Raw genomic sequence first — 72,089 nt, 5'->3', positions numbered from 1 at the left:
AGCCTACGGTTATCTTAGGGTATCCTAAGGGACATCCTAATTCTTTATAACCAATGGCTCTGATACCAACTTCTGTCACACCCCGACTAGGTAGTTGCGGAAGCGTAATACGGGAATGTAACAGATAACACTGGTATCAACAACATTGTTTATAAGGAAATTCATAACTAATTTACATCATAATACATGGGTTGGTACTAAGTTTACAAACTAGATGTGAAAAACACATAACCGGTTTACGAGCTTCTTATATAGTATTACATCTGCGTCTATTCACAGCTATTCAACTTTCCTCCTAACACCAAGCATGTAAGCAAATCATTCCACTTTTGCTTTACCTGAAAAGCATGTTAAAACGGGTCAACTACGTCTAGTTGGTGAGTTTCAAGTTTCACGAGTTTCAATGAAATCAGTACACGAGTTCGTAAAGTTTACAGTGTGTATGTATATATGTCTGTGTATGATGCATTATACTAAGCCACAAGTGAAACCGAAACGAGCTATACTGCATGGCCTCTCCTGCCCATGCACTCCTGTTGGCATTTAACAGCCAATTTTGCCCCATGTATGTACTATGTCTAACACCACATAGCAGTATGTAAATATATAATGACAATGTGCAACTGGTTTTTACATATGTTCCGGCTTACCCCACCGGCTCTGTCACAGTTGGGTTTGTCAAACCGATAGTACTATCCACACGCCACCGGCACGAAGTTAATCACTTGTGTTTGTGGGGACTTGTCAAGTGTTAGTACTTAGATAATCCACATCATCACACGTTTTCAAGTATAACAGTTTATGTAAACATGCTTTTCACCCCAAAAGTTCGTAACACAGTTTAGAAAGTGGGGGTCGTGAAACTCACCTTATCGTAGTTCGCACGGAATTTACGTATCAAATAGTCAGATGTCTCGTTTATAGCCTGATTCCTATAAACGGTATCGTATCGTTAATACTAGTACAGTGTTCCAGCTAAATCGGGCTGTATAGATAATCTGGGTATAGCTGTTAGGCCCAGAACATGACCATAGTCTTAGATAGTGACGTTGTATACTATGAAATGTTTAAAACTGGATTAGGCTCAGTTTCACCGTTTTCCGAGCCTAGCTCAGTTGATCGTTTATACGTTTCGGGATTAGGTAAGATCACACAAACTTAAGTAAATATATTGATTGATAAAATGATTTGATTTATGAAAGAATTTTAAGGTTTCAGTGTCTGGTTTGATTGCAGGGTTCGTTTCCGTTTTCATACGGGTTTGATTATACAAAACGCGTACAATCCACCCGAATTGTCCGGAATTCTCGTAAAAAGTTCGTTTTTATCAATATCATTCAAAAATATGATATTTGACCACTTTTGACATTTTGACATACCAGTCAGTCCGTTAAACACAAAACTGCCGGTTTCGTTAAAACAATTATAATTTAAATCTTTAATAAATCATAACTAAATATGTAACTACATATAAATTATGTAAATTTTTATAAAAATACATTAAGACATGGAGAATTTTATAAAAATATTTCCAGAAATTTTATGATTATTTATTTATTTATAAAAATTCATTTAATAGGTTAGAATCATGTAATAAATGACCCGTTTATATTAAACGACCTCCGAAAAATCCCATAAATTTTTACCAAGGTTTCAATGTGACTACATAGCCCCTACAAAATTTCCAGAACCTAACTCTTTTGACAAAATGCCTTTTTGTGCGTTTTTCGGCTGTTAAAACTTGGTTAAACCATGGCTGCACAAACCATACATAGACATTTCCAATGATTCCCAAACTTTACCAGTGATCTTACCATCCCATATCAAACTCCAAAACCAAGTTTCATAATTTTTCAATGTGTTTAGCTATTTTTCCCAAATAAACGCCCATAAACGGGAATAAATTCACCAAATATTCTCCGTTTATCGAAAAATTACCAAATTTGAACAGGGACTCATTTATATGATCCCTAATGTCCCTGAAAATTTTCACAAGCTAACAACAAGCACGTCACAACCTAATACTAAACAGCCCCTAAACGAGTATTACGGGTTTACCTTGTCGGTTTTCGATGAATTTTGCTAGCTTAAACGACTTTCCGGGTCTCGGGTTGCAAACTCAGTATATCTACATATCATATAACATCAAACCAAGCATAAATCATCCATGTAACAGCCTTGATAATTAGGGTTTCGGTTATGGGTTCAAACCGAACTTTCTAACCGTAAAAACGTTGTATTCATGTTCTAATCCGTGTTTTTGACCAAAAAAGTATATGTTCCAGGTTTGTAAACATGTTTAACATCATTACATAATTTTACTTGATTTTTAGGGTTTTTGGATGGTTAAACATGTTTAACACTAACTAAAACATGTTTATAAGATTATAACTTAGTTAAAGAATGGTTAAAAATCCATGTAAATGCAACTTACTTGAGGGTTTTGGGCAAGGGTTTGGAAGGGCAGAGCTGGTGTTGCTGTGGACTTGAAAAGTTTGTATGTTAAAATGAATAAAAGTGCTTAAGGATGAAGTTATAAAAAGGAATGTATTATTTTTTTGTGGCTGGCGCTAGCGGTCGGAAGTCTTGAAGGCCCTTAATGGGCTGTTTTGGCCCATTTAATTATTCATACAAGCCCAAACATGAAAAGCCCATTTTAAATTTAGTTCGGGTCCGGTTTTTCGCAAGAAAATTAATTCGGGTGTGAGAAATAACGTAAAAACGAGTGTTTTTCAGCTTATTTTTGTAAAATAAGAAAAACGTACTGACTCGTTGTAAAATTCCAAAATATTTTCACGGATGGCTTAGAACATGTCATATAAGTGTTTTATAAATCTTTTTCGGCTTAACGGATGCTACAATGCTTGTTTTGATATTAACGATTGCGTTTAAGCTTATAGCGTATCGATAAACGAAACCTTTTTCGTTTAAAGAGTTTTAAACGTACCGAGGCCTAAATATCAATATGTTAGCCTCTATAACATATATATAGCTCGTATATGACCCCTCAGTATGTATATGGGTCATAATTAGTATCGGTCGGTTACTCGTTTAAGCACTACGAATTAACCGATTTATCGTTTTCTTGTTACGTAAAGAATATAGTGTACCTCGTTTTGTCATGAATGTCACAAGCCCAGAATGTGAAGAATCCAGATCGTTTTTTTTTCGATCGTTTAAAGATACCCAACATATAGATAACATCGGTTGAGGTTTATGAACATGTATCAACATAAAACTACAAGACTTAAACGGTCAAAAACAGTTTAATGTGTGTTTCGTTCTAATGTCCGTTTCCGAGAACAAAAACGACCAAAAAACTTGATCAAAACACGGTTAAAATCCAAAAAATCTTACATTTTAGTGATGTACGTGAAAAATCGAATAAGATGAATGGATCAAAACGAGGGTTTCGCGTAAACAATTTTGAGAGAAAATTGCTGGAATTTTTTTCGAACTAAACTGACCGATCGAATGAGTCTGAGTATATATACTGTTTCTGGACTCATTCGATCGAATGGACTTGTTCGATTGGACCAATCGATCGAATGAGAGTCTATTCGATCGAATAAGTCGCTCGCAACACCTCTCATTCTCACAACAACTGACTCGATCGAATCGGCTCATTCGATCGATTTACTCGATCGAATAGCAACATATTCGATCGAATGAGGGAAAAACATTGAAAAAATAAACTTTTAAACTTTTTATTCCCTGCCATCGATCGTGGTGCCTTTGAACCTGCAAGAAAACATAAACTTTTGATACTTGGTTAGTTTTCTTAGACATTTTCCGATAATGAGAGCTTAGTTCCTACAGAACATATAGATCATAAGACATTAGTAAACACACGGAAAAATATCAGGCACAACCATCTTTGGGTTTTCTTGTCACTTCTTCTTTCTTTCATGCACAGTCGGTTGCGCAGATAAACATTTAGCAACCTGCATGAAGTTTTCTTTCATTCCTACACACTGGATAAACATTTAGTAGGATTAGACAGGGATCAGACTACCTGTCACGATGATTTCTCATCGATTTTCAAACAAACAGAACTAAATAAAATGAAAAATAAATAGAAATAAAATCTTTTTCTTTTTTATTTTTATTTTATTTTATTTTTTTTAAGTATTTACAGGGAGGGACAGGGATCAGACTACCTGTCACAGGATGATTTCTCATCAACATTAAAGCAGAATAAAAATAAAAATAATTCAGAATAAAAATCTTTTTGAATTTTTTTAATATTCAAACTGAAATAAGCAACTGTATAAAATTTAAAATACAATATTTTTGGTTGAGAAGGATCTATAATAAGAAATCATACAGACTTATTTGACTATCTACTGAGACTTTTCGAGATTTTTCACATGTTTTTGAATTTTTTTTTTTTTTTAATAAAAGAGTATATAATATTAAACTAGGCATAATGAACATTCTTTTTGTGAGAAAGATCCGAACATGGGATCAGTACTGACATTGTAGCACTCAGTAAGTTCAATATAATTTCTTTTGGTCGATGCATATTACCGATGCAATTATGGGTATATTTGTCCATTTAAACTTAAACAAACATCCTCTCGTCTGTCAATGACCATTTGATAATTGCTTGTGATCACAGCTATGTATCCCACCATATTTTGATTGACTCATGTAGGACCTCACAACATATTGAACAGTCAAATCGGCGCATCTTATTTTGACAAACGACCATAAGCTTATAGGATCCCCTTTGTTCGCTTTTCATCAAATTTTGTTGCTTTTCACATTCTTGCGAATTTAATTAGCAACTTGATGATTTTATCATGTTTTCACATACATGTTCGGTATTCATCTACTTGTCCCAAAATCATTTATTTTATATTTTTTTTCAGGAGATATCCAAGTTATCAGCGCTGTCCAGGTCGATACTTACGTATCACAGAGGGAGATAATAACTTTAGATATACCAGTATGGAAGAGCGTTGTCCAGGTCGATACTTACGTATCACAGAGGGAGATCAATCCAAAACCGGTGGAGCATAAGATATTTAATACAGATATCCAAGTTATCAGCGCTGTCCAGGTCGATACTTACGTATCACAGAGGGAGATAATAACTTTAGATATCACAGCATGGAAGAGCGCTGTCCAGGTCGATACTTACGTATCACAGAGGGAGATCATTCCAAAGCCGGTGAAGTATAAAATATTTAATACTCCTCTTTAATCAACGTTTAAAGCATATGATTTAGAAAGGACTTTCGATGAAAGCAGACCTGCAACACGAAGATCTAACATTCTTTAAGAGTTTAGCTTTTGGGGGAACCAATTTGGGCCGATGGTAATTCGTGTACGCGTGATAAGACATATCCTCAATTGATATTGGTCTTTAGACAGTGACGTCTCGTCAATTTATCTTAGATGTACACCCATAGCTGACAATCTAAATGATTTAGATAAGTCAAATCCAGACTCAATTCAGTAAGATAAGCCTACCCATATATCACATTAGTACTATGCATGACCAATTTTTCACTTTATATCTTTTTAACATCATGCTACTGTCAGTGTGCCATCACTTCCCAAAGGTTGGATACAATTTCTCATTTTCTGAATATATGAATGTTTTTGAAAAAAAAAAAATTTAAATTATTTCGCCCCGATCAAGTCAAAGTCTTCAGGTAAACGGCTATCCTGACGATCCAATGGATCAGCTGGACCGACCACATACGAGTATGTGTCCTTCTAACTAAGTATGAACGACTATTTTTCAGCGAAAGAATAAAAACCCATCATAAACCGCCCCGGTCACTTTCAGTCATCTAGTTAATGGTTATCCTCATAATCTACTAGTAGAAGTAAGGACCAAACATATCCGAAGATATGTCCTTCAAACTGAAGCAACCGACATAATTCTAAGCGATAGTGACGGTTTTTTTTTTTTTTTTTTAATATAAGGACAAATGAGAATAAGCTATACAGAAATAAAAATCTTTTTGATGTCTCAGTATGATAGCGTCTGTGTACTATCATCTTTCTTGTAACAAGATCAACTTCTCAAAATTCAAAATTTTAAAATTTTTGATGTTTTTATATTGTTTTTGTATTTTGGGTTTTTGTATTTTATATTGTTTTTGGTTTTTCTTGAAACCTTTCTCCCCCTAAAAATTATAAAAACAAAATCTTTTTGGATTTTTTCAAATTTTTAAGAAAAGAAAAAATGAAAAACAATTCAAATGATATCTTCAGGAACATCATCTGATTGACGTTTAACGCCGTTGATCTCTAGCAAATATAAAAACCGTGGTTTGTCAAATGATTTAGTGAAGAGATCAGCGCGTTGTTCCTGAGTGGGGATTTTTACCACATCGATTAACTTCTTTTCGTAACAGTCACGAAGGAAGTGATATCGAATTTCGATGTGCTTCGTTTTGCTAAATTGGACAGGATTTTTGGTAATTGAAATTGCAGCAGAATTATCAATATATATGGGAGTAGTAGAACATTCAATACCGTAGTCACGCATCTGTTGCTGAATCCAAATAACTTGAGAATAGCAACTGGCAGCCGCAATATATTCCGCCTCAGCTGTTGAAGTGGAAACTGACGTCTGCTTTTTGCATTGCCACGTTACTAAACGACTTCCAAAGAACTGACATCCTGCTGTTGTTGATTTGTAATCGAGTTTACAACCACCATAGTCCGAATCACTATACGCATGTAGATCAAAGTTATCATCATGAGGATACCAAAGACCCCAATCTGGAGTACCCTTCAGATAACGCAAAATTCTTTTGACTGCAATAAGATGGGAGACCTTCGGCTTTGACTGGTAACGTGCACAGAGACACGTAGCAAACATTATGTCCGGTCGAGAAGCAGTCAGGTACATTAGAGATCCGATGATCCCTCTATAGTGAGTTGGATTGATTAATTCACCCTTTTCGTCAGGATTAATCCCGTGATTAACCTCTAACGGAGTTCCCTGTGAAGAGGAACTCAACATCTCGAACCGTTTCAAGATGTCATTGACGTATTTTGTCTGGTGAATGAAGACACCGGAGTCTGTTTGATCAACCTGAAGTCCTAAGAAGAACTTCATCTCACCCATGGAGCTCATTTCAAATTTTTCTTGCATCACTTGTTCAAACTCCTTGCATAGTGTTTTATTCGTGGACCCGAAGATGATGTCGTCCACCTACACTTGTACCAAAATGAGATCTCCTTCTTTCTCCTTTGTAAATAACGTGCAGTCGATCGTTCCTCTTCTGAACCCGTTGTTCAGAAGGTGTTTGGATAGTTCCTTGTACCAAGCTCTCGGGGCTTGGTGAAGACCGTACAAAGCCTTTTTGAGCAGGTAGGCTTTGTCCTTGTGATTTGGGTCTTCAAAACCTGGAGGTTGTCGCACATATACGGTCTCTTCGATGTGACCGTACAAAAAGGCACTCTTGACGTCCATCTGATATACTTTGAATCTCTTGAAAGACGCATACGCCAAGAACATCCGGATTGCTTCCAATAGCGCAACCGGAGCATACACCTCATTGTAGTCTAGGCCTTCGATTTGCCTAAACCCTTGGACCACCAGGCGGGCTTTGTTGCGAACAATCACTCCACGATCGTCGCGTTTACATTTGAGTACCCACTTAGTGCCAATTTTCTTCTGTCCTTTGGGGAGATCCACCAGCTTCCACACACCAAGTCTCTTGAACTGTAATAATTCTTCTTGCATGGCTGAGACCCAGTTAGCGTCTTTCAACGCATCGGTGATGCTTCGTGGTTCTTCTTGTGCTAAGAAGCATTCATGGGCATTTAGCGCAACTGATCCTGACTCCATCATTTCAGTGTAGAGGCCAAAATTCAGCTGTCGACGTGTTTTGACACCCTGTTGAATGTCCCCTATAATGTTGTCTTGTGGATGATCACGTTCAGTCCTAACCACCGGATTGTCAGGAACGACAACATTTTGTTCCAAGTTAGTTAAGTTCGGCTCAGGAACTGGAGCGGTTGGTGCCTCTGAAGTAGACGTTAGAGGCTGTTCTGCATTTGGTGCTTCTTGATTTGACGATGATGGTTGTGGAGTAACCTGTGTCGGTGCCGATTGTACATCATCTGTTGGTGATTCATCTTCAGATTCAGATTCGGATGACTCTTGAACTTGCTCGCTAGACTCTGTGGAGGAAGACGATAATGGACCAGGATGAGGTGAAGATTGCAGTGATTCATCAGGAGGTGCATTTTGCGCCTCATACATCATTTGAATAGCAACCTCATACAGATTGAATGACTTGAACAATTTGTCAAAATCAAACAACCAGTCTTCTCCTGACCCCTTGGCTGGTTCTGTGTAGCGTTGAACGTCGACATGGTACCATTCTTCAACTAATTTTGTTGATCTGTTGAAGACCCTTTTGAGAGGTACGCTGTAACCCAGAAAATAGCCGTTGATGATCTTCTCCTCGAACTTATTATCTACTTGCCTTTTAAGTAACGTGCAAAGAGCTCCAAATGGTTCCAGGTGCTCTAAATTAGGCCTCCGTCGTTGAAGAAGCTCGAAGCTTGTCTTGCCGTGGCGCTTGACAATGCCTACCCGATTCAATGTGAAACAGGCGTTGGCAATTGCCTCACTCCAAAACGTGACAGGCAACACTGAGTCTGCTAACATTGTTCTAGCTGTCTCGATTAACGTTCGATTTTTCCTTTCAGCAACCCCGTTCATTTGTGGAACGTACGGGGCACTGAACTCCTGAACAATGCCTCTTTCTTTGCAAAAATTTTCAACATTCGCATTCTTAAACTCTGTCCCGTTATCTGAACGCATTCTCCGAACCTTCAGATTGTACTGTGACTCAAGAGTTGTAACCAGCAGATTTATACACCCAAATGTCTCGGACTTTGCTTTCAAGAAAAACACCCAAGAGAATCTCGAATATTCATCAGTAACCACTAGACAGTATGAGTGCCCAGAGATACTTTTGACGCTTATTGGGCCAAAAAGATCCATATGAAGGAGTTCCAATGGAATATCAATCGAGTGGAAACTCTTAGACTTGTGGGACCTTTTTACTTGCTTTCCCGCTTTGCACTGCACACACGAATCAGGGAGACGGAAACTTCTCAGATTAACTCCCTCAACTAGCCTGTTGTGCACAAGCTTATTCATGTTCCTGACATTAATGTGTCCCATCCGTTTATGCCATATGACAGTATCACGTTCGGATGCCTTGGACACAAAACATGTCGCCGTTGGAGACGATGACCCTGCCTTAGCCATGTCCAGAATGTAAAGATCACTCTGGCGTGCGGCTGACATTAAAACCTTGTCTTCAGAAATGGTGAAATCCTTAGCCAAGATGTGGCAGTCTCGATCATCAAACATAACTTTGAAACCCTTGTCGCAGATTTGACTTATCGACAACAGGTTTTTCTCCAACTCCTTGATGAAATTAACCTTATCAAACGAAATTCGCCCATTTGAAACAATTCCTTGGGCCGTGATGTAACCACCTTGAGTTCCTGCAAAGGAAACTGCACCTCCTTTTATCTGTCTGACACTGGATAGGAGATTCATGTTTCCAGTCATGTGCCTGGAAGCTCCTGAGTCGATGATCCACATGTTGAATCTTGGATCATAAAGAGCAACCTGCACACAAAAAGCAAAAGGTTTAAATATCATTGGAAACCCAAGCCTTTATGGTCTTGGGTTTTCCATTATCATCACGAATTAACAGTTCAATCCATTTACCCTCATTAACACTGTTTTCTGGTTTGACATCGTTATCAACAGTGTTGTTTTTCTTTTGTTTCCAACTGTCAGTCTTCTTCTCAACATGTTTGACATAGCTGGTTGAAGACTGACTTTCACTTGTTGAAGTGGAAACATTTGGGTTTGAGGGATTCGGTGATCTGTGTGGTGAGGTTGACTGAGGTTTCCTAGGAGAAACCGACCGCGGTGTGTGAGACCGAGTTTGACTTTGAATGTCAACGGTCGGTCGCCTCATAGGAGATGACTTGACATATCTAGGATCCGGATACTTGTAGCAAAATCTTGCTATATGGCCAACCTCTCCACATGAGAAACAGTAGTTTCTCCCCCTTTGACGTGGTGGAGAGTAATAACTTTGTTGTTGTTTGTTACCATAGTACCCCTTGGATTTGACATTTTAGGGTGAAGTTTGTCTGGGAAGGGGTTTTGAAAAATTATGTTTTTCATTAAAGTTACCCTCCTTGACAAACTGGGTACCATGTTCCACATGCACTTTCTCAGATTTATGATTAAACTTGTTCTTCTGAGAATTACTTGTTGTTGCCTTTGATTTAGATGTGGATGGGCCTGACTTAGTTGTGGAACCTAAGTCTGTGGCAACAACATTTGGTTTGGTCTCAGGAGCTGGGTCAATGACTTCTTTACCCTTGGACTTTGAAATTTGGTTTGTGTCCTCGGGTGTTTTAACATTTGAGTCATCGTCTGGCACAGCTCCTGGTGTGCTCACAAATTGGTTCAGCACTGGGGGTGGGACATTGTGATATCCCACACCTCTTTCCTTTTTGCACCGGAACTCGGGGATAATGTGTTCTAGCAAATAAGAGGAATTGGAGTAACTTTTTAACTTGAAAGTCAATGATTCAAGATCAGCTTTTGTGCTCTCCATTTCCTTTTTCAAGACATTATTTTTATTGATATGAAAATTTATAGAATCTTGTTGATTTAGAACACATATCTCCAATTCCTTGTTCTGACGCTTAAGGCTATCAACTTTTTCTTTAAAAGCAGACTCTTTCTGCTTCCAAGCCTTGTTTTGAGCAAGAGCGTCAGTCAGTTCAATTAAAGATCTTGAGGCTGCTTGTTTATAAGCCTCGAGATCTTCAATTCTCTCTTTCAGAGAATGAATTTCTTGTTCAGACATTTCACATTTTAAACATTTGGTATTTTCTGGTTTGGGAGTAGTAGGGTTAGAACTTACCTTGGCATCATTTGACGTCTCTGCCATGAACGCAAAGTAAAGATTCCCTGCTCTTTCCAGAAAAGATGCAGACTTTGCTTTTGACAGTACCTTGTTGACTTCTTCAACAGTAGCAGCTTCTGCAGGAATTGTTGAACTTGGAGATGATTGAGGAACATTTGACTCTTTTTCTTGATCCTCCATAATCTCCACTGATGACACTTCAGCTTCATGCTCTCCTTCATTTACTTCAGTAGCTGGCTCCTCGACAATGTATTCTTCATCAGTTGAGGAATCATCAGACCCAGATTCTGAGTCTTGATTCACAATGGTGATGTCAGCCATGTTAATGCTGAAGTTCCAGGACTCGCCTTCATCACCTTGAACAGCAAGAGCAGTTTCATTGTTGATGTTGGCGTTGTTCGCTGCAGTTTGATTCTGAGGGACCAGTTGTCTCTCATTGTTGACATTTGCAGCGGCTGCAGCAGGAGTAGATGAAGTTGAAGTAGTTCGGAAGGGATATTGGTGACCTTCCCTCTTTGGTTTAGAGCACTCCTTGGCAAAATGACCAAGTTCGCCACAGTTGTAGCATTTAACTTTTGTTTTATCAAAACCAAACTTGGATTTATTGTTGATTGAAAGAGCTTGGCCTGTTTTCTTAGCCCACTTTCTAGCCCTACGGAACGCGCTGCCAAGTGCCCACATGATGTCGATGCGTTCCATATCGTCTTCATCTAGCTGTTCATAGTCATCGCTGTCCAGATGACTGTTGCCAAGTTTACCAGCCACCATTAAGCTGTATGATTCAATTGTTGTGCCTAACGTTGCCATATGTTCTTTGGCAACTTCCACCGTTACCTTTCCCAAGCCTTCAGTGTTTAACGTTGCCTTTTCAGTTGACTTGGGTCCGGAGTTAGAACTTGAATTTCCGGAATTTGATGTTGGTGGTGCAGAAGATCTCGTTTCGGTCCCCTTAGATTGATTTGACATTGAGGAGACAAACGCAGTCTTCATTGGAGCATGGTCATTTGAATCTGACATTGGTGATTTTGACATGTACAGCGACTTGTCAGATGTTGCTCTGGGTTTCCTGGAGGATGCTCTTAATTCAGCGTCTTCCTGTCTGATTTCTTTTATAAAGTCAGAAAGAAGAATCGTCTCCAATTGATGACTTCTTCTCATCACAGTCAGGAAGGTGTTCCAGCTTGTTGGGAGTCCTTGAGCGAGACATCTAACCTTTTCAGTCCCTGTTGTTTTGACATTATAGGACTTTAGCTCTGACATAAGATGATAGAACCTTGACAGCAACGATTCAATGTCTTCTCCGGATTCTGGACCAAACAAATCAAATTCACGCTTAAGCTCCCGTGCGTGAATTTCCTTAAGTGACTCAGATCCTTCGCATCGTTCAACCAGTGCGTTCCAAAGTGTTGATGCTGTTGTGAACTGGTTAAACTGATGGAAGAGATCGCTGGAGAGAGCTTGAGACAGTAAGGAGAAGGCTTTCTTCTCAGCATCAAAGGCTATCTTTTGTTCTTCTGACAGCCTAAAGTAGCTCAGGCTTTCACTATCATCGTTTGTAGGATGCACCCACGATGTCTGAACCGCTTCCCATAATCCAGGATTCACACCTGTGATATGAATCTGGAATCTTGTCTTCCAGGTAGTAAACTCATTGAGTGCCATCAACTTTGGAGGCTTGTTGAAGCTCCCAGATTCTGAATCACTCTCAAGGATCGATTGGATCCTTTTGTTTGTACTTGAACTGGCAGACATGTTTGCTTCTTTGCTTAAAACTTTGATCTTTTATTCGAATGAGAATTGATTCGATCGAGTGTGTTTCTTTATTCGATCGAATGTGTTCTGATTCAATCGAATGACTGACTGATGCACTGTTCTGGTCTTCTGAAGCTTATCCGATCGAATGAGATCTGGTTCGATCGAATGAGATCTGGTTCGATCGAATCAGCTTCGTTTGACATTTTTCAGTACGTTAACTTGGTTTCACGATCGTTGGTTTCATGTTGAACCAACCTGATAGAACTGGGGACATACATGTGACATTTCATGTCCTAACAAAGAAATTGATTTTGGATAGAAAGAAATTTTAACGTTTGTACTTGTGTAGGATAAAAATTCAAGAAACAAAAAATAAGTTATAAAATAAATGAACTATTATTTTTTTCCAATTATAATAATGTGATTAGTTAGATTAGTTGAATAGATAACTATTATGGTTTATTAGTTATAGTAATTGAAGAGAGAGAATACATTTATATTTTCTTCATTTATCTTTAAGTATTTAAAAACAAAAATAAAACTAGTGGCTCATATTCATTTCTCGCATTTCTCGTATTAATGATCCCATATATATATATATATATATATATATATATATATATATATATATATATATAATTAGGATCATGTGAGAACTATTTTGAAATTGAGAACTTTGAGAACCATTTTAGACCACAAAAAACACTCTTTTTAACAAAAAAAAATATAAAAAAAAACTCGAAAATAAAAAAAGTGAAAAAACCAAAAAAAATTATTTTTCATCCCGGTTTTATAAAAAAAATAAAAAAATGAAAAAAGTATCGGTTTAACAAAATTATACACATATGTATAATACTTATTTTTTAAATTTTATACATGTTTTTTATACACATATGTACAATTTATGGTATATGATAATATACATACGTGTACATTACGTAACTAGAGATTAAATGAAATTATACACATGTGTATAATACGATTTTTTTTAATTTTTTTAGGAAACCGGAATGAAATATACGAATTTTGGTTTTTTTACTTTTTAAAAATTTTTATTATTTTATGTTTTATGATTTTTTAAATATTTTTAGAGGTTTTTTTAGTGGTACAAAATGGTTCTCAAAGTTATCAATTTTCAAATGGTTCTCTTAGGATCCTACATATATATATATATATATATGTTTAAGTTCAGGAGAGAAGTCGTTTTATTGTAAGAAGTGTGAGAAATCACTTTAACCAATCAGATTTTTTCTCTTTGTTTTCTCCTTTAATTAAATATAGGGTTATAATGGTACACATCTTAATTGTTTTATATGGTAACAATTAATGGTTTTTTTGGAAGTTTTAATTTTTTATAACAATTTTATTATTTATCTATTAATTTAAACCTTAGGTAACGTATGATCATGGATTTGATTATAGTTATCATATCCAATTTTTTTTTAACTTTTTTTTATAAATTATTAATCTTCATTCATTCATAGATACTTAACCCCCTACAATACCCTACACATACTACCTATATACCATACACATAGCTCAATAAAATCCTATCACTATAATAAACACAAATATTCTTACCAACCACTACTATAATACATACACTATCTTACACCAATCAAACACTGTCATTGTCAGCTAAAATGACTTCATACTAGGTTACCATACACATACATAACCTCCCAAATTTCCTACACAGTACCATTACAAAATAAAAACCTACAACGATCACAATATTAACCTACACATACAAAACTACTTCATGTGATGATATAACCTACCAACTTTCCTACACATTACATAACTACACGTACACATCCTACCAACTTTACACAAATCACAAGATTAACCTACACATACATAACCTACCAACTTTCCTACACATTACCATCAACCTCATACACACACATCCTCACAAAGTCCCTACACATACACATCCTACATAGTAACTTATGTGATGATATTTGTAGATGGTATAGTGTAAAAGTTTAGTACATGCATATTAGTTTCTTGTGTTGGTGTGTTAAAATATTTGTTATTTTATTAAAGGAAACTTTTTTTCTTTTAATTTTATGAACATCCCATTAGTTTCTAAATCACACGATCACACTGTTTTTCTATAATTATTAAAATATAAGAATATTTAAAGGTGTAACTATTGTAATTTATTAAATTGTAGTTAATGTAATTTATTAGGATGTATATTGCCTTTAATATGCCTAGACATAAAAGACTAAACTGCCCATTTCAACTTAAAACCATTGACTTGTCTTTCTTATTTATTACAAGTATGCCATTGTTATTATCTACCGTTGATTAACAAAATCAATGGCTCATATTTATTTCTTGCATTTCTTGCAATAAAACGACTTCTCTCTTGAACCATCCTATATATATATATATATATATATATATATATAGGGGATGGTTCATGCAAGAAGTAAAGTTACAGCGAGAAGTGCGAGAAATTAATCTTGACCACTCATTTAATTTTTAATCTTATATAATTAAAATATATGAAAATGTATTAAAGTATTATAAATGTAGTCTCTCTCCAATTAATATATATATATACTTAAACCAATACAAGTTACATTTCTAACTAATATAATTAATCAAATCACGATAACTAAAAGATTTTAAAAAAATAAATAAATCCTTAAAACAATAAATTAATCTTAATATTTTTTACCAAATCTCTTGAATTCACCCTACACAACTATAATTTTTTCCTACGCATCTGCAAATTTTTCCTACATATCTTTAATTTTTTCGTACACGTCTAAATATGTTTCCTACACATTTTCAATTTCTTCTTACGCATGTTTGTCGTCCTACAAATCTTCAAATGTTTCCTACGCATATTTAATTTCTTCCTACACATATTTGACTTTCTCATACATATCTTACGTTTTATCTTACACATCTCTTAATTTTCTTATACACAACATATTGTTTTCCTACACATCTACAATTTTGATGTACACTTTTTTCTTTCGTCATACACATCTTCAATTTTTCCTACGCGTATTTAATTTATTCCCACGCATCTTCAGTTTTCCTACACATTTTTAATTTTCTCATACACATCTTCAATTTTTTCCCCACACATCTTTAATTTTCCCATACACAACTTAATTTTTTCTCCTACACATATTTATTTTTCTCATACACATCTTATTTCTTTTCCTACACATTTTCAATTTATTCGTACATATTTTTTTCGTCTTACACATCATCGAATTATATTTATTTATTTGTTCAAAATAACAATCGATGATAAAGCAACCGTTTTGCTTAAATGTTATAAATTAGAAACTTTTTATTTGTGAAAAAAGGACAAACTTATATCTTACACAAACATATAATAAAATAAATAAATTGTAACTTACAACTTATAAATACTTGAGCTTTTATTTAGGGATAGATGAAATAAATTAATTGATGAATTATTTTATTCTATCTAAACTACCTATTATTATTTATTTTAAAGTCTTTCAAGTGTATTAATTATAATAAATGCAATAATTTTTAACCATTGACTAATCTAATGGTTGAGATCACTTCTCGCACTTCTCTTTATAAAATCACTTTTGAAATGAACCTAATCATATATATATATATATATAACTTTTCGCGGAATATATAAACATCAAACATTCATTACAAAATATTAAAATCATAACTTTTAGATTTCAAATTATCTTAACATAAAACATCATAAATTTTCTTCACTAGATTCCAGTCAGCTCAGTCCATGCCATGTGTCCCCCTCAAGCCAGCTCCTTCATCTTATCTGCCTGCATGCATACTAAAATTCAGCTTCGCTGAGTGAGTTCAAGTTAATCAGGCAATATACATTACATATATATATATATGTATGTATCCGTAGATACATATTGCATACTTAAGATGCTTATTTCATTCATACACACATACTTGCATTCTTTCATACATGAGTTCAATACACCCTCTTTAGCAGAAAGACGGATATTCCTTGCTCATTATCAGACAATCAGTTATTCACAAACTTCGTGTGGGGCTAAGAGTTTTCATTTACCATCTCATGGAAAACCCTTTTTGCTCCGCTTGGCCTTATCTCTATCTTGGGGTATTTTAGTAATAGGTTCTATAGGAACTGAACGATCTTATTTGGTCAAATACCTAGCGAAAAACTCCTATCTTCCTTTCATTACCGTATTTCTAAACAAGTTTCTGGATAAAAAGTTTCAAGGTTTTGACGATACTGATGTTAGTGATGATATTGATGCTATACGTCCATTCTTTCAGATTTTCATACTATCTTGTTTTAGCTTACTTATACATACGTAATTATCTCTACATTTTAAAGAGCATTCACACTATAACCTTCGCAGACATTATTAGGGTCTGCAAACCTTTAACCTTTGCAGAATTTAGAAGAGTCTGCAACCCTTTAACCTTCGCATAATTTAGAAGAGTCTGCAACCCTTTAACCTTCGCAGATATTATTAGGGTCTGCAACCCTTTATCCTTCACAAATATTATTAGGGTATGCAACCCTTTAACCTTCGCAGATATTATTAGGGTCTGCAACCCTTTAACCTTCGCATATATTATTAGGGTCTAAAAACACATTAAGCATACAACCATACAAACCATACCACCACACATACTTTTAGTTATATATATATATATATATATATATATATAGACAAAATTACAAATGTTGTCCTTTAAACAAAGCTAGTTTATGGATCGTGTCCTTTTTTAGTTTGTTTACAGGTGGTGTCCTTTAATTATTTTTTTCCTACACGTTATGTCCTTTATGCTAACTGGGTTAGAAAAGCATAGTTATATTTCATCATGTGAGTCGCATGTGAGGGCTTTTTGGTCTTTTCGTCTATACCTGCAAAAAGTTTACGAGTTGCCCCTCCTTTTACACCCCCCCCCCCCGATTAGGGATTCAATTCAATAACCCGAATTAGGGCTCGATGCGAATTTAAAAAACTAGGACTCAATTGAGGATGACTTACTGTGTTTGTGGAAAGCTAGCTGTTGTTCGAACTTCATGGACTGATTGAAATCCTGGTCGTTACTTTTTCTCTTGCCCGAACATGGTAAGTCTGTAATTCGATTTCAGTTCTAGCATAACCGTTTATCCTTCATATTTCAACTCATTTCAAGACAACGAATTGCCCCTTTCTTGGATGGCGTGACCCACCAATGTGTGAACGGGCAATGGAGATTATCTTGGGCTTGTTGAAGTCGAAAAACAATGTTGAAAAAAGTATAGAGAGTTATAAAGCAGAAGAAAGGAAGATGGAGAAGATATTGGTCATTAGTTGGGTCATTTTCATTGCAATTGTAATTGGAATGAAAATGTAGTTACTTGACTGTATTTGAAGTTGTTGACTTTTTGTATTTTGAAGTTTGTGACTTTATGTATTTTGACTTTATTTTGGATGTAATTTGGGATCCTTTTAAGCAATGTATCATCATTAGTATGATGTAATGAATGTAATGTGGTAATGCTAAATAGGGTGTCTAATGTGTTGACAAAGTATGATCCAAGTGTGTTGAATAATGTGTTCAAATGTGCAAGTGTGGTCAATTCTGATAGAGTGAAGATTGTGTTAGACATTATGCACGATCTACACAAACAGTCACAATATGCACATCCATACGCACATATGCACAAACAGTCACAATATGCACATCCATATGCACATATGCACATCCATCTGCACATTTTCTCATCTGCACATCCATATGCACATCTACACATCCATTAATCCAATTCTGCACATTCATCAAGGGAAAATATGTTCTAATCTGTTTCAAGGGCAAATTTGTCATAAAATATGGTCAGTTCCAAAGGCAATATGCCCATAATAAATCAAATCTGTTCCAAGGGCAAATATGTCCAATATATGTCACAATCACCAACAAAAATTTTAAATGCAAACAACCAACTTAAATTGTGAACAACCATATTAAAAGATACTTGCCAATTAAACAACGATTAAACATTCAACAACCATTAAACAACCGTAAAACAATAAACAAAAGAAACTTGTCCATAAAGTCAACAACTTAAGAGCTACATAAAGTCAAATAGTAGTTAGATAACATTAATCAGCAACTGAAGCCATGCATGATCTTTTGTTGTGACCCTTTTGACCACATGTCCCACAAGCATTGGATCCTTTTGGCCTTGACTTCCACACTGCCTTTGCTTTCTGACCTTCACCCTTCACAACCTTTCCCTTTCCCTTTGCATTAACCTTTGACTTTTTCCTTGAACCGCCATCTTCCCACTCCATGGTTGACCTTTTCCTTGATTTCTTTGGTCTTCCAATTTTCCTTTTGTATTTAGGAGTTGTGATATGTATTAGGACTTGTGATGTGGGCTACATACTCATACCATTTATAGGATACACCTTGTAGCTATACACTTCTTCCACCTATCCATTGTGTAAATTGGGTTGACAAATGTTTCTGTCCTGCCAACAGTTCGGTAATGAGCACCCTTCACCCAAATACTTGCCACCACATGTCTGCAAGGTATCCCAGTTAGCTCCCATCTCCAATATGCACACGTATTTGTGGTCATGTTCACTACACATTGATCACTATTGGGTCCTGTGATCTAATTATGCTCCTCACCATTCCAATGCACAGATTTCCAATCATCCAAATATGTAAAGAATTCACGCATGTTACAACACATGTAAAAATTGACATGCAACTCACCAGCTAGCTTCCTTCTTCGTTGACTCTATTTTTGTAACATATGGTGTTAGTAACCCTGATGACCTATCAATTACCTTCAACACATTAACAATATTCCTCATCAAATATTCTTTGATGTATTCCAGCAAAGTTATAATAGGCTTGTCCCTTCCATTTTCCAGCTTTGAATTAAAGCATTCACACATGTTATTGGTCAACACATCAGAAATTGCTCTACCTGTTATAACAAAACATTTGAATAGTGTTAGATAAAGGATAAAAGTTGAAAGTTATTAGAGAATAAAGGATAAAAATTGAAAGTTACAAGTAAAGTGTGACCTTGACCATGTTTCTGGTGGGATCTTAGATACCCAAAGATGTGCCCTTTTGTTTAACCTTTTTAGGTTGTTCATCTCTCTCTCATAATGTGTAGGTGTTTTACATTTGGCCAGCTTCCGAAGAGCATCCCCGTAAATCTTGCCTTTGAATATAGTTCTTATGCTATCTATGATCTGCCTAACACAAAACCTATGCTCTACAGAAGGAAACAACTTATCTACTGCTTGTATAAGACCCTTTTGCGTTTCACTCATAAGGTAAACTTAGATCTGCTGTTCAAATCAAAGTCATCACCAAGGCATTCCAAGAACCATTCCCAAGAGTTCATTGTTTCAGCTTCAACAACATCATATGCAACAGGGTAGTATCCATTGTTTGGATCTAGACCAACTGCTGCTAAAAGTTGACTAGTGTAACACCCCGTAACCGCAGCGGAAACGTAAACGGGATGCGACAGACACCTCTGATATCAACCACCTTGTTTATAAAGAAAACCGAATGCATTAATATACTTCAAAATTACATTATCTCGTCTTTCATTACCGTCTAGGTGATACACACATCATACAATACGGTTCATAATTCTATCTGTTATAATGTATCCTAACGTCCAGCACGCAAACCTTACACACATCAAGCACTTAGCACGTAATCAATCACTTTATCTTAGTTGTACCTGAAAAGCATATGAGAAAACGGGTCAACTACGAATAGTTGGTGAGTTTCACAATTTTAGTAAACCATGATAAATCCATATCATAATATAATATTATCTGGGGACACTGTTAACCCATAAATACATTTAATAACCTCTGGGAACTCTGTTACCCCAGAAATATACTTCCAATAACCTCTGGGAACTCTGTTACCCCAGAAACACATTTAATAACCTCTGGGAACTCTGTTACCCTAGAAACATACTTCCAATAACCTCTGGGAACTCTGTTACCCCAGAAACACCTTTAATAACCTCTGGGAACTCTGTTACCCCAGAAACATACTTCCAATAACCTCTGGGAACTCTGTTACCCCTGAAACTGTTGCGGGACCTTACAATATTAACAACTCAAACAATTACCATTTCAATACATTACCGTACGATTCCCGTACATTAAACATTATATAAATACATTCATTTCCATGTGTTCAGCACGTACTTAATCATTTTGATAGAACATGCTTTCCGCCCCGGGAAAATATTTAAAACATTTCAATAAAAAGGGGCTCGTGAAACTCACCTTAGCACATGCAAGCAGGTAACAACAATCATTATCAATTAACACGTCCAATCTGTAATATGATCCCTACGATCGTTATTATACAATCATTGTTTATATAATCTTTAACCTTATCAATCGGTACATCTGGGGACTCTGTTAACCCAGTACTGTACCTGTTCCGGGGGCAATGTTAACCCAGAAATACTTCTCCGGACTCAGATTGTGATGTCGTTTAGAGTTCCAAGGTCACAACTACTATTAGTCGTTTTTCTCGTTTTGCGTGCCTAGCACTGATATCCGTTTTTTATGTTTCAAAAATGAGTTTGGTCACACACGACCCGTAAATAGTGGTTGACTGATAATTTAATTAAAGATGTGAAATTATAGCTCGGTTTAGACGTCCCGATTGGCCGCGGGACCCGTTTCCGTCTTTGGCGTACCGGAAACTGTTAAAATAGATTAAAATTACTCAAATCATCCGAATTATTTTCGGATGATTTATTTTTACTTGTTTAGCTCATTTATATGAAAATAGTTCATTTTTAGGGTTTTTGTACACCAGTCAGCTCGCTTAAGTGAACTTCACCGGTTTACGCGTTTTACTTTAAAAGTTTGATAATTAGCACAAATAATTATCCGTTTACTCTCGGATCTTGAAATTTTGCACAAATCACTTTTTAACAGTGGGGAATTTTATAAAAATATTTCCAGAATTAATTCTTATATTTAAAATTTACTTATCTATTTTTAAACACCATTTAAACACTAAATATGTCGTAAATACCAAACGATCTTAGAAAAATCCCAAATTTCTCCTGGATGTCCCCTGCTATCCACATAGTCCCCTGTAATTTTTCCAAAACCAAAATCTTCTTTTAAATGCCCTTTTTACTAAAACCGAGCTAGAAATCCCTAGAACTCGTTTAACCGAAAAGCCTACTTAGACTTCTCCAACGGACCTCAAATTTTTTGTGTGACTTATACATGATATGAAAAGCTTATCCACAATTTTCCAGAATTTTTCATGATATTTTAACTATTTTTCACCATTTTTGGCCAAAACCGAGCATTAAATTCACCAAATATTCATCCTTCATCCAAAAATTACCAAAACTTCACAGAACTCATATTTCCATGTGTTTAACACCTCTGTAAAATTTCGTGAACTAACTCTAAACGACCAACAATCTGTCCAAAAACACATACACCGACAAAAACCGAATATACCTTTCGTTTTCCGCCACTACAAGCTACAAACTCATCTTTCCGCCTTATCTACCACTAAATACAGAGCCTACAAACAACATACCACAATACCAAGCAAGTTATACTCACGATCAAGCCATTTCTTTCATGGTTACGGTTATAATTTAAAAACAAAGATTTTAACCGTAAAAATTCGTTTTTGACTCGTTTAACTCATTTCTTGGACCAAGATCCTTTGTATAACCCGTTATACATCACTTGATCATGCAAGAATTGGTTTCATCTCGGGTTTTCACCCATTTTTCATTTGAAACCTCATTTTCTTGAAAGAAAACCTAAGAAAGGAAGATAAACACGATTACAACTCGGTTTTTACCTTGTGTTCTTGCTTGAAAACTCGGGTTTTTGATCAAAGGTTTGAGAGAGTTGAAGGTTTGTTGAGTTGGGTGTGTGAAAAAAAAAATGAAAATGGTTTGTGTGTGGGAAGTCCGATCGGACTAAAGGATGGGTGGGGTGGGACCCACTTGTTCAATCTAGTCCACTCATTTGGATTTCCGTGATCTGGATAATGTTTTGGATAATCTGGTTCAGTTCGTTTTTCAGTTAAACGTCTAATTCGGCTTAAAACGGTCGTTTTTCGGCTTTAAAAAAAGAAATTTATATAAAACCGATTTAAAAACTTTAAAAACTTAAACCATGATGTTTATTAACTTAAAACTTCATATCATTAATTATCGTGCATCTTTTTCGGCTTGATCGATCGTCTCTTGCTCGGTTTGGTATTAAAGGTTTCGTTTAACGTACCGACGTACTATTAAATCGAAATCCTTTTTCTGTGCTTTAATCCACTTATCCCGAAGCTTTAATACTTCGTAACATCACTAAATATCATATATCTCGTCTATAATTGAACCCTCGATTCATTCGGGTTTCAATAACTATCGCTCGTTTGATCGCGTAATCAATTAATCGTAATTTCAATACGACTAGCTGTACATTCGAGTATAATTCGTACTGTGAATCTTATATACTCGTATAAACACATTATAATTCATATATTTAGTATTAAATAACACGTAAATAGTATATTCCGGCTAGGGTATACCTGAATTTGCCGGAACCGTTACATTCTCCCCCCGTTAAGAAATTTCGTCCTCGAAATTTTACACGCCCACTATCTCCTTTCGAGAGAAAGGTGGGAGGTTTTTCCTTCAGAATTCACCCTCGCGTTACCAAGTATAATCTGGTCCTCGCTGTGAATTTCCACTTAATCTTAATTAATAACGCTTGGTATGTCCAAACTGTTTAGTTTTCCCGTCTACTATCTCTACGGAATTAGTTATGATATCAAACATGTCTTCTACGAGTACTTCTATTACTAGTACTTTCGTTGCCTCATCGCTTAGGCACTTTTCAATCCGTATACATGGCAAAATATCATGTATAGTACTTAGCCCCTGGAGTACTTTAATTGATAAACTAAATGACTAACCATGGAGATAGTTCTCATGGGGTCCAACTTATCTAGAGGCTATTTTCGGTTTTGCCAAACCTCATATCACCTCTCTAAGGTGATGCCTTAAAATACCTTGTCACCCATTTCCGGCGACAATGGTTTCCTTTGAATGTTGGCATAACTCCTTTGCCAATTACGCGCTGCTTTCAATTTGTCTTAAATATTATAAATCTGATTGGTTGTTTCTCGAATGAATTCGACTCTTATGGCTTGATTGACGCCCATTTTCAATTTAACAAATTGGCGATAATTACTTCACCCATAAAAAGCTTCAAGCTCTCGATGCTTCCTTCCCCGCCTTCCAATAATGGAAGTAGGATGACTATTTTGATTTGAGATAATTGAAAATGGCACTCCACGACGAGTTACCATTTCAACATTATGAATTTGGGCGAGAATTCATTGTGGTAATCGTCATAGATTGGGATGAAATGTGAGGATTGGTTAATCAATCCGCGATTACCCAATTTTTCTCATGCCTTTGATATATATCTTGGGAATTTGCATCCCGAAATCCAATGTAATTTATTCCCACTATCATTGGCGAATTTTCTGTCATTGTGGCGTTCCCAAGGGTTTTCGGTATGCAGCCTTATCTCTTGCATAACTCAATATTCACCAATACATGTGACCATATCTTTCTCCAAACTCGACCATTAATAAAAATCCTTTCAGATATCCGTATCATCAATAGTCAAATCCGATCCCGGATGTATGGATTATTTCGATCTATGCGCTTCGTCCATGATTAATTCACTAAGGTCATGGAGGGTCGGGATCCAAACCCGATCTTTGAAATAGAGAGTTTCGTCCACGCGCTGTCCGAAATTCCTTTCGTTGCCGTAAAGTTCCTCCTTTTCCAAATGTCCCTCTTTCAACGCCTCAAATTTAGTTCTTTCTGATCGAATATGTGATGCAACTTTTATGATCGGTGACGATGGTGCACTTCGTATCGTAGAGACAATGTCTCCACATTTAAATGCATAGATAATCGCTCCCAGTTCTAAGTCGTGAGTAGTGTAATCTTACTCGTGTACTTTTAACTGTCGAGAAGTATAGGCTATGACCTTAATATACTGCGTCAACACGCATTCTAACCCTTTAAGCGATGCGTCACAATACGTGACAAAACCATCGTCTCCATCGGGGAGACTTAAAATCGGCGCTTGGCACAATTTTAATAGTTTCTATCTTAATTGGGCTGTTAAATCCTTGTTGCTTCACAACATGACCAAGGGATTATGCCCTCTTTATTCAAAATCACATTTCGAAAACTTCGTGTATAGCTCATCTTGCTTTAACACTTCCACAATTTTCCTTAACCGTCGATCGTGCTCTTCCTTACGTTGCAAATATATCAAAATATTATCAATGAATGCTATGACAAATTTGTCCAAATAAAGTTTACAGACTCGATTCATGAGTTCCATGAATGCTGCCGGCGCATTTGTTAGCCCGAAAGGCATAACTAAGAATTCATAATGGCCGTAGCGAGTCCGAAACACTGTTGTCGCAACGTTTTTCCTCTCGGATTTTTCATTTGGTGATAACTATATCTAAGACCAATTTTCTAAAAACAAAACGCCCTCTGCAGTTGGTTTAACGGATCATTTACTTCGAAGAAGTGAGCACCTACTCTTGATCATCACTTTATCCAATTTTCCGTAATCAACACATATCCTAACACTTCCGTCCTTCATTTCCCAATTAAAACTGGTACACCCCATGGTGACTAACTAGGTCGTATAAAATCTTATCCAACAATTCTTGTAACTGGTTGGATAAATCTTGCATCTCGGACGGTGCAAGTCGGTAGGGTGCCTTAGCAATAGGGCCAGCTTGAGACATTAAATCGATTCTGAATTCAACCTATCGGGTTGGCGGTAATCCAGGAAGTTCTTTTGGGAAAACTTGTGGAAATTTGCGTACCACCGGGATATTTTCTATATGTTTTCTTTTAAAATACTTTGGTAATCACGTTTGTTAAATATACCACGTCTTCTTGTCGTAAATATTATAACATCTCAAGATGAGATTTGAGTGGCAACATAATACCGTACACTTTTCTCTGTATTTAATCGCTTCATAGTCCGAAAGAGAACTTCTAATCATCTTCTTTTCCTATTTGATTTCTGCTTCATGTTGAGTTAGCCCATCCATGCTAACTATCACGTCAAAACTTCTTTGTTTTACTGGTTTTAGGTCAATAAGGAAAGGTTAATCGTTCCGAATAATAGGACAATTCCGTACAACTTAGTTAACCATTAGGGATTTTACCGTTAGCGATTCTACAGTATAGAGTTCTATAGTTTCACTAATCGGTATCTTTCCAAAGGGTAGGAGGTTAGCAGGAACTAACTTCTATCGACGACCGTCGTAAAAAATATCACTGAAGCCTATTGATTTAAAATTACAACATACTTAATACCACTTTTGGATCATGACGTGCCTTATTTGAATTACTCACAAAAGCATGGCTCCTTGCTCGATCAGAGGTTGATGCTTGTCATGAGGTTCGTCTTCCAATGATACCTTGGTTCAACTTTGGGCAATTTCTCTTGAAACGTTCTGTACTGCCACATTCATAGCAAGTACAACTGTTTGGCATAATTTAGTCTTTTTGAATGGATTGTTATTGAAGTTGTTGGTTTCGGAGTGGCTGTACACGAATGGGTTGGGATTGCCGGTTCACACGGCTTCAATTGGTTCTACAATTTGGGGCATTACGTCCATCTTTACCATACCTGTGGCCTACTATCACCCGACATTCTTCTTTCTGCCGATAACTATATTTTCCACATTTAAGGAAAGACCCTTTATGCGGTTCATGTTTTCACACCAGAACTAGTCTTAGTATAATTCTGGGTTGTAGGACATACCTACTTATCCAAAGCCTATCTTGCACTATACCTTTATCATTTCTCTTCTTTATTACCCGACGTCTCACCTAACGTCCTTCCAGTCCACTAGTCATAGAGTCAAATATATCGATGCTGGTTTGTGACACAACCCTTCCAAAGGTCGTATATTTTACATGATTGGCTATACTCCTTATCGATGGAGTTGTCCCCAATATTGCGCTCACTTCGCTTAGTTTCAGGAGTAATTAGCCATGTTACCAGACATGACAATTCCTTTAAACGATTAGCGCGTTCTAAGTGACCATCACACAACATTTCTATCTTTCATAGCTCATTTTCCAATCTCTGAACTTAATTATTCGAATAAAAGTGCACTGGCACATGAATTTTAAATCCCGAACATATTATCTGAGCAATAATTTTTCTAACTATAAATTTGTACCATCGTGTTCCATCACGATACAACATAATCTACCAACATACCTGTAGCATATTTCACTACACAATGTTCTAGACTCTTACCAATATCCTTAACCATTTCGATCTTTTCTATCCACTCGCTAATCCATTCCTTCCTTTGCCATCAATCAGCTATTAATAATCCCTTTAACACAACCGATAATTATATTCTTCACACCGGATCTAATTTATTACGACTACTATTCAGGTTTAGTATATAACTAATACTTGTGGTCATAATAGCATTCGGTGGAACATTATCACTCTTAGTAATACCACTAAGAATTGAAATATTCATAATCCTGTGATTGCTCGTTCTATAATTCTGCGTTCACATTCGCATCAACACTAGCAGTGAGCTGTGATACTACATTCGGTATCATCATCTGCTATCCTTGAGCAATCAACTGAATCATATCAATCTCCATCATTGGAGTTACTCTTTTTATGTCATTCTGCCGTACTTATCCCGTACGCAGTAATCAATACTAATCTCACCGTATAACTCGTTACCAGTTCAATCATAACAGCAGGTACACATACACACCAAATATTATCATATATATTATACATACCGGCATCTAGTATAAATATATGTCCCACAAATATAATAACATACGGACTTAATCTGACGTCGGTTAACTTTTAAATACGTTTCATAACCTTTGTCACTAACTGACATAGAGATCTTCTCAACAAAGATCAATGTTTAATATGCTTGATTTCAATATCCGTCTGCATGTCAGCATAACCGATACATGCTCACCGTGAGCACCAAACGATGACGTACCACGGAGTTATAATATTCGTGACTATTCGTATATCCGGCATACACGGCATACCACCTACGAACGAATATCCAACAACGCTATAATGATTCCAACACCTCTTTGTGTATAAGTAATCATTCTATTCGAGTATACAAGGGTATAAGCATCTAACGGATGTAAGGATAACATAGGGAGTTGCAAGGTTCAAGGTAATCACGCAACATGGGTTGCCTTCAAATATTATTAATTACTATTATAGGAAACTCTTATCACTTGCTCAGTCAATGTCCTCAGGCGTTCTAGGTTCGTTGAAATCGGTAATTCTCGATTTGGAGGTGGTATGACTCATATGTTGGAGACTGAGAAGTACATATATATTTCTATATATTATTTTTATTTGCCGATTTATTATCAAATTTATTATTACTATTATTTTATTTATTTATTTACCTTAATGGGATAAGAATGGGTTCAGGTACGGATCCGTCCGTACGTGAGGGTCGACGGTTCGGGTGAACATCTGGGGTTATTAGAATATACGGTACTGATGTTGGTAGGGTAAGGGATTCATCAATTTTGGTTGGGGTGTGACGGTTACTAGATATTTCTGGTTAATGTCAAACGGGAGATTTGACTTGGTACCATCATAACTATAACCCGATAAGTCAGACTTATCATCAACCGATGCTCTAGAAATTTCGGCATCCTCGGTACTTTTATTATTTCCTTCCCCGGTTCCTTATCCGGGTCCCATTTCTCAATACATGTACCCACAAGATATGTACAAATATATATACACATTAGCACGTATAAATAATACTATATACTTTACACATATGTTGCCATTTTTACCTATTAATGTACCCCATGACTTCCCCTGAATTCCCTCGTGCGGACAAGTCTGTTATTATGTTCCAGACCATAATAACCCTCTTGTCCATCCAAGTTCATCCAGCTCTCGTCACTATAAATTATTAGTTGATATTCAGATCCTATAATACTTGAGCTACTGGTTATATTTTAGGTATCTTTTAAAGACATCCTAATTCTTTTATAACCAATGGCTCTGATACCAAGTTCTGTAACACCCCGTAACCGCAGCGGAAACGTAAACGGGATGCGACAGACACCTCTGATATCAACCACCTTGTTTATAAAGAAAACCGAATGCATTAATATACTTCAAAATTACATTATCTCGTCTTTCATTACCGTCAAGGTGATACACACATCATACAATACGGTTCATAATTCTATCTGTTATAATGTATCCTAACGTCCAGCACGCAAACCTTAAACACATCAAGCACTTAGCACGTAATCAATCACTTTATCTTAGTTGTACCTGAAAAGCATGTGAGAAAACGGGTCAACTACGAATAGTTGGTGAGTTTCACAATTTTAGTAAACCATGATAAATCCATATCATAATATAATATTATCTGGGGACACTGTTAACCCATAAACACATTTAATAACCTCTGGGAACTATGTTACCCCAGAAACATACTTCCAATAACCTCTGGGAACTCTGTTACCCCAGAAACACATTTAATAACCTCTGGGAACTCTGTTACCCCAGAAACATACTTCCAATAACCTCTGGGAACTCTGTTACCCCAGAAACACATTTAATAACCTCTGGGAACTCTGTTACCCCAGAAACATACTTCCAATAACCTCTGGGAACTCTGTTACCCCAGAAACACCTTTAATAACCTCTGGGAACTCTGTTACCCCAGAAACATACTTCCAATAACCTCTGGGAACTCTGTTACCCCAGAAACTGTTGCGGGACCTTACAATATTAACAACTCAAACAATTACCATTTCAATACATTACCGTACGATTCCCGTACATTAAACATTATATAAATACATTCATTTCCATGCGTTCAGCGCGTACTTAATCATTTTGATAGAACATGCTTTCCGCCCCGGGAAAATATTTAAAACATTTCAGTAAAAAGGGGCTCGTGAAACTCACCTTAGCACATGCAAGCAGGTAACAACAATCATTATCAATTAACACGTCCAATCTGTAATATGATCCCTACGATCGTTATTATACAATCATTGTTTATATAATCTTTAACCTTATCAATCGGTACATCTGGGGACTCTGTTAACCCAGTACTGTACCTGTTCCGAGGGCAATGTTAACCCAGAAATACTTCTCCGGACTCAGATTGTGATGTCGTTTAGAGTTCCAATGTCACAACTACTATTAGTCGTTTTTCTCGTTTTGCGTGCCTAGCACTAATATCCGTTTTTTATGTTTCAAAAATGAGTTTGGTCACACATGACCTGTAAATAGACGTTGACAAATAAATAAATTAAAGATGTGAAATTATAGCTCGGTTTAGACGTCACGATTGGCCGCGGGACCCGTTTCCGTTTTTTGCGTACCGGAAACTGTTAAAATAGATTAAAATTACTCAAATCATCCGAATTATTTTCGGATGATTTATTTTTACTTGTTTAGCTCATTTATATGAAAATAGTTCATTTTTAGGGTTTTTGTACACCAGTCAGCTCGCTTAAGCGAACTTCACCGGTTTACGCGTTTTACTTTAAAAGTTTGATAATTAGCACAAATAATTATCCGTTTACTCTCGGATCTTGAAATTTTGCACAAATCACTTTTTAACAGTGGGGAATTTTATAAAAATATTTCCAGAATTAATTCTTATATTTAAAATTTACTTATCTATTTTTAAACACCATTTAAACACTAAATATGTCGTAAATACCAAACGATCTTAGAAAAATCCCAAATTTCTCCTGGATGTCCCCTGCCATCCACATAGTCCCCTGTAATTTTTCCAAAACTAAAATCTTCTTTTAAATGCCATTTTTACTAAAACCGAGCTAGAAATCCCTAGAACTCGTTTAACCGAAAAGCCTACTTAGACTTCTCCAACGGACCTCAAATTTTGTGTGTGACTATACATGATATGAAAAGCTTATCCACAATTTTCCAGAATTTTTCATGATATTTAACTATTTTTCACCATTTTTGGCCAAAACCGAGCATTAAATTCACCAAATATTCATCCTTCATCCAAAAATTACCAAAAATTCACAGAAATCATATTTCCATGTGTTTAACACCTCTGTAAAATTTCGTGACCTAACTCTAAACGACCAACAATCTGTCCAAAAACACATACACCGACAAAAACCGAATATACCTTTCGTTTTCCGCCACTACAAGCTACAAACTCATCTTTCCGCCTTATCTACCACTAAATACAGAGCCTACAAACAACATACCACAATACCAAGCAAGTTATACTCACGATCAAGCCATTTCTTTCATGGTTACGGTTATGATATAAAAACAAAGATTTTAACCGTAAAAATTCGTTTTTGACTCGTTTAACTCATTTCTTGGACCAAGATCCTTTGTATAACCCGTATACATCACTTGATCATGCAAGAATCGGTTTCATCTCGGGTTTTCACCCATTTTTCATTTGAATCCTCATTTTCTTGAAAGAAAACCTAAGAAAGGAAGATAAACACGATTACAACTCGGTTTTTACCTTGTGTTCTTGCTTGAAAACTCGGGTTTTTGATCAAAGGTTTGAGAGAGTTGAAGGTTTGTTGAGTTGGGTGTGTGAAAAAAAAAATGAAAATGGTTTGTGTGTGGGAAGTCCGATCGGACTAAAGGATGGGTGGGGTGGGACCCACTTGTTCAATCTAGTCCACTCATTTGGATTTCCGTGATCTGGATAATGTTTTGGATAATCTGGTTCAGTTCGTTTTTCAGTTAAACGTCTAATTCGGCTTAAAACGGTCATTTTTCGGCTTTAAAAAAAGAAATTTATATAAAACCGATTTAAAAACTTTAAAAACTTAAACCATGATGTTTATTAACTTAAAACATCATATCATTAATTATCGTGCATCTTTTTCGGCTTGATCGATCGTCTCTTGCTCGGTTTGGTATTAAAGGTTTCGTTTAACGTACCGACGTACTATTAAATCGAAATCCTTTTTCTGTGCTTTAATCCACTTATCCCGAAGCTTTAATACTTCGTAGCATCACTAAATATCATATATCTCGTCTATAATTGAACCCTCGATTCATTCGGGTTTCAATAACTATCGCTCGTTTGATCGCATAATCAATTAATCGTAATTTCAATACGACTAGCTGTACATTCGAGTATAATTCGTACTGTGAATCTTATATACTCGTATAAACACATTATAATTCATATATTTAGTATTAAATAACACGTAAATAGTATATTCCGGCTAGGGTATACCTGAATTTGCCGGAACCGTTACAACTAGGCCAAGCACTTTTAAGGAAAGCCCTATCCAGTCCCAAGAGATCCTTCATATTGCGTTGAAACCCTCTTTCAAAGACCCCAAGCAAACATATATCCTCTTGAATTGTCTTATCTCAGATGTTAGATTTGTGCATCCTTCTAATTCAAGCTTCACTGTTGTAACTGGATTAGTCATCTTCAACTCTTCAATATAATCCCTCAATAACCCATATTGGCCTTTGAAATTTCCATTGATATGTTCCTTGACCAACACCTTTGGCCCTGTAAGCATTCATGTCATAAACACCAAATTCAAACCTCCTTTGAAACCTTTCTTTGATAGATTTAACTTTCACATGTGGGTCATCTTGAAGATAACTAATCAAATGTTTTGAGAGGAAACCGACTGTGCAAGTATAAATTTGCCTAGATTGAAGGCATTTATGTTCAGTTACCAACCTTGTAATTTTCCATGAACTTGTTCTCTTTTGGTATGACAACAATAGTACCCAAGGGCATTTACTTGCAAGTTGGTCTTTCCTCTTCCCCTACCCCTAATATTTTTCTATGTCTGGTCCCTGATCTTTATTAGCACTGCTAGATCCAACCCCCTGCATGTGGGACCTATCTTCCATATCCCTTTCACACACTGCCACTCACCCTTATCAAATAATCTTTTCTTATCCTAATTTGTCTTCGTGTTTCAACTGCATGTGCCTTGATCATAGCATTCACCTATGCTTTTGTACCAAAAACTTGTCCCACATGGAAAAGAGAATCCATCTCCTTCTCATCTCCTTGTTTTTCTATATACAACCTATCATTATCCAACATAACATCATCCATTTCAATGTCCAAACCCTCTGAACTACCAATTGCATCCTAATGTTCAACTTCAAAATCAGTATGCAATCTGAAATCCCTCATATCTACATCTACCTCATTTGTGTCACCATCTTCATAGTTGAAATCACTATCTGAATCTTCATCAGCCTCCTTTTCTTCCTTAACATTCTTAGATTTCTTATAGTTCTTAGATTTCTTAACATTCTTTGATTTCTTAACTGGACAAACCTCTACATGTTCATCCTCATCAGAATATTCATCTCTCATCTCAAAATTAGAATCCCTACTATCATCAGTTCCACTTTCCGCATCTGAACTTGAAAATTAATCAATATCTTCTCCACCTTCATCCCCAATATCATCTCCACTTTCATCATCTAAACTTGAATATTCTTTACTACCGCCATCTCCACCTCCATCACCATTGTAGTCCATCTCAACCTCATTTGTAGTTTGCACACCAAAAGCATTCTCTCCAAACAAAGGGTCAAATTTTGGATCCTCATGACATAAATCATTTGGGTCTTGTTGCTCAACAACTTCAACATCTTCATTCTCTCCAACAATTTTCTCTAGTTGAACAGTCTAATTTCCAACATGTTTGTCTTGTTCCACACTACGTTGACCAATCTCATTTTTGCTATCTTGCCATTCCAACAACAACCTTTTCTTAGCTGCATTTCCTTTATCTAGTACTACCTCACTTGCAAGCAACTTCTCATCTGTTATCTCTTCAATGATAAACTTTGAGGGTGAGCAAAATTATGTATGTACAGAGGTGTACTCATGCTCAACATACACATTCATTAATTTCCAAGATCCAATATACTGAGCAAATCCCCTAACATCATCATCACTTCCCAAAGATCTAAGCCCCTAATCCAATTTTGAACCACGTACTAGATAATGGTAGAATGTAACCTTATTTGTAGGATACTCTAATTGCTCCAAGATTCCATCAAGCTCGTGAACAGAAAACTTGTCAATATCGAGCATGTCAACAAAATGGACAACGGCTTTTTTATAACCCATCCAGGAAATTTGGAGAAAGTACCACCATGATGCAACTTGATCGAGAACAAATGTGGATGATTTTCTACAAATAAAATATTAAACAATTATTAGCTAAATAAACTCAATTATAAACCCTAAAATTTGAACTTACCAAAAAACGTTTGAACATCCGATTGTTCTAAGGCTTCATGGATGAATAATCGGGGATCATCCATTTAGGGTTTTTGATTTCGGCATAGGAGAGGAGAATGTTGTTGAAAATGAGGGAATTTAGGGTAGTTCAATGAAATTTAGGATTTTTGAACGCTCAGTTACCAGCAAATGAATCGTTGAAAGGAGGGGGAATTCATAAACTTTTTGCAGGTGTAGACGAAAAGACCAAAAAGCCCTCACATGCGACTCAAGCGACGATATTTAACTGAGCTTTCCTAACTCAGTTAGTAAAGGACATAACATGTAGGAAAAAAATGTTTAAAGGACACCGCCTGTAAACAAACCAAAAAAAGGACACGATCCATAAATTGGCTTTGTTTAAAGGACAACATTTGTAAAAAGATAATTCAGTCTCTCTCTCTCTCTCTCTCTCTATATATATATATATATATATATATATATATATATATATATATTCAAATACTTCTACATACATACTCTTAACCCTTTCTATATCATTCAAATATGATTCATAACATTCATTTAGCATACACTTACCACTTAAGATAAGTGTTTTAACTAAACACATAGGAGTATGCACACAAACTCGAAAAACATAACAGAGAAAATGAGCTAGAAACTTACCTGTGTCCTGCTTCTTTCGGAATTGATGGTAACACCTCTCTTCAATTGAGCACAAGTAACTGTGTAACAAGCCACATAAGTTTAACTACTACTCTCGTGCTCTTATGTATCTATTCTAGCCTCGGTCTTTCTTTCTAGGCTTTTATCATTTTTAAACATTACCTTTAGTTATTGATTAATTACTTATTCTTGTGTCACATGCAGCATAAGTTCTTGGCGCACAAGTCATTTCCACGTATAAGTCAGCGCATAAGTTATTACGTATAAGTTACTTGTCAACGTATAAGCTAGGCTTGCGTATAAGTCACGGTGGTGAATACGTCATGTTAGCGCATAAGTCTTGGGACCATAAGTTATGCGCCCGTATAACTTATATTTCCATACTTATTCACTTCATACATATATGTGGCCACACATATGCGCTCCCAGAACTTATACGTGATACCTACATATGCGTGGCTCATACATATGCGCTCCTCATATATATATATATATACGTCCTTACTACATATGCGCCTCTAATCATATACTATCACACATACATATACGTACATGTACACATATACGCTGATATACATATGAGCCCCCAAACATATGCTCCCGTATAACATATATGGCGCATATGTTCAGATATGATTATCCTTAATGCGTTTTTTTTGGGTTTTTCTTTGATTCTGGCGCCGTCAGCCGCCGTTAACCACCATGGTCGGCCGGATTCTGATCGTTTATAACCGACGTAGCTTCTCGATTCAAGCTAAGGTTACCCTTAAGATCGTTTTGATTGATTAAACACCCGATTAAAGCTAGATCTAAATTTAAACGGCTCATTCTGCATCCCGGGGCTACGGTGTCGGGTTTTAAAATGTTGGATCAGCTGAGATAAATGATTTCTACCAAGTGTCATGCAAAACCAACTTCGTTTACCCGTCTTTTTCACGAATCGAACACTACTCATTTTACACAAAACAAACCAACTAACCCGTTTACTATCAAATTCATTACTTTTTCAATAACTATGGCCCGTTCTATCATCCTAACAATTTTCAGGGAAATCCGTACAAGAAAAGTAAACCTTCTTAACAAAAACGTACCTTTGAGGTTTATGTTCGAAATCACTCGTATAGACCAAAACCATATCAAACGAACTCAAAACTGAGTGATTCAAGTGGCCACGAACTGGTCTTACCCCGATCTACAAACCCATCAGCTTTCTTTCACCGCAAAACGCCGCTACAGTCGACGGAAAAGCTTAACAGTGGCCGGAAATTCCATGTTTAGTTGTTACGGTTTGGCTGATAAAAACCGGACTTCCCAACCTCTGATTGAAGATTTGATTGGTGGAGTTCTTTATTTATATTCCATGAACACTCAGTTAAAATTTTAGATCGATCCGATGGTTAGATCTCCTGGAATCGTCGTGTGTTTATGGTTTATTTTCTCAAAAACGGGGATTTGGTAAATAATGAGTTTAGAGGCTCGGATGGGTATGAATGTGATGAGATGGTGGCAACATTTATAGGAAGAGGGTAGGGTTTCATGTTTAACTTTTCATCTAATGACACTTATTCCCCTCCTACTTTAGATAATTAAATTTATCTTCAATAATGTAATTAAACCCAATTCCTTTTAAATACCGACAAAACTTGGGATGTTACTAGTCTACCTACCTTATAAGAGGTTTCGTCCTCGAAAACTGCTTAGTCCTTGTAAAAGAAATACTTCCTGTATTCACATCCTTTCTTTAGCTTCCTAACTTACCAGTTTATCCTCTGTCTTGCAATCATCGAGTGATGTTAATTAATTTAGCCGTCCACAGTAGCTTTTCCATGAAGTCCTCAATGATACGCTTCCTTATCTAGAGTTAGAAAGTCCCATCATTTCCTTAAGCATGCTTTTTTTTCTTGTTCTTCAAATAGAAACATTGCACTTACTATCATAACACTTAGCATTGAATGAACCTTTAGCAATATACTGATTTGCAATACGTTCAAAACATATGTTTCACCTTAAGGATTATTTCTTGAAATCCATTTGTCTATTCCTTAAGGTAGAACACTTCTTGCAATTCTTGAGCACCTCCATTGCGTAACTTGTCGGAGAACTCCTTAAGTCACGACTTAAACCTTCTTTAATTCTCAGCTCTGCATCAACATGTAGGGTTCATGAGTTATAGCTGTCTAAGGTAGATTGATCATGAAGTCCATGATGCTACATCTTACTTTTCTTGACTAATCAAGTCTCAAGTTTTCCTATGAATCAAGTGTTGTTTGTTGCAGCATCTCAGGCTCCCTGATATATCATAATTATTTATCTTTACCGACTTATTTTCCGGGCATGTCTTGATCTTTATATAGACATTTATAATACCATTTTATCTTTACCGTTCTTGAGGACTTCCCGTCATGATCACATGATTATCAGTTACAAACCAATCATTTGTGTCAAGACTCAATTCAAGTAAACATAAGTCTAATCCGTCTCTACACCTTCCTTGCATGTCTTTCTAGCTTTTATCATTGGTTTCTTGCATCCTCTTGCTACGTTACTGCCAGTTTCACCTTCACAACACTTATGGTTGTTCTTGTCCATGTGGGCAAAGTATCATGTCTTTCCACAACTGTCACATACAATGAACTCATCTTCATTTGACTTCTATATAATGGTTTCACTTTCATCAGTATCTGCCTTCATTATAATCAACTTCTTTCCTTTCATAACCTCGATGTAAACCGAGTATCCAGACTTATGAGCATCATCAAGGATTTTGTCTCGATGATCTTCATGACGTGAAATCCTCAGGAAACCAAATCTGATTTTTACATTATAATTATTCTCTTCCAAACCTCGGTGTAACCCGAAAATTCATTCCTTTTTCATATGGCTCTCATCCTTTATAACTTCTACTGCACCTCGCGGATCTCGCTCATGAAATCCGAAGTGCTAACTACTTTATACGACTTAATTGTCACGATAACCTCTTCACATTTACGGCCTAGTGCGTCAGCGACCCCATTAGCCTCACTAGGACACTACTTGATTTCACAATCATAATCCTTTATCAACCCTATCCATCTCCTCTACCTCATATTCAGTCTTTTTTGTTTAAAGGAATACTTCAAACTTTTATGATTTGTATAGGTGGTACACTTGGAAAACTTAGAATACGATTCCTCTTTCTTCCGCATCACACTTCTCTCAAGTGTTTGGCATGATCGGTCTCATTCATTGAATAAATCAAAACTATCTTCAATAAAGGCACTGACAAATTTGTCCAAGATCGGATGGCATGCCCCATTCTTCATAACCATAAATGCCACCGGAGCATTCGTCAATCCAAACGACGTCACGAGAAATTCGTAGTATCCATATTGATTCTGAAATGCAGTCTTAGGGAGATGCCTCTTTCACTTTCAACTGATGATCACCATATCAGAGATATATTTGGGAAAACCAACTAGCACCTTGCAACTAATCAAACCAATACTCAATTTGTGGCAATTAATATATATTCTTCTCCATAATCTTAACCAACTTGCGGTAATCTATACGTATTCTCATACTTCCGCCTTTCTTCTTCACAAACAACATCGGTACACCTTGCGGGGAAGCACTTGGAAGTAAAACACCTTTGTCGAGGAGTTATTGCAGTTGGGACATAAACTCTTTCATATCAGACGGCGCCAGGTGGTAATGCGCTTTCACGACAGGTTGTGCTCCTTGTATTACTTCTAACTAGAAGTCTACTCCTCGTTCCAGTGGTAACCCTGGAAGGTCCTCTTGGAATACTTCTGGATAGTCACACACTACAGGAACATATTTCACTTCATTTGTCTCGGTCGTAGCTTGACAACATACGCTAAGTAGGCACTTCACCCTCGCCTTAACAAACCTTTGGCGTTTATCATCGAAATGATGTTAAGCCCTGAACTTTCCTCGATACCATAAAACGTCACTGTACCACCATACAAAGACTTCAACCTTATCAACTTACTCTTACATGCTATATGAGCCTCAAACTCAAACAACAAATCCATTCCCAAATGACATCGAACTCTCTTAAGGTTAAACAATAAGAGTAACAACGTACTCACGTCCCTGTAGTTCCACCTTACAATTCTTAATCATTCTCATACTTTAACGAAAGTATCGCTAGTGATCTCTTCCATAAAGTTTCAGGTACACTGCTACATTCTTCTTAGCATCTTCCTTTCATATTCGCAACACTATGTAGCCTCATTCTTTCATGCCTTTTCAATTAGGATACCTTCACAATCACTCGTACTTCTTGATCATCTCTACTTTCTCAATATTCTCTTCGTCACTCACAATCCCAGCAATTTCCCTTATGGAGTTAACTATTGCAAGCATACTACATGTCTTGACTCATTCTAGTTGGCTTATCTCCATTTCTTTCATGTTTCTTCCACTTGGATTTCCTAGTCTGGGCTGCCTTTGATGCTTCAGCGAACATTGTTGGCATTGTAATGCGAAATAATTTAGCAACTCCTTTAATATTTGACTACAAGCTCCAAGTGTGATCATTTTCCATTACTTTCTATAGTCGAAGTCCTACTACTTTCGTATATCGTTCTATCATACATTTATTCAAAAGGTGTCTTGTTGGCACGTGTATAACCACAACGCCAGTACGACCTCCTCGTGCTTGCCCATTTGTAGCAATCATATATCTTATCTCTAAGGAAACATAAATGTTATCACTCTAGGAATTTTTAGCACATGATTCATAAGGTAAGTAGTTAATGATAGTGGCCAAGTGTAATTAACTCTTTATGATGTAAACATACATATAACATTAATCCTCAGGTTCTACGTACTTCCCTTTATAATTTCACTTGTACTAGTTTCTACTTCTCACATAATCATGTAAACATACATATAACCTATATTCTTTTACTAGCAATTAAGCAAGCATAAAAATATTCTTTCTTTAGCAATTAAGCAAACATTGAATATTCTTCCACTTTCATTTCACATGCATATACATATATTCTAGATACATGAACTTAATCATGCAACTTACCTTACCAAGCTTGCTTGAGTGACACATAGCTTTTCTTGAACTGTCATCTTCTTTATTTTCTTACTTAAGTCTCATTCTCTGTTCGAGTCTAAGCATGTAGGATGCTTATTTCTCTCGAGCTTTTGCTCTGATACCAACTTGTAAGGCCCCAGTCTCAGTGCCCTACTTTAGCGTTGGATTTACTCATAAACACAGTTCTAAATATCAGAGTGAACTAAAAAGTTTCGCGGAATATAAAAACATCAAACATTCATTACAAAATATTAAAATCATAAATTTTAAATTTCAAATTATCTTAACATAAAACATCATAATTTTTCTTCACTAGATGCCAGTCAGCTCAGTCCATGTCATGTGTCCCCCTCAAGCTAGCTCCTTCATCTTATATGCCTGCGTGCATACTAAAAGTTAGCTACACTGAGTGAGTTCTACTTAATCAGGCAATATATATTACATTCATATATATATATATATATATATATGTGTGTGTGTGTGTGTATATGTATCCGTAGATACATATTACATACTTAAGCTACTTCTTTCATTCATACATACATACTTCTTTACTTTAAGTCACACCTTGACTATTTGATTGCGGAAACGTAATCGGGGAATGTAACAGACACCTCTAGTATCAACCACATTGTTATAAAGAAGAATTACAACTAACTACATCATATTACATTGGCTGATACTAAGATTACAAACTAGGTGAAAAGCATATAACTGGGGCTTCTTATTCTTTACTATATACTAACATATATTTACAGCGGTTCAACTTCACTCTTAACACAGAGCACGTAAGCAATGATTCCAACTTACGCTCACCTGAAAAGCATGTTCAAACGGGTCAACTATGTCTAGTTGGTGAGTTTCAAGTTTCACGAGTACGAACAAAAACCAGTATACGTGTTTGTAAATTTTATAGTATGTATGAATGTATGTATGTATGCATGCATGCATGTATGTATGTATGTATGCATGGATGTATGTATGTATGTATGTATGTATGCATGTATGTATGTATGTATGTTTGTATGCATGTATGTATGTATGCATGCATGCATGCATGTATGCATGCATGCATGCATGCATGTATGTATGTATGTATGTATGTATGTATGTGTTTGTGTATGATGTTTTTATGCTAAGCCACAAGTGAAACCGAAAAGAGCTAAAACACATGGCCACCCCACTTCCGTTGGCATTTAACAACCACTTTGCCCCAAGTATGTACTATGTCTAACACCACATAGCAGAATATAATAAGTTTAAATGAAAATGTGCAACTGGGTTAACATGTTCGGCATACCCCTCTGGCCCTGTCAGTTGGGTTTATCAAACCGATAGTACTATCCACACGTCACCGACACGAAGTTAATCACTTGTGTTTGTGGGGACTTTCAAGTGTTAGTACTTAGATAATTTACATCATCACAAGTTTTCAAGTATATAAGTATGTGTAAACATGCTTTCCATCCCCAAAATTCGTAAAACAGTTTAGGAAGTGGGTTCATGAAAGTCACCTTAGCGTAGTATTGATCGGTTACACGTGTAATATGTATAATGCTTTGACTATAGCTCGTATCCTATAATCGTCATAGTACGGTTAACACTAGTACAGTCTTTAAACTAAATCGGGCTTTTTATCTAGTCTGGGTATAGCTGTTACGCCCAAAACATGTCAGTAGTTTTAGATTGTTACGTTGTACGTTGTGAAATGTTTAAAACCAGATTTGGCTCAGTTTCACTGTTTTCCGTGCCTGGCCAAGTTGGTCGTTTACGCGTTTTGGAAATAGGTAAGATCACATAAACTTAAGTAAACATAATATTTGATAAAATGATTTGATTTATAAAAGTAGTTTAAGGTTTCGGGATCTGGATCGATCGTAGAGTTTGTTTCCGTTTTCATACGGGTTTAAATATACAAAACGTGTACAATCCACCCGAATTGTCCAGAAATCTCGTAAAGAGGTCGTTTTTATCAAATTCATCCAAATGGAAGATATGTGACCACTTTTGACGTCTTTATGTACCAGTCAGTTCATTAAACATAAAACTGCCGGTTTTTTAAAACATATATAATCTAATTCTTTAATTTATCATAAATATTTATGTAATTATATATTAATTGTGAAGTTTTTGTAAAAATAAATTAAAATATGAAGAATTCTATAAAATTATTTTCATAATTTTTAAACTTAACTATTTATTTATAAAAATTCATTTTATAATTAACAGATAAATAGCCCGTTTATATCAAACGATTCCCGAAAAGTTCTATAATATATCTAAGTGGTCACAATACCATAAAATAACCCCTGCAAAATTTCCAGAACCTAATTCTTTGGCCAAAATACCCTTTTTTTGCATTTTTCGGTTCTTAAAATCCAATAAAAAGGCAATTGCACAAATTGTACTTAAACATCTCCAAATGATCCCAAATTGTACCAGTGATCTTACCCTCATATTTCTGAGTTCCAAACCAAATTTCATTAATTTTCAAGAAGTTTAACTATTTTTCACAAATAAACTCTAATAACGGTAATAAATTCGCCAAATATTCTCCGTTTATCGAAACATTACGAAATTCAAACAGCGACTCACTTACACAATCACAAATGTTATTGAAAAGTTTTACAACCTGAAAACAAGCACGTCACAACCTAATATTAAATATACCTTAAACGATTAAACCGGTAATTACCTTGTTGGTTTTCGAGAGTTTTTGGTTGTTTTATTCACTCTCCGTGTCTTTGGTACCAAATTCATTGTATCTACATATTATATAATACAAAACCAAGCATAAATCATCCTTGATCAAGCTTTGTTAATTAGGGTTTCGGTTAGGGTTTCAAACATCTATATGGTTCTGATTTGTAAACATGTTTAAGATCAAAACATGATTTTAGGTGATTTTTAGGGTTTTTGGATAGTTAAAAATGCTTAATACTAATCAAGACATGTTTATATGTTAATTATATGATTATAACTTGGTTAAATCTTCATAAAAGTTGATCTTACCTTAGGGTTTTGACTGAGAAAACTGAAGAACAGTATAGAGCAGGTCTATTGATGTGTTTAAATTGTGAAATGAGTTTAGAAACATCAAGAAGATGTTAAAATATCAAAATATCAAATCGGAGGGGGTGAGGGGTTCAATTTGGATTTTCGCAAGAAAACTAGTTCGGGTACGAAAAACAGCGCGGAAACGGACGTTTTTCGACTCATTTTTGCAAAATAATAAAAAATTTTAAAATGGTTGTAAAAACCCAAATCTTTTCACGGATTTCTTAAAACATGTCCTATAAGTGTTCAATCTTTTTTTGGCTTAACGGATGCTACAATGCTCGTTTTGATGTTAACGATTGCATTTAAACTAATAGCGTATCGTTAAACGAAACCTTTTCTTTTAAATGGTTTTACACATACTGGAACCTTAATATCAATATGTTTGCCAATATATATATATATAGGGTGCAGTTACTGTACGTGTGGCCTTGACGTACGGTAGGTATGTGAGACGCTCAAAGGCAAAAACCTAAAACGCTCACAAAACTTAAACTCTCAGCAAACGGTCTTAGTGAAAAAAGTGAAAAATTTATCGATTAATCATCCAAAACTGTTTTTTTGGTGAACAAATGATTGTTTGGATATGTATCGACAATTCCGAAATGTTTGGATGTGTTTTCATGTATCGATTCATGAAAAAATGGATTCGCGTACGTAATGTACGTTAAGGCATTAGTGTATTGGATCTTTTCACTATATATATATATATATATATATATATATATATATATATATATATATATATATATATATATATATATATATATAACTCATATATGACCCCTCGGTATACATAGGGGTCATAATCAGCATCGGTCGGTTATTCGTTTAATCGCTACAAATTAATCGATTTATCATTTACTCGCTACGTAGTGAATAAAGTATACCTAGTTTTGTCACGGATGTCACATTCTCCCCCCCCCCCCACCCCCCGCTAAGAAATTTCATCCCCGAAATTTGATGTGTCAACGGTTTTTTTTAGGAAACAAGTGTGGATATTTCTTTCGGAATTCGTCCTTTCGTTCCCAAGTAAATTCGGGTCCTTGTTTTGAGTTCCATCGAACTTTTACCAACGAGATTTTTTTCACATCGTAACTGTTTGGTTTTCCCGTCCACAATTTCTACCGGTTCCTCTAAAAAGTTTAGCTTTTCATTTACCTGAGCATCTTCTAATGGTACTATTTCCGTCTCATCAGTTAGACACTTTTTCAGATTCGACACATGAAACACATCGTCAATAGTGCTCTGTTCTAAGGGTAATTTTAGTCGGTAGGCTATGGGACCAATTTTAGCAATAATCTCAAAAGGTCCGATATATCTCGGGGCTAACTTACTGGCCTTTCCAAACCTTATAATACCTTTCCATGGGGATACTTTCAGAAACACTTTGTCGCCTATTTCAAAAGATAATGGTTTTATACGAACATCGGCATAACTCTTTTGTCGGTCACATGCAGCTTTCAGTTTTCGTTTAATCTTATGAATCTTATCGGTTGTTTCTTGAATCAAATCGGATCTTGTAATTTGAGTATCGCCCACTTCTATCCAACAAATGGCGATCTACATTTTCCCCTGTATAATGCTTCGTAAGGCGCTGCTTGTATACTACTGTGGTAATTGTTATTGTAAGAGAATTCAATAAGTGGGAGATGTTGATCCCAATTCCCTTTGAAATCCAGTACACAAGCACGAAATAATCTTCTAAGGTTTGAATGGTTCGTTCGGATTGGTCATCTGTTTGGGGATGGTAAGCGGTGCTCAGATCTATTCGGGTTCCCAAAGCTTCTTGAACTGCTTGCCAAAAATGTGAAGTAAAATGACTGTCTCGATCTAAAATAATCGAAAGAGGTACTCTGTGTCGAGATACAATTTCATCAATGTAAATTTGGGCGAGTTTTCTGGTAGTGTAGTTGTTACGGATCGGCATGAAATGTGCGGATTTGGTTAATCGGTCTACAATTACCCAAATTGCATTGTGTCCTCGGGAGGTTTTGGGAATGTGTGTTACAAAGTCCATGGTAATTTGTTCCCATTTCCATTGTGGGATTTCAGGTTGTTGTAACATTCTCGAAGGTTTTTGGTATTCAGCTTTAAGCCATGCACAAGTTGCACATTTACTTACATAAAAGGCTATATCCTTTGTCATACCAGGCCACCAATAAAATTCTTTAACATCTTTATACATCTTATCAGTACTTGGATGAATAGAATATTTGGATTTGTGTGCTTCATCAAGAATCAATTCTCGAAGACCATGAAGAGTCGGAATCCATATTCGATTTTTGAAGTAATATATGTCATCAATTTTCTTCTCAAAATTCTTTTCACTCCTGTGCAATTATTCCTTTTCTAACTGGTCTTCTTTTAAGGCTTCTTCTTGAACAACACAAATTTGTTCAACAAGGTTATTCTGAACAATCATTCCAAGTGCCCGTACTCATAGGGGTTTAATTCGTTCCTTCCGACTTAATGCATCCACTACTATATTGGCCTTATCTGGATGATACTTAATTTTACAATCGTAGTCATTTAATAGTTCTACCCATCTTCTTTGCCTCATGTTTAGCTCTTTCTGATCAAATATACAGGCTTTTTTGATCTGTGTAAATTGTACATTTGGTGTCGTACAAGTAGTCTCTCTAGATTTTAATGCAAAAATAACTTCTCCCAATTCCAAATCATGAGTTGTATAGTTCTTCTCATGTACTTTTAACTGTCAGGAGGCATAGGCTATTACTTTCTTTTGTTGCATCAGTACGCATCCTAAACCTTTACGAGACGCGTCACAATAGACTACCAAGTCATTAGTTCCATCTGGAAGACTTAATATTGGAGCTTCACATAACTTTTGATTTAACGTTTGGAAGGCCATTTCTTTTCCCCAGTCATACATTCGATGTTTCTGAGTTAGGAGGGTTAAAGGTTGGGCAATACTTGAAAAGTTTTCAATAAATCGTCGGTAATACCCGGTTAGTCCCAAAAATTGGCGAATTTCTTTTGGTGATTTAGGTACTTGCCAATTTTTATAGCCTCAATTTTACTAGGGTCTACTTGAATCCCTTGTTGATTCACAATATGTACTAAAAATTGTACTTCTTGTAGCCAGAATTCACATTTTGACAAATTGGTGTATAACTTTTCTTTCCGCAATAATTCCAAGATTACCCGCAGATGTTACTCGTGTTCTTCTTTACCTTTTGAATATATCAAGATGTCATTAATAAATACTATCACGAATTTGTTAAGGTAGGGTTTACAAACTCGGTTCATGAGATCCTTAAATGCTGCAGGCACATTGGTCAATCCAAACGGCATAACCAAGAATTCATAGTGACCGTACCGAGTTCGGAAGGCTGTTTTTGGGATATCTTCTTCTTGAATTCTTACTTGATGATAACCAGATCTGAGAACGATTTTTGAAAAATATTTCGCACCTTGAAGTTGGTCAAACAAATTATCAGTTCGAGGTAATGGGTATCTATACTTGAAAGTCACTTTATTTAATTCCCGGTAGTCAATACACATCCGAAAACTTCCGTATTTCTTTTCAAATAACACCGGTGCTCCCCATGGTGAATAACTAGGTAGTATAAAGACCCTATCTAGCAATTCTTGCAATTTGTTGGATAGTTCTTGTATTTCAGATAGTGCAAGTCGGTAAGGTGCTTTAGCAATGGGAGCTGCTCCTGGTATTAGGTCAATACGGAATTCGACTTGTCGGGTAAGTGGTAAACCAGGCAATTCATCAGGAAATACATCTGAATACCCGTGTACCACTTGATTGTCTTCTGTTCATTTTTCATCGGGGTTCTTAATTGTTACACTTGCCAAGTATAATGTACAAAATTGGCGCAAATACTTTAGTGCTTTAAGTTGGGATATGAGAGGTAATACGGTACCAGATTTCTCACCTTGAACAATTGTTGCCTCATTATCCGAAAGATTATCCTTACAAACAATTTCAGCTTTATACTTAGATAGCCAGTCCATACCGACTATAACATTTAAACTTCCTAATTCCACTGGAAGTAAATCAATAAGAAACGGGTAGTCATTTAGGATAAGGGAACAGTTTTGGATGATTTGTTTCACAATTATAGACTTACCGTTAGCAAGTTCTATAGTGTAAGGATTTGTTAGCTCACTAACCGGCATATTTTCTAAGGGTAAAAAGTTAACAGATACAAAACTTCTATTGGCGCCCGTATCAAACAAAACTGAAGCATACTGACCGGAAACTAAGAATGTACCTGTTACCACGTTCGGATCATGTCGCGCTTCACCCGATCCTATTACAAAAGAGCGTCCCCTAGGTGCGTTGGAAGTTGATGCTTGTGCTTGGTGCTATCTTCTCACTGCACCCTGGGGCAGTATCTCCGATAGTGTTCCGTACTACCACATTTGTAGCAGGTATGGAGGTTCATTGTAGGTGGGGTTTGTTGATTGAGTTGTGGTCGGGTTGGTTGAGGTAGAGGTGGTTGGTTTGCTTGTTGTGGTTGGTTTACAATATTAGTGGTGGTTCTACAGTTGGGGGCGTAATGTCCAGTCCTTTCACACTTGTGACATATTACAGGTTTGCAATCACCCACATGATGAAGATTACATTTCCCACACTTTGGTAATGTCCTTTTATATGTTTCTTGTTTCACCTTTGAACTAGTCATGGAATAATTTCGGGTAATTGGACATGCTCGTTTATTTTGAGGGCTCCCATTCATCCTATTCCCATAATCAGATCGTATTAAACTCGATGTTTCTCCCGACATCCTTATCACTCCACTCCACATAAGGTCAAAAGTAACTACACCAGCTTGAGATACAACACTTTCCAATGTTGAGTGGGCTACTGAGTTAACTATGTTCCTCACAGCAAGGGTTAATCCCCAATTATAACGTTCGATACGTTTAGATTCAGGTGTAACTAGCCACGGTACAAATTTGAGCCAAATCGTTAAAATGGTTTGCGTATCCCACATGGTAAGCACCCTTCCTTTCCAAGTTCCACAGCTCATGTTCTTTGAATTTCACTTTTTGGGCAAAAAATGTTCTAGTAAATGGATTTTGAGTTCGGTGATTGACATATGATTTATAGCCTCTTGTCCCCTTATCTAAACCAATGTGTTCCACCACATCAAAGCATGATCTAAAAACATACTGGTTGCGAATTTGACTACACGGTCTGGTGGACATTCACTAATGTTAATTACGGATTCGGTCTTTTCAATCCATTTCACCAATCCGTTAGGTCCTTCAGTACCTCTAAATTTAGTAGGTTTACAGGAGGTAAACTGCTTAAACGAGTATTCTGGACGCGGGGGTTCTTGATTATCACGATTATTACCGGTATTTGGTTTGAGCATTATCATTAGCAGTTGTGTTGGTGTTCGGTGTGGGAGTTCGGTTTGTGACATTATTGGCGTTCCAAATGGGTTCAGGGTTCCCAACGACATAACAGTCGGACGAGTATTATTATTGTTTATAATATTACCAGTAGTCAGTGGGGTAGTAATGCCCGGGCCTACATTAGTATCCGATGGAGGTATATTATCAGTGTCCGTAGTGGTGCTCGATGGTTGATTAACAATATTATTGGCACATATGCTAGCAGTGACTTGTGTTACAATAGTCGGTATCGCTGCTTGTAGTTGGCGAGCTATCATTGCGGCCACTACCGCCTCAGATATAAGGTTAGCTTTCTTCGGGTCCATTCTTTAACAATATCCAAATATATAATAATTAATACCGTTTCCCCTATAATAAGCACAATATCACAATAATACATATCACAAACACACAATTATGCGAAAGAACACGTTTGTATTACCCATAATCATTACTGTACATATGCATCTCAAAATTTACTGCATAGGATTAAGCTGGTTTAGGCCAGCGCTTGTATATGCGTATCAAAATTTGTCACTAAGTGACATATAGACTTAACTCGATAAGGGCCAGTGCTTGTAATAGTGGTAAACCATAAACACTTCCCAAGTCAGCCCAACAAGTCGCTACAAAATGTTGCGTGGGATGTCAAAAGACTATATACAACCAACTATTTAGCTTTGTTCTACTTATTCATACGTACAAGATACACCAACCATGCAATAACAGCTACTAAAGCTACAATGACCGTCCTATCAATCCATAGATGAGATTCCACCTGATCCAAACGCCACCGAAAACTAGCGTTCGATCTCCTCATATATCTCATGTTTTGGTGGAGGTACCAAACATCTTCTCGGGTTTCTTGTCTGAATTGAATAAGATCGTCTATTGATGTTGCGTGGTCTAATACTTGGTCGGTTATCACTCCTAACCAAGTAGAGTTAGACATGGGAGGTGATTACTGGATTGGGATTGGTACACCCCAGGAAGGGACATGTATCTCGGTGACCTGTACTCATGAAGTCTCTCCCCTGTGATAAGTCGAACGAGGTGGGGATAGGGTGTGCTCAGGTGGGTGTATAGAAATGCGAGCGATCTGGTAGGTCCTGTGTGTAAGAGTGGGTGGTGAAACATGGTGTATAGGAGGTGTAGAGGATCTTACTGGGGTCTGGTAGGCACTAGTGGCTCCTTCTCCAACATCATTCCTAGGGGATTCCCTAGGGGGACAGGTGTCACAACGATAGCCCGCTAAGTCGGGCTGATCTATAGGTACCTCGTGGGGGACCATAGCATCTCCTAAACTCTCATTCCCCTCATCCTCTTCCGGATCCTCCTCGGTTTCCTCTTCTGGGTCTTCGTCTTCCCCATGTAACACTTGTACTTCTAGAGATAGGCGATCAGTAGTTCTCGGCATGTTCCTACACAATGGTTAGTAATAAGAATAATACTTTTCAATAATATTAATCATAATAAAATACATTAAGTTATTCATACACATAAGCACAGATAATCGTTTATATATATTAATTTAATAATATATTTTACACACATATGTTGATGTTTTTACCTATTAGATTTCAAATTCCCTCGCATAGACAAGTCCATTATTACATTCTGGACCATAATAACCCACTTGTCCATTCGAGTTCATCCCGAGAATCATCAGTATATATTATTTAATATTATTTTATTTCCAAAGCTAATCGAGCCTACGGTTTATTAGGGTATCCTAAGGGACATCAAAATTATTTATAACCATTGACTCTGATACCAACTTCTGTCACACCCTGACTATGTAATTGAGGAAGCGTAATATGGGAATGTAACAGACACGTCTGGTATCAACCACATTGTTATAAAGAAAAAGTACAACTAAATTACATCATATTACATTGACTGGTCTAAGTTTACAAACTAGGCGAAAAGCACATAGCTAGTTCTCGGGGCTTCTTATTCTTTACTATTGTCACACCCCGACCAAAGGCGGCGGAAAAAGCCGGGGTGCAACCGATTGCCTAAATACACAAGACACTATTTAAAGTGACAATATTTATTTAACTTATTTTATTTCATAAATCAATAATCAACACATCTCGTTCACACAAACACATTGAATACGAGTAGCAATTATATTTTTCATTTTACTAATATCCTAATAGTCTTGGTAACGTTTTCGGCAAGTCCTCGAGTCAACAAAAGTCAAACCTGTAACATTTCATAAAATAAATTTTGTCAACACAAAGGTTGGTGAGCAATTCATAAGTTTGTGCATATAAGTATGTAATAATAAAAATCCACAAAACTTGTATACGAAACAATAAATAAAAACCATAATTTGGATAAAAATCGCTAAAATACCAGATAGTTCACGGATTTATAGACTTCCACCAACCAAAAGCGATAAACACGTAAGCATATAATCACAGAACACCAAATCGAGCAAGTATTTAAGTAATGTATACAATCACGTTTGTGGGTTTAAGATTCAAGTAAATAAAGCATTTAGTTGGATAAGTATGAAATGTCACCCAAAACGAAAGATGGAAAACGGAACTAATAAATCATGTTTTGATTAGGGACTCGTACTTAATAAAGATGGTATGAAAGTACTCACCTCGATTGACGAATCGAGAACTAATAAATGATTGACATATAGAAAGCTTGTGAACGAAATGAACAAATCCGACTTGAAAGCTAATTGAAAAAGAATAAATAATATATTAATGAACTTGAACTTTAGTTGAAACTACATTGAAACATTGAACGAGAAGGTTCGGTTGTTAGTCGGGTTATCGGTTAATTTGTTAACGATTAGGGACTCGTACTTAATAGATAATTTAAAATAAAATAATATTATTTTATTGGGCTTTTAAATAACTAAACCATTATTAAATAGGAACAAGACGGGTTTAATTCAAGAGTTCGGTTTTATAAAAATGAATAGATAATAAAGCTTATAATGATGTTATTAATGATAAAGATAATAATGACTTTAAAAATAGGTTATATATATATATATATATGATAATAATGTTAATAATACTAATTATCAATAATAATATTAATATAGTATAATACTAATAATAATAGTTAAAGAATAAAGATCTTAGTATTAATTAAAATGTGGTTGATAAAAATAATAATAATAATATTGATAGTAAATAATGATACCATACTCGATGTTGGTTCGATTTCTAAACGAGTTCACAAAATAACTATAATAATATTATTGCTAGTAATTTATGATAAAATATGATTTTAATAGATAATAATATGGTCTTTAATAAAATTAATTAATAACAACTTTAATATTTATAATAATAATGATAATAGTAATTTATATGTAATAATACTAATAATAATCTTTATGTAGTAATATTAGTATTAATAGTAACAAAAATTTTGTTAAATATAAAAATAACACCGAAACCGGTCTAGGATGAGACTCGAACCCGGTTGTTCATCTTTTCCGCAATTCACAACAACTCCACACCCAATCCAACCCGTTTCAAAGTATATAACCAACAATATAACCGATTATTAACTATTTGAATCCGATAATCGATATACGAAAAACTAATAACACTAAAACCCAATATTAATTTACCTTTTATATGTTTATGAGGTCGTGGCTCGATACCGGGAATGAAACGAGCCGAATCCACCAGAGATGAGAAGAGACGGGGAGAGAGAGAAAGAGAGAGCCAAATAGAGAGAGAGACGGAGAAAGAGAAAGAGCCGAAGAGAGAGAGAGAGAGTCGAAGAAGGAGAGGGTCGGAGAGAGAGAGAGCACAGAGAGAGGGAGAGCACGACAAGAGAGGTGACGGAGCACCGGGGGCACAGAGGCCGGCTTTCCGGTCGCCGGAAAAAGGAGGGAAAGGGTCGCAGGAGGAGGTGGGTTCCCCGGAAAAATGAGGGAGGAAGGAGAGGGGGTCGGCGTTGGGTTTACGGACCAAATGGAGGGGGAGACGGCCGGAGATTAGAGAAGGGGAGACGGAGCCGCCGGTCGTCGGAAAACGGCGCCGGAAAAACGGCAGAGAAGAGAGGGGCGGCTGATAGTGTTGTAAAGATGAGTTAGGGTTCGGGTTTAATATATATGTTTATAAATGTTTAACTTTGGCCCCTCATGTTTGACATTTTGTTAAAAATGATCTAAAACTTGTATAACTTTAAAGAAATCCACTTTAGTCCCTAACGTTTACTTAACCGAGCTTATAAATTGTAAATAACTGTATTTGACAAACCCCACACACGTTAGAGTTATAACATCAATAATTTGATAAAATGCTGATTCAGGTTTACAACCTTAACCACAATTACGATGTATAATTTATTAAATAAAACGTGAAAAATCGACATGTTACAAAATGATTACAAAAATGAATGTAAAACGAGACTCAAATTTGTCGAATTTTATAACTATATACTAGCATCTATATACAGCGATTCAACTTCACTCTTAACACCGAGCACGTAAGCAATCATTCCAACTTTGGCTAACCTAAAAAGCAAGTTAAAATGGGTCAACTACGTCTAGTTGGTGAGTTTCAAGTTAAACGAGTACGAACAAAAACCAGTATACGTGTTTATAAAGTTTACAGTATGTATATATGTATGTATGTATGTATGTATGTATGTATGTATGTATGTGTGTATGTATGCGTGTGTGTATGTGTGTGTGTCTGTGTGTGTGTGTGTCTGTATGTATGTATGTATGTATGTATGTATGTATGTATGTGTGTATGTATGTATGTACGTATGTACGTATGTACGTATGTATGTGTATGATGTTTTTTATACTAAGTCACAAGTGAAACCGAAACGAGCTAAAACACATGGTCAACCCTGCCCATGCACTCCCGTTGGCATTTAACAGCCACTTTGCCCCATGTATGTACTATATCTAACACCACATAGCAGAATATAATAAGTTTAAATGAAAATGTGCAACTAGGTTAACATGTTCCGGCATACCCCTCCGGCCCTGTCAGTTGGGGTTGTCAAACCGATAGTACTATCCACACGTCACCGGCACGAAGTTAATCACTTTTGTTTGTGGGGATTTTCAAGTGTTAGTACTTCGATAATTCACATCATTACAAGTTTTCAAGTATATGAGTATGTGTAAACATGTTATCCACCCCAAAAATTCGTAAAACAGTTTAGAAAGTGGGGTCAAGAAACTCTCCTTAATGTAGTATTGATCGGTTACACGTGTACTATGTATAATGCCTTGACTATAGCTCGTATCCTATAATCGGTATAGTACGGCTAACACAGTATTTTAACTAAATCGGGCTGTTTATTTAGTCTGGGTATAACTATTACACCCGGAACATGTCAGTTGTCTTAAATTGTGACGTTGTACATTATGAAATGTTTAAAACCAGATTTGGCTCAGTTTCACCGTTTTCCGTGCCTGACCAAGTTGGTCGTTTACGCGTTTCGGAAATAGGTAAGATCACAAAAACTTAAGTAAACATATTATTTGATAAAATGATTTTATTTATAAAAGAAGTTTAAGGTTTCAGGATCTGGATCGGTCGCAGAGTTCGTTTCCGTTTTCATACGGGTTTGAATATACAAAATGCGTACAATCCACCCGAATTGTCCGGAAATCGCGTAAAATGTATGTTTTTATCAAATTCATCCAAAACGATGATATTTGACAACCTTTGATGTTTTGACGTACCAGTTAGTTCTTTAAAGATAAAATTATCGGTGTTGTTAAAACATATATAATCTAATTCTTTAAATTAGCATAACTATTTATGTAGTTATACATAAATTTTGTAAATTTTTGTAAAAATAAATTAAAATCTGTAGAATTTTATAAAAATATCTTCAGAATTTTTATACTTAACTATTTATTTATAAAAAATCATTTTATAATTAACAGATAGATCGCCCATTTGTATCAAACGATTCCCGAAAAATTCGATATTTTTTCGAAGTGGTCATAATACCATTAAATAACCCCTGCAAAATTTCTAGAACCTAATTCTTTGGCCGAAATACCTTTTTGTGCATTTTTCGGATGTTAAACCCCGATTAAAACACAATTGCACAAAATGTACTTAAACATCTTCAAATTATCCTAAATTGTACCAGTGATTTACCCTCATATTTCTGAGTTCCAAACCAAATTTTATAACTTTTCAAGAAGTTTAACTATTTTTTACAAATAAACGCTAATAAACGTTAATAAATTCGCCAAATATTCTCCGTTTATCGAAACATTACCAAATTTGAACAGGGACTCATTTACATAATCGTTAATATTCCAGAAACGTTTCACAACCTAACAACAAGCACATCACAACCTAATACTAAACAGACATTAAACGAGTAAACTGGTAATTACCTTGTTGGTTTTCGAGAGTTTTTGGTTGTTTTATTGACTCTCCGGGTCTTTGGTAATAAATTCATTGTATCTACATATTATATAACACAAACCAAGCATATATCATCCATGATCAAGCCTTGTTAATTAGGGTTTCGTTTAGGGTTTCAAACCGAACTTTTAAACAGTAAAGACGTTATATCAACGTTCTAATCCGTGTTTTTGGTCAAAAATCTATATTGTTCTGATTTGTAAACATGTTTAAGATCAAAACATGATTTTAGGTGATTTTTAGGGTTTTTGGATGGTTAAACATGCTTAATACAAATCAAGACATGATTATATATTAATTATATGATCAAAACTTGGTTAAATCTACATAAAAATTGATCTTACCTTAGGGTTTTTGCTGAGAAAACTGAAGAACAGTAGAGAGTAGGTCTATTGATTTGTTTAAAGTGTGAAATGAGTTTAGAAACATCAAGAAGATGTTAAAATGTCAAGGGGGGGATTCCAATTTAGCGGCCGCAAGTTATGGGCCCCATTTGAGCCTTAATATCAATATGTTAGCTAATATAATATAGATATATAACTCATATATGACCCCTTGGTATACATACAGGTCATAATCAGTATCGGTCAGTTACTCGTTTAATCGCTACGAATTAACCGATTTATCGTTTACTCGCTACGTAGTGAATAAGGTATACCTCGTTTTGTCACGAATGTCACACTTTCGTTTTGTCACGAATGTCACACTTTCAATCTTTCAAACTTTCATACTTTCTTGTTTTAGCTTACTTATACATACATAATTATCTCTACATTTTAAAAAACCTTTCGCACTATATCCTTCGCAGACATTATTAGGGTCTGCAACCCTTAAACCTTCGCAGAATTTAGAAAAGCCTGCAACCCTTTAACCTTCGCAGAATTTAGAAGAGTCTGCAACCCTTTAACCTTCGCATATATTATTAGGATCTGCAACCCTTTATCCTTCGCATATATTATTAGGGTCTGCAACCCTTTAACCTTCACAGATATTATTAAGGTATGCAACCCTTTATCCTTCTAAGATATTATTAGGTTCTGCAACCCTTTAATCCTCACAGATATTATTAGGGTATGAAACCCTTTAAGCATACAACCATACATACCATACCACCATACATATCTTTCCAACAAATCATACATATCATACATGCTTTTAGTTATATATATATATATATATATATATATATATATATATATATATATATATATATATATATATATATATACATCTACATACATACATACTCTTAACCCTTTCTATATCATTCATAACATTCATGTAGCATACACTTAACACTTAAGATAAGTGTATTAAGTAAACACATAGGAGTATGCACACAGCCCCAAAAAACATAACAGAGAATAGGGGATAGAAACTTGCATGTGTCCTGCTTTTTTCGGAATTGATGGTAACACCTCTCTTAAACTGAGCACGGCTAACTGTGTAACAAGACACGTAAGTTTAACAACTACTCTCGTGCTCTAACGTATCTATTCTAGCCTCGGTCTTTCTTTCTAGGCTTTTATCATTTTTAAACATTACCTATAGTTATTAGTTAATTACTTATTCTTGTGTTACATGCCGCCTAAGTTCTTGGCGCACTGGTCATTTTCACGTATAAGTCAACGCATAAGTTATTACGTATAAGTTACTTCTCAACATATAAGCTAGGCTAGCGTAGAAGTCATGGTGGCGTATATGTCTAGTTAGCGCATAAGTCTTGGGACGTATATGTTATATGTTCGTATAAGTTAGCGCCTGCATAACTTATGCGCCCCATATAACTTATACTCCCATACTTATACACTTCATGCATATACGTGGCCACACATATGCGCTCCCAGAACTTATACGTGATACATACGTATGCGTGGTTCATACATATGTGCTCATCATATATATACATCCTTACTACATATGCGCCTCTAATCATATACTATCACACATACATATACGTACATGTACACATATACGCTGGTATTCATATGCGCTCGTATAACATATACATCGCATATGATCAGATCTGAATATCCTTAACGCGTTTTTTGAGTTTTTCTTCGATTCTGGCGCCGTCAGTCGCTGTTAACCATCATGGTTGGCCGAATTTTGATCGTTTATAACCCAGGTAGCTTCAAGTGGTCCATATCCAAGCTAAGGTGACCCTTAAGTTTGTTTTGATTGATTAAACACCCGATTAAAGCTAGATCTAAATTTAAATGACGCATTTGGTATCTCGGGGCTGCGGTGTCGGGATCTAAAATGTTGGGTCAGCTAAGATAAATGATGTCTACCAAGTTTAATGCAAAACCAACTTCGTTTACCCGTCTTTTTCACGAATCGAACACTACTTGTTTTACCCGAAACAAACCAACTAACCCGTTTACTATCAAGTTCATTACGTTATCAATAATCATGGCCCGTTCTATCATCCTAACAATTTTCATGCAAATCCTACATGAAAAGTAAACATTTTTAACAAAAACGTACCTTTTAGGTTTATGTTCAAAATCACTTGAATAGACCAAAGCCATATCAAACGAATTCGTAATTGAGTGATTCAAGCGGCCACGGAACCGTGTCGTCCTGATTTACAAACCCATCAGCTCGCTTTCTCCAGGAAAAGCCGCTACAGATGCCGGAAAAGCTGAACAGTGGCCGGAAAATTCCATTTTTAGATGCTACGGTTTTGCTGATAAAAACTGAAATTCTAGACCTCTGATTGAAGATCTGATTAATGGAAATATTAATTTATATGCCATGAACACTAAGTTAAAATGTGAGACCGATCCGACTGTTAGATCTCCAGGAATCGTCGTGTCTTTGTGGGTTATTTTCTCAAAAATGGGAATTTGGTACAGAATGAATTTGGAGTCTAGGATGAGTATGAATAAGATGGTGGCTAAATTTATAGGAAGAGGGTAGGTTTTCATGTTTAACTTTTCATCTAATGACATGTATTCCTCTCCTACTTTAGATAATTACATTTATCTTCCATAATTTAATTAAACAAAACCTTTTAAATACCGACGAAACTTGGGGTGTTACACACTTATAATCAAAAAAAAAATCACTAACTAAACCAAAAAACAAAAATCACCCGTCAACAATTTTGTTGCTGAACCATAATATAATTAATCCGAAATGATATTTTAAAACAATTTGTATGAACAACCTAAAGTCAATTTTAACCCAAAATAAATTCATGATGAAAAGCCCTCTCACTAAAAACAATTAAATAAAACTAAAAAAAATGATAATAATATTTTCTCCAAGAATAAAATATGTTACTATTAAACCTCACTTCTAGATAAGTTATGCACGACAATGATGATTGAAACTCGGTCAAAACTGTCACCTATATCACAATTAAAGATGATTTGTACAAAGCCTCTTTTAGCCATACACCGCTAAAAGTAAAAAAGAAATTATAATATTAACTTCCAAAATGGTAAAAAGGTTTAACCATTGAAGGGTAAAACTGCCAATTACGTTACTTTAGTGGTGTATGCCTAAAGGTGGTATTGTGCCAACACCCATATTGCACAAATAATCAAATTTCTAAAGATGCGTCTAACCATCAAACCAGCATTGGAAACAGATAAATTGAAAATTTTCAACATGATGGTGTCCAGAAATATTTGACGTTAAACCAATACGCCCCCGTTCGATCGGTTATGTTGTAAACAAAACCAACAAAAATGAAAAATAAGACTAAAAGATAGTTTTATAAACAAAAAATATGCATTCCTCGCAATCAGCAAGTGTCAGCAAAATAGTCCCGAGATCACCTACATAACTGCAACTCTAACAGCAGTATATACTATACACCTTTGCCAGCAAACTGGAATCCCATCCGCTAACACCACAAAAACAAAAAGTATATTAAAATACTAATAAATGAAAAGTTACATATCTTATTAAAATCATTGAAAAAAAAATCTTCGTTTAGGTTTTAAATGAAAGAACAGGAATCTTAAAATTCTGTGTCCATTTATGTTCTTTCAATTATATTTGCTTAATTTTATTTGTTTACGTTCATGAATTGTTCATTTAGGTTTTAAACAAAAGAACACAAACACCCATTTTCTTAATGAACAAGCATGAACATTCAATTTAACCGATTATATGTGTTCACGTTTGCTTAAAGCACAATCAAGCAAAAGTAAAAAAAAAAAAAAACGAGAAAGAAAGACTCACATGAACACAACTACATACCATTTGTTCCCAAAAGTAGAGAAGATAATAGCAAATTGTTTTGATCCAATATTGTCCTAGAACGCCACAACAACTGAGAAAGAACCCATAACCTAACAAACGCCATTGTCGCAATTGTTGGTAACATAATCATGTTATTAAGCATATGCATTTAAATGCTTACATTATTATCTGATTATGATGATTTAGAGCATTAATAATCATAACAAAAATCGATTACATGGGAAATTGTTAACTGCATAAGCTTCAAATTAGCACCCAATTACAACTTTTTTAGTTTCGGTTTTAAAAAAATATGAAACTTTACATGCTACAGTTATTATATCTGTGTTAGCAAAATTAATAATTGAACACAAAAATTCTAATAAAGAATATGAATAAGTCCTACTGGTAAACCACACAAATAGTAACACAGTATGTGCATTCTCATTGTTTTGAATCTACTAATTCATACTGAACAAAAATTAGGCAAAGATAGAACATGGTAACGTCAAATTTTGGCTAATTAGCTTCCTTTAAATGAAAACAAGCAAAATAAATTTAGATTTGAATTGACTTGGTGGGCATCCTATATATCCACCAAATAACTTAATTAGAAATCAACTTCCTATAAACTTTTAATTAGGCTAACCATGTGAGTAGTATATAGGTCACATGTTTTGTCACACCCCGACCAAAGGCGACGGAACATGCCGGGGTGTAGCAGATTGCTCATGAACACGAGACATTATTAAAGTGACAATATTTAAACAACTCATACATTCCATTCAATCAACCAAATAACACATTGTTCATACAAAATAACATCAAACATAAGAAATAATATTGTTCTTTCTTCTAATAACCTAGCAGTATCATTTAGAATGGCGTCTTCAAACTCCAAATCAAGTAATAATCAAACCTGTAACAATGCATAAAATAAATATGTTAACATGTATGTTGGTGAGCAATTTCATGGTTTTGAGTATATATAATATGAGCGAAATCCACAACCGTATATGAGACTATAAATAAAAGAATCAATCGTAGTATATATAACATATGTAAATGAGGATCCTTTCTAATCGGTAGCAACCGACATACTCGGATAATGATGCCCTATGCTACTTGCACAAGGGTAAGTAGATAGGGGTGCGTATGATCATACTTATTGCATTCCACAACAACATAAAAATAAACACTCGTGCACGTAAAGCATATGAAACATATAACACACAATAGAGCAAGTATTCTAAATATTATACACCCTAGGGTTTTGAAGATAGAGTATTATAAATCATTCTTGTTTTGGATAAGTATGCATGTTACCCAAAGTATAAAGTGAAAACGGGGGATTAAATGTACTCACTGGAGGATAGTTTGCGATAAAACGGGGGATAGGTAAGTTCAACGTGTAAGACCTAGATTAAAAAGGGTCTTGAGTTAGTAAATGGTTTTGAAAGCTTTAAAGTAAAATAACTTGACAAGTAACACAAATAATTAATGTTTGAAGGCTAAAATGTAAACACATAACGTATTAAAGTATTGATTTATGAAAGGCAAGTTTACTCGAAGTCGGGTCTCGGTGTTCAATTTATTTGTTTTTACTTAACCTTTGTTAAGTAAATATTTGGGTACAATTGCAATATTGCAAACTTAAATAGATACCAAAACGAGACTTTACGAGTGTTCGGATTTGTCGGTTCGAATCTCGGTAATAGATCAAGCTCGAATCCGAGATTCTAAAATGTTATGAGATAACTCAATGAAATCAAAATAAGCTTAACCAAGTGTGTAGTTCTATTAAGAAGCACCTCGACGTTCGTTAAGCGAGTGTTTAGTTTTGTCGGTCCAAACTTGTTATAAGATCAAGTTATGTAAGGCCCCGTTACCGGTGCCCTACTTTGGACGTTAGATTTACTCATAAACGCAGTTCTAAATATCAGAGTTAATAAAAACTTTCGCGGAATAATATAAAAGTCAACCATTCATTACAAACATCCATAACTTGTCTTTCAAAAATATAACATAAAACATAGTGTTTCAAAAATCACGACAAATCTCCAGATGCTAGCCTCTTCGGATCCAGCCATTGGGATGAGCAAAATCGGGACCGGTACCGAAATCGGTACCGATTTGGTACCGTCGGTACCGAATCGGTACCAAAGTTTTAAGTTTCGGGATCGGTACGGTACCGGTACCGGTACGGTACGGTACCGGTATTTCCCGGTTTTTTTACCTCCGGTACCGGTATAATCCCGGTACCGTACCGGTACCAAACCGAATATTTCGGTACTGGTACCTGGTACCAAGAATTAGGGATTTTCGGGATCGGGATTTTCGGGACCGGTCGGTACCATGCTCATCCCTATCATGCCATGTGTCTTCCTCAAGCCAACTGCCTCAGTCGATTAGCCTGCGTGCATACTAAAAGTTAGCTAGGCTGAGTGAGTTCTAGTTAATCATACACCTTTCAATACATTCATAACTACGTACTTCCATACGTACTTCATACTTTCATAATCCGTTCATAATATACATATTTACCTTCATACTTTATTCTAAATTTTACTTTACATTATTCTATTCTGCCTCGGATATTATTAGGGTCTGGTCCCTTTTCTGCCTTGAGTATTATTAGGGCTCAGTCCCTTTCTGCCTTGAGATTTATAAAGGGCTCGGTCCCTTTAATACCTTGAGTATTATTAGGGCTCAGTCCCTTTCTTCTGTACCTGGCTATCTCTTACATTCTTTCATAACATACATACGTACCATTCGCACATTATACAAAACATTATAACTTGACAGTACATGCAATATCCGAAGATTGTTCGCATACCAACAAGAAATCATTCATACTTTATATACGTATCGTTCATATATCCAAACTATCACCTGACGGTACATGCATTATCCGAAGATCGTTCACGCACTGTCAAGCATTCCTCATACGTAAATCATATAAGGCATACACTTACCACTTAAAGTAAGTGTATTAACTATCACAACGAGTATGCACACAGCCCCGAAAACATAACAAGGAAATGGGGCTAGAAACTCACCTGAACTCGATTACGTTCACCATTAATTGTTATTCCTTTCCTTAGTTGTGCTCGACTAACTGTATAACAATTACACGTATCAATTTAACTATCACTACTCACATCGCGTTTCTAGTCTAGTTATAACCCTCAACGAACGGGGGTCTGGGGGCAGCGCTCTGGAAACGGGGTCTAGGGGCGGCAGCCCCTAGCAGGGTCTAAGGGGCAGAGCCCCTAGCTGGGTCGAGCTTCTAGGTCAGCTTGGAAATTTTTTTTTTCTATTAACTGTCTTTTCACATTTTCCATTAGCATTTTGAATCATTATTTAATTTGCTACTTAAAATTTCAAGGACTTCTTTGTAATTAAATCATTCTTTACTAAGTCCAAGGACTGATCTTGTCACTCCGTTATAGCGAATTGGTTTATCCTAGCGAATTGGTCCTTGTAGCGAATTGAACCCTTTAACGCACTGGACCTTAACGAATCAGTCCATATAGCGAACCAGTCCAAGTAGCGAACTGGACCTTCTAACTCGTCATTTCTTTTAACGAATGATCAATGCAAATTGGGAGCTAGTTTGTTAACTTATCTTTAACGAATTTGAACACAAATTAAGTCTAGTTTGTTAGATTTTCCTTTAACGAATCGCTTGACGAATTGCTTCCAATTCGTTAACTCCTCGTTAACGAATTACCTCTAATTCGTTAACTTTCCGTTAACGAATTAGGGTTAGGTCAGGGAATGTCAGAACATTCCCTGACATCCCTTAACCTCGTATACACTATTCCGGGGCCGCCGCCGGGAAATCGCTGATTCGCCGGAAAAATGAGTTTTAACTTGTTTTTTTACCGTTTTTCGTCCTGTTCGATCCAGATCTGAGCTAGGGTGACCCCTAAGTTCATCTTAGCTTCGGTTTATACCCGATTCCACACGGATCTCGTGACTTAAACAGTTTAAGGGTGTCGGCTCGTCGTTTCGCAACTAGATCTAACGGGTTTAAGCTCATACAACATCATACTATCATTACCTTGGATCGGGATCGGTTTTCCTTGGTGATTTCGGTTAGAGAGAGAGCTTAAGTGTGTGTTTTGAGGGTGTATGGAATATGTGCGAAATGAAATTAAATGGGTGCTTAAAGGTTTATATATTTATGGATCATGAGCTTAAGCCCATGGTCTTTTTCCTTCTTTCATAACCCAAGTCTATAACCCATATCCATTTAACCTAATACTAGCCCGACTCATAATAAATCATATTTCATTTATTAACCGAAACTAGAAAACAGGATGTTACAAGTCTTCCCTCCTTAAAGAGGTTTCGTCCCCGAAACCTGTCACACCCCCATATTAGGCCTATGAGTGCGACCCAACAGTTGGTACCATAATTGTATATAAATTAGAGTTACGTTCAATTAGCGGAAGTCTTATAAAATAAAGGATCAAAGTTTTAAAATATTTACAATACAAAAGATGGAACGAAAAGTTCCATTCACGTTTTCTTGTTTTTAGTTTACAAAACCACCATTTAGTTATATTTAAATTTAATAAAAATTATCCGATCCATCAGATTCTTGAGCCCTTCGTCTTCACAAGCTCTATTATTGATTACCTGCAAAATGTTATAAAATACGTCAGCAACGAATGCTGGTGAATATGCTGACGCGAAAATATTTTCTTTACTTAATCACCCCTCGAGATTACGTAAGTCTCGGCCCATCTTGGTTAGGAATAATTAAGTTAAGACAATATCATTATAAACTCAACTCTCTACACTAGGTCACCTCATCAAAACATAGCAACGTTTCGACATAACTTAGGTACCACAAATATACACATGATCAGTCTCACTCGGACATAACTTAGGTCCGGCCCATCGTGGCTGGAGGTCGTGACCAAGCGTGCTGTGATGCGCCCACCGCATTTAACCACATATGTAAGGATCCAGACAAACGTATACCACAGCCTGAGGGCTAGGCTTATACTCTTATTTACAATGTTTTTAGAGACACTCAATCTCATGTAAAGTTTTACACATAACACATTTATTTGTTTGAAAACAAGTTTGTAAAAGTGGGGCGTATTCACCTTTTCGCTTTGGGATCGGTTTCAACACCGTCTGAGGGTCTTTCCCTTGCTAACTCGCACCTATAGTACGAGTATAACAATTTGTTAGTCGGATATACAATCCGGCTTAAGACCTTTAGTCTTAATTTATCTCGATGAACCTTTAGTTCACTTCTCTTTTACTTAAAAACCTTTAGTTTAAAAGTATCTCATAAACATTTAGTTTATTTTGTAAAACCCTATGTTTCTTCTTCTTTAAGAAATGTATTCATTTCTTTATTATTTAAGTATACTCATAATACTTAAATAATATTTATAACAAAGAATATTCATACAACACATATATATATATATATATATTTCTTTTCTTTCTTTCTTTTGTTTGTTATTTATTTTCTTTAAAGCATCGAGTATAATTACGATTTCAGGGTCAAGCCTTTAGAATACTTTATTATTATTTAGTTCGGGCATTATGCCTACCTCTTACTCGGCTTTAAACCCTTAGAAACTCGAGCAGCACCTCGACGCCGCTTGATCTTTTCAAATCTCTCTTTGATCAATGCTTCTCTTCGGCACGCAAAACGAGATATACCAATATTCTTCCACGTCGGCACGCCTTACGAGGTAACTTGTCGGGACGTCACTCCAAGAACATCTTTTTGATTATAACATCATCGGGTGGTGACACGATTATCGGGGTATGGCACGGAAAACGAGGAATCAGGCACGATTATCGAGATGGATCGAGGGTACGAATTTCGAGGTGTAGATAGATGTTAGAGAGAGAGAGAGTAGTATGTGTGATTTGGTGTGTGGAAAGTGAAAGCCCGGACCTGCTATTTATTGACCTGATTTTGGATCCCATCGCGGTACGCGATGGGTTCCTTGGCAAGCCCGTCGCATAGCGCGACTTAGGCTTGATGAATCGCCTACTAGACCTGCCACGTGGCGACACGTGGCAGGCGTTGTGCCGCGTGGCGACACGTGGCGGACGTGTTGCCACGTGGTAACACGTGGTGGCTGACGGTGCCACCGTGTGCCACGTGGCACACGTGTCACAACGTGTCAGGCCACATCATCACGTATCGCTGTTGATTTCTTCCAGAAGCTTTGACCAAGCCCCATAGCGATACGCGATGGGCTTGTCTTTTGTCCCGTCGCGTATCGCGATAGGACAAGAAATCAGAATTTTCATTTTCAACATTGGAGTTTGGAATTTGGTATAATTGATCCCTAGACTTTGGAAAGTTGACATTTTTGGCTTGAAATTTCCGTGATGTTACAAAACCTAACAATTACATAAACAAATATGGATAAAACTTGCGCATCTCTTCTTCAACTTCCCAAGTAGCATCTGATCCTTTGTGGTGCTTCCATATCACTTTCACTCAGGGTATAACCTTGTGTCGTAGTTGCTTTTCCTTGCGATCAACTATCTCAATTGGTTGTTCAATGTAGTTCAACTGTTCATCAACCTCAATGTCCGTTAATGGCACGTCGACGTGTCATCAGCCAGACATTTTCTCAGATGAGAAACATGGAAGGTCGAATGAATTCCTTCTAACTCTTCGGGCAAATCTAGCTTATAAGCCACTTCACCTACTCGATCTAAAATCTTGAACGACCCAATGTACCTCGGACTCAACTTCCCTCTCTTTCTAAAACGGATGATTTCCTTCCAAGGCGAGACCATGAGCATCACATTGTCACCATTGTTAAACTCAATCGGTCGTCGCCGCTTATCAGCATACGACTTATGTCTGTCTTGCGCAACTTTCATTCTTGCTTTGATCTGGTCAAACTTTGAAGAAGTTTCTTGAACAACTTTCAAACTTCCCATCTTCTTTTGACCAATCTCTCTCCAACATACCGGGGTTCTACAACGTCTTCCATATAACATCTCGAATGGTGGCATGCCAATGCTTGAATGGTATATGTTGTTGTAGGAGAATTCTGCTAGATGCAGATGATCATCCCAACTCGAATGGTGGCATACCAAAGAGTTCGGTTTCGGTTCGGCTCTTGACTCGGAATGAAACCGAAAATGATGGCCACGTATCCAATACCATGAAACTCATTAAAATGAACTTAAAAATAATAATACTCAAATATTTCATACAATATGTTAACAATAAAGTATTAAACAAAAGTTCAATTTTGGTTCGGCTCTTTTATCGGTATGAAACCGAAAATGGTGGCCACATACCCAATACCATTGAACTATTAAAAGATGATTTGGAAACTAAAACTATTTAGAAACTAAACAATAATAGTAAACTTGCATAAATTAAAGCATAAGTTAAGTTATATATCAAGGACTATAATAGTCCTCCATGTAGCCTTGCCTTGTAGCACAACTCTTCAACCGACCGTGACTGGAGAAGTGAAAGCCTAAGGAAACAAGGGGTGTATATTATATATATGTTGCAACATCAAGCTTTAAGTAAAAGAATTAGTTTGAACAAGGTTAGATTTATTTTGACCTTAAGTAATTAAACTAACAAAATGTTGAAGATGAACACTTGATGCTTAGATTGAGAGAGAGTTTGGAGAAGAAAGAACAATAAAAATGGGAGTGTTGGCTTTTTTTAAATAGGGAAAGAGTGTTGGGTTAGGCATAAAGTTTCTTTTAAGGTTTGCATGCAAATGGGCATGTTTAAATGGTCAAACAATGCATAAAGTAACAAAATAAACGAGCTGGTCTGCAGGACTGGCTAGGCGTTGCATGACCTCAAATTGGGGTGGTTGCACGGCGGCGCCGCCCCTAGGGGGGGTTGTTTCAGCTTTTGATAATTGACGATTTAGCCCCCCCCCCCCCCCCCCGAAGTTCGTTTTTAGTCATAAAGAGGTGTTTTAACGCACCAAAAAAGATGTTTTATTAATCCAACACTTGTGTAACATAAACGAACATAAAACCCAATATTTCATTAATGACGATGGATCCAAAAGATCAAAACGGGTCGGGTTTTTTATACAATACAAATACAATTTAATCCAAAAAAGACAAATGTTGCATGTTTGGACCCGAAATTAGCAGAAGTGATGACCCAAAATTAATAAATAAAGCACTCTAACATACCTTGTGAAGCTGAACAACCTCTTGTTGATCATTTTCTCCAGAAATTTAAAACCACTCGTCAAAGGTTTCAGCTAAACTCATAATCATCAATAGTAAGATAATCTTATTAATATCTGTCACATTGTTAAACGGATCGCGTTCTTGTCAACCCTCAAAAACTAGTGTCATATTTAGGTTCATCGACATGACTTTGAGGTCTGGTTCAACTAGTAAAAATGACCCGCTTAACACCCGTACAGTTAAATTAAATAATATTCAAGAGCTTTTGAACAAAATTTTAGACTTCTGCAAATCACAAAAATCACAATTAAGCCCTTGTCCATGTTCGTTTAAAATTAAATGAACGAACACAATCATGCCCTTGTTCCTGTTCGTTCGGTTTATTTACATGCCTAAATTCACAATCACCTCATAAAAGATGTTGCACTTGAAGTTGCAGCAACAACCACCATCTTTCTTATTCACTGATCTTCAGTCTTGGTGATTTTGGTTTTGTACGTCATTCCCTTTTGTGATCTATACGAATACTAACAATCCAAAACATCAAACACAGTTGAAACAATTTACAATAATTCAATACTTTTTATCTAGTTAAAGCAATTAGGCACCGGTCTTACATGTGGCACCAATGTCCTTAATTGTTTCAATGCTTTCTCTTCCTCCATCTACATAATAAAAATGTCAGCACCGAATTAAATAAAATAAAATTATCAAAATTACTTGATTTTCTTAACAATGTAAAAGAGCCAACCCACTCAAAATTGGATCGAAAAATGAGCCCGAGCCTAAAAATAAGCTCATTTAACAAACAAGCCATTATTTATATAACTTTTTATTTAAAGTACTAACTATACATATATATATATATATATATAATTGATATTAAGATTATGTTTAAAGAAACTATATATACATAATTATGCAACTCAGATACGTATACGAATGATTACATATAGTTACTAACAAACCTTTCAAAGAAATCTTGATGAAGGTTACCTTATTTTTCAAGCATCCTACTCAAATACCATTTCTGATTAAACTTCATATGTAAATAACCAAGATTTTCATTCCTCATCAATTTCAATCGCTAACTTAACCACCATTTTATTTACCGGTGTCCACAGCTTCTTGAATAAGGCCACCTATCGGGGCCTTAAGATTCAAAATCATATGTGCGAGCTAACCAAACATAGATACTCAAACCTTTGGATTTGCATAAACACTCCACTCATTCTTATTGTGGCAAACAACTTCAATATATTTCTCAAAATTCATAGCATTCTAAACACAATAGCAAATCAAACAATTCCCCTGTTGTAAATAAACAATAAAAGTCAACTTTGCAACTTAAAACAAGTAAATAATTTTCCTTCATTAAGCACGTAACACGGATCACATCCTCTCAAGTCCAAAACACAAAGTCAAGGACCCGAGTAAACATCCACCCCAAGGACAGATAAACTATTTGGGGATTTGTAAACATCCTTTCGATCCAAGGACAGTCAAACTATCCTGGGACACATCCAACTTAACCCCCAACAGGGAAATTAAGGAATTTTAAAACATTCATTTGACCCGGTCACGGCTTAACAAAAACATTCACATGGTGGACACACACACACACACAGACACACACATCCAAATAAATCAAATATATAACATGTAAACTTCCAAGCATAGATAACAAATATAATATAATATATGCAATATTATCAAATCGGTTTAAAGGGTAAAATCGTCATAAAGCGTGTATGCTAGCCTAAAACGTAAAACATTTAAAAGAAGGGCATCATGAAACTCACCTAATATGGATCACACAAAAATCACAACTAGATCCTCTTGCTAATCATTCACAATTCACAAGCCTGTCAAGTTAAGATGCACAACAATCACTAACTGGACCACAACGACTCGCTCACTCAACGAGGCATCCTAACGTGACTGAATTGACCCATAGCCTCACCCAAAACTCATATTCATTTACATAAGCCCCCGAAATCCTTAAATTGCCCACAACTCCCCTTCTAATATAATCACCACCAACAGTTCCCATACTATGCTTGTCTTACGTTAATTGTGTCAAATTCGCGCGTTAACGAGCCGATTATCTCAACACCAACCAAACCAGCCCAATTTTGATAAAACTTGGCATTAATACAGCCTACCCATCAATATTTAACCACCCAAGTTGATGGGGTTTGAAATCTCATCAATTTCCACATTAATTAACAATTAAATGATTTTACGCACTCTTACAAACCGATTAAGGAATCACCAACCAAACCAGCCCCCATAACCAAAAAAATAATTTTCCTACTGATATCATACTAACATAAGACTCCTCAAACTTTTGGGTTGGCAATTCCTTCAATTAATACCCGAATGACAATAATTAACGATTTCAACACTCAAGAACCCTAGAAATCGGTTTCAATTAATTAACCTATCAAAACAACTCCAATGGTCATGAAATTTTAGTATCATATGATAGACATACCTGGGAATATTTTGACACCAAAAACTCCAACATTTGACCTCGGGAAGCATGCCAATTGATATCAATATGAATTTGTCCCTAATTCAAGAAACGGATTAATAGGCCATTGTAACGACATGGATTATACCATTAAAGATTATGTGAGTGTAGTACTCACCTTGAACGACCCTGCTAGGAGCTTGGAATTGATTTACTTCGATAAAAAACAAAGGGTTTGGTGGCTTGGAAGCTTACGGGCGCTACTAGGGTTGGGGGGAAGGTTGTGATATAATATCAAAATGTTACACTTTAGCCCTTGAACTTTGAAATCCGATCCTCCTTGCTCCCAAACTGATTAAAACACTTCTTGGACATGCCCATAGGTCCCCAAGCCCTCAAGCGAACCACGGGAAATTAATTTTCAAACTCTACACTTGCATCATTCGGTTTACGAGAATTTTAGGGGTGTTACAAAACATGCCAAATTTGTCATAAAGCAAAAATTTTCAGTTGAAATTGGTTAGCTTAAAAGTCAACTTGTGAGGTTTTGGTTGATAAAACTACCTGTTCACAAAATAGGGTATTTAAAACCCTATGTTTACCAAACTAATCACCCAATTCATTTGTGCAAATCCCACATCTTCCCCAAATTTGTAAGAACAGTAAAAAAAAGGAAAACACACATAAAGATTATAAAAAACAAATTCATATAAAATGTAATAAAAACCCCTTGATTTTGATTAATTTTAGTAAATAAAGGAAACCCAATCCTTTAAATTGGCACATATTTGAAACGTTCAAAATAAAGGAAAGAAAGCCACCCTAATCAAATAATAGATAACCAAACAAGGTGTTATACCTTATGTGAGGAGCCTAAGATGCATATTGTGTTACAACTCAGATCTGAAATCGTCTCCACATAAAATATCTTTTTATTCTAGTCTCCACTACTCCTCGACTTCAAAACTAAAAATCGTACAAACAGCACCAAGAGGGCACTTCATTTAGAATACGAAAAACAGTCGTTAAGCGAAGAAAACGTTATCAAAAACTAACCTCGCCGTTGCAGATGAAAGTAGGAGTGGACGTGCCGACAATAACAACAACACTCTTCTCTGCCACTCTCTTTCCTCTCCGATTATCTTTTATCTTCTCTTGTCAAAATCCCAAACGTTTGTTGAAGCAGTTGACGCAGCAAGTGTAAGGCCCCGTTCCTGGTGCCTCACTTTAGACGTTGGATTTACTCATAAACACAGTTCTAAATATCAGAGTTAATTTTAAAACTTTCGCGGAATATAAAAACTTTCAATAACATTTCATATCAATTCAAAACTTGTCTTAAACAAACATCTTTTGCCTTTCAAAATAAAACATCACTCATAAATACGTCATGATTCTTAGAATGTCGGCTTCTTATTCTTATGCCATGTATCCTCCTCAAGCTAGCTGCCTCATTCTACTCACCCGCGTTCATACTAAAAGTCGGTTACGCTGAGTGAGTTCTGGTTTATCATACAATACGTTTGCTACCTTACTTAAATGTATCCGAAGACACATATTAGTTTCTTTACACATCATTCATTCGTATATACATACTTTCATTCATACTTTACACTTTCATACCTTTATGCTTTCATTCTATTATAGTTACATACTTTCATACTTTCTTTCCTTCATATTCATTCTTATACGTTTTAAAGAGAATTACGCCCTACTTTCCTCGAGTATTATTAGGGCCCAGTTCCCTCTTGCCTCGAATTTATTAGGGTTCGGTTCCCTCTTGACTTGATGTAACATCCTAAAATTTCTAAAAAAATATATTAGTTATATTATTTAATTATGGTGGGAAGGTTTACTCGAGATAATAGAGAAATGGTAAAGTAATAAAGGAAAGATAAGTAGGCTAATTAGAGGGAATTAATCATGGACCAAAAAGGAAAGACGGGCTTTAGGTCCATGGGCTTAAGGGAGTATAAATACCCCCCTTAAACCCCAATCCTTTCCATTTCCATCCATTCCACATCATAGCCTACACCATAAACACAAACACACTCCTATTTCGGCCGTGAGTAAGAAGAAGATCAAGGACCGAAAACTGAGCTTAGATTCTTATAAATCTTGGATAACCAAACAAGATACAATATTAATATTGCATATCAAGCTAGCCGTGGTCTAGAAAACACATAAAGGTATGATCTTGATCTTTAAAGTTTATGTTTTTATGAACGGTTAGCCATGAAATTGAAACCTAGAGTAGATTGGGTCTTGATAAGCCATAAAGTCACAAACTTGATGATTAAAATGGACTTAACGAACTTATGGTTATGTACGGTTCATAAAGGAGATCCTAGATCTAGCCTAACACGTTTTAAAACTACAAAGGTGTCAGCTTTATACCTAAAAACGGGTTAGATCTAGATGATGTAATAATAACGGGTGCAAGACAGTCGAGAATAGTCAAAAAGGTTGTTAAAATTTAATGAAATGGGTACCTGAGCTGGGATAAGAATTATAAGATGGAAACAAAAGTGGGTTGAAAACTGAAAGCATCGGGTATGGGGTTCCCGGTGAGTTCACGGTCACGAGTCCCCACAGAGTTCTCGGTTACC

This window comes from Bidens hawaiensis, unplaced genomic scaffold (genome assembly GCF_021521415.1).
Source record: "Bidens hawaiensis isolate Kalapana, Puna unplaced genomic scaffold, B.hawaiensis_p1.1 tig00044054_1, whole genome shotgun sequence".
Lineage (NCBI taxonomy): Eukaryota > Viridiplantae > Streptophyta > Magnoliopsida > Asterales > Asteraceae > Bidens > Bidens hawaiensis.
This window is presented reverse-complemented; position numbering follows the sequence as displayed.